The sequence below is a fragment of the Diadema antillarum genome, unplaced genomic scaffold (assembly GCF_040938485.1).
Source record: "Diadema antillarum isolate AM-2024a unplaced genomic scaffold, OU_Dant_1.0 seq00000752_RagTag, whole genome shotgun sequence".
NCBI classification, from domain to species: Eukaryota; Metazoa; Echinodermata; class Echinoidea; order Diadematoida; family Diadematidae; genus Diadema; species Diadema antillarum.
The window spans coordinates 149,166-221,254 of NW_027271646.1; the positions used below are offsets into that span (position 1 = coordinate 149,166).

General features: G+C 39.2%; 2 protein-coding genes and 1 pseudogene across 2 annotated transcripts in view; 2 read left to right on the forward strand and 1 right to left on the reverse strand.

The window, feature by feature from the left end:
* Window positions 1-5,160, forward strand: part of LOC139738529 (uncharacterized) — a 17,319-nt gene extending 12,159 nt beyond the window's left edge. Inside the window, exons 6-8 of the mRNA XM_071649152.1 lie at window positions 650-766; window positions 2,580-2,799; window positions 4,646-5,160. Coding sequence (XP_071505253.1) covers window positions 650-766; window positions 2,580-2,799; window positions 4,646-4,770 — 462 coding nt within the window. The 3' untranslated portion in view covers window positions 4,771-5,160. The remainder of the gene's footprint in view (window positions 1-649; window positions 767-2,579; window positions 2,800-4,645) is intronic.
* A 27,369-nt stretch (window positions 5,161-32,529) lies between these two features.
* Window positions 32,530-34,705, forward strand: LOC139738520 (uncharacterized; annotated as a pseudogene).
* Window positions 34,706-43,265: 8,560 nt separating this feature from the next.
* LOC139738521 (uncharacterized) lies at window positions 43,266-53,662 on the reverse strand. Its single transcript, XM_071649145.1, has 5 exons — window positions 53,548-53,662; window positions 50,600-50,754; window positions 47,645-47,759; window positions 46,778-46,888; window positions 43,266-43,483 (listed from the first exon to the last, which is right to left on the reverse strand). Exons 1-5 carry the CDS (start codon window positions 53,660-53,662, stop codon window positions 43,266-43,268), a joined length of 714 nt encoding a protein of 237 aa, XP_071505246.1.
* Between the last annotated feature and the right edge of the window lie 18,427 nt (window positions 53,663-72,089).

The following is a 72,089-nucleotide window of genomic DNA, read 5'->3' on the forward strand; positions in this document are numbered from 1 at the left end:
TGGATGGCTTTTATGGGGTGATGTATATTCACTATGTCTTTGAGAACAGATTGAATTGAGAATAATTGAGAATCATTATCTGTTGATAGAATATGTTGATTGACTTTTCATGGAAGTGGTTTTTTTTTCTTTGAGTGTGTGTCTTGACTTCTAGTAGATTTGTTCACTCCTGCCCTCCTTTGAAAAGCAATGATATATTGATACCACAGCAAGAAGATGAAGCGGCATTATAAGCTGTGAACTTATTTCACAGTTACGACATTGCCAAGAAGAATATCGGTTTAAGAGCTCTGCAGCGTGTAATGATTGATCCTTTAAGATAGGAGTTTTATTTTTTTTGTCCTTGGAATATACGTTGACGACGATGCTGAAAGTTTTTATCTGGTGGTTAATTCACAAACTTTTGTATGAGACTTCTTTGTATTTTTTCCCCCTTTACCTTAAAAAAGATGGTGAATGACTGCGGCTTGTAATAATTATTTAAGTGTGAAGCAATGTCAAATTGTGTTGCAATGAGCAAAAGCTTTCATGATTCTTTATGGAGAATTTTCATTGTTATATTTCAAGATAAAGACTGAAAAAATCTTTTATCATAGCCTTTCATGCACATAAGTGCGTATATTCTTTCTGTGTGTTTGTATGTGTACAGTTCAGGCAGAAAGTGAAGGCTGAGAATCAGTCCGTGAACGGGGTGAAGGCAGCAAGGAATGAGAAGACCTCAGCATCCTCACCAGGCCGTAGAGCCCCAGGCCAGAAGCCAAGCCAGGTAATAATGATGATAATGATGATAAAATCACAGCTAGTTCAATTTCCCAAACCCTAAGGTTGTTCTAGGCATATTTTCTGCTTGTCTGTTGATTCTGCTGTCTCACACTTCATTTATTTCTATTAAGGACAGGGTTAAAGACCACAGTAGTGTGGGGACTCATGGGTGGCCCGATTCATTTGCTGCCCACTGGGGTACATTTGAAAAACCTGAATAGCACTGGTCTGCGAACATGTGATCAAAGTGTGAGCTCATCGGTTACAGTCGACTCCAGTTGAGATTCTGGGGCTGTGTGTGCACTTTAATAATAATAATGATAATAATAATAATAATAATAATAATAATAATAATAATAATAATAATAATAATAATAATAATAATAATAATAATAATAATAATAATAATAATAATAATAATAATAATAATAATAATGATAATAATAATAATAATAATAATAATAATAATAATAATAATAAATCATTTGTTAAGCACAGAAACTATGTCTATATATTCTACTGCGCTTCAAGAGCTCTTAAATTCCTATGTTGCACAATGTTGCACAACACTTTAATAATAATAATAATAATAATAATAATAATAATAATAAATAATTTGTTAAGCACAGAAACTATGTCTATATATTCTACTGCGCTTCAAGAGCTCTTAAATTCCTATGTTGCACAATGTTGCACAACACTTTCCACAGAGATCAGTGATAAAGGTATACACAATTCATTACAAGGATTCTCGAAAATATCTATCTTCCCACTCTATGGTATCCCCATGCTACTGAATCTTTAAGAATTCATCCAGTGGTAAAATGCATGTTCAAGTCATGATATGTACTACTTGTTTGCCACAATGCAGTAGTCAGTGTGAACGCTGTTATTTTTGTGTACAGAATATTTTCGCGAATGGAGAGGTCACACACAATTTTGCTAGATGTTGTTTTCTTGATTTGACACTAAGGCTGTCTTAAGTGCACTCAATGCCCTTCCGTTTGTGATTAGTATTTTTAATGCATTGTTAATTTTGTGGCCCTAACAGTGATTTGTGAAATTTACAAAAATGAAATCCTTGCAAAAATAACAGCTTTTACAAAACTTGTCTGCACACCTGATTGCTGAGCACATGGATGTTGATGGTTTAAGGCCACCGCACACTATACGGCTTTTGGTCACACGACTGACTGACCTTGGATCCAAAATAAATCACAATAGCCTCAGAGTAAACACACTTGTTTATTTCAGATCCAAAATCGCTTAGACGTGCGACAAAAAGTCGTATAGTTTGCGGTGGCCTTTAGAATTGCTTTTGTTTAATGTGGCTGCTAAGGAAGCATGGAATGCTTATAAGCACACGATTAACGGACCTGTGGCTTTAGAGTCCCTTCTAAAGGACTAGGCAGTAAGGATAGAGTGCCTTGCCCAAGGGTTCACACTGGTTCATGGGGACATGAACCACGGCCATCATGATTTATTATCTGCGGTCTTATCTGCTGAGCTGCAACAGCTCTTTGGATGTGGATTTTGATGAATTACAAGAATAGGCCAATTTCGTAATCCATGTTTATTTTATGCTTGCCTTTTTAAAGGAAATTGTTTTGACGCCCAGAAAGCTTTTGGCTTTGTTGAACATAGCTATGATTGCTTGTAAACTAGATGGCAAGTGTGGATTTCTATTGAGTGAAAGCAGTTGAATTAAGTTGTTCATATCCACTTCCTCAAGGGATAGAATATTTCTATTAGAATTTGAATTTGAATGCATTAGCAAATCAACCCATCACTAGCCATCCGCACTGTCCCTTCTGTAGGTCGAGATCCACCCTGGTACAGGTGTTTTCATCGACCGCGAGGACTGGGAGAAACTGAACGAGCTGGACCAGCCGACGGCCTTCGCTCGCCGAATGCTGCCCTACGTCTTCTCCATGGAGACGCTCCTCAACAGCAACCTCCGGGGTGGGCGGAGCACCAGGGATACCAAGGCGGAGCCGAAACTCGCCCTGGACCAGGAGAGAGTGGATGCGATATACAGTGAGTCCTCACAAAGCAATGACACTTGTATATCTCCGGGCTCTCATGCGAATGCATGCACTATGAGACCCATCAACACGAAGCTTGATGAAGCAACTGAAATCTATATCTTTTTTTGGTACAGTATGTAGCATCTCCATTGAGAAAGAATTTGTCCCTTTCTAAGTCCAAAGACATTCTACAAAAAAAGGCAAGAAAGACTGCAACTAGATAACACAGTTTGGAAAAAAGGGCTTCAAATTTTAAATGCAGTCAGGTTTGAAGGAGATAACACACTCAGATATTCAAGGTCAATTCAAAGTAATATGTTTTATAAAAAGCTAAAGAGGTTTAAAGTTTCAGAACATTTGTAGACTTTGAAATGCACACATAAGGTGTAGCTGAGGTTTGATTCATAGAACGTTAAATTTATTGCTTTTCAGCCATATCACCTTTACTGCCATTTTCTTGTCTGAAATTTTTATTTTTTTTTGCTCTATCAGGGTGATGTGATGGGGGTCATATATGTGTGTGTGCGTGTCTGTGTGTTTAGGTTTGGCTATAACATCTGGATATTAAAGGGACTGTGCAGTACTGGGTGAGGTGGGTAGTCATGTTTTGAACATTAATAAGTGAGATAATGAGAAATCTCTTATGAAATATGAAAGAGCATGTAATTTTAAGAAGGATTCAACGTTTATTTGATGAAAATTGGTTTTCAAATGGCTGAGATATCCAAAAAAGTGATAATAATAAAAGGTGACATGCCACAACTTTATTAGGATCTCTTTGTTTCACCTTGTTTTTGGATATCTCAGCCATTTCAAAACCGATTTTTATCAAATAAACTTTTGATACCCCTTAGAATCGCATGCTCTTTGACATCTCATAGAGTGGTTTCTGAATATCTCGCAAAACGTAAAAAGCTAAATCCTCACCTGGACCAGAACTGAACACACCCTTTAACATCAAGAATGGGACAAATGATCAACTCTTCCCTGTCAAGTGATCAATAGACAGAGTGCTAAGGAAAGAACTCTGTCAACAGTTTGAATGTGTACCTATGAGGAGAGAACTTGGGAAATGAAACAGGCACATTCTTGCAACCACTTTCTCCTTTCTCTTTGATATGTCAAACTCAAACAGGTGTTTAACTTTGAATAATATTCCTTCCTCCTACCCTAGTTTTGATTTCATCTTAATCTCACTTTGTTAAGTCACTGTCATGAATTATAGAACCTAGTTTTTCCTGAAATAATTGCAGAGTACATTTTGATGTACAGTATGTCCCCCCCCAAAAAAAAAAAAAAAAAAAAAAAAAATTCAACCTGAATTTTGCATTGATAACTTCCAATATGATTAAACTGTTTAAATGCTGCTTCAGGATCTAATATATAACATCTTAGCTATATTTTGCAGAAAACCCCATTCAATTTGGTTAAGTGGTCACAGAGAAATGTGGATCATTGTAACGCATGTCATAGGTCTTATTCTTCCAAGTTTAGCTCTTGGATGCTCTTGGAACTGAATAATGTGTGAACACAATGGACAGAACTTGGAGGGAAGGGATTCCTGACAAGCTCTACAAAATTCCTCATTTCCCTTTCACCACTGAAGCAAATCAGATGGGGTTTTCTGTCAGATATGGTAAGAAGTCATAGTTGCATACCTTGGAATTGAATATGGATTGATTCACTATTTTTAAAGTTATCATTGCGGAGGGTCCTATTTTTATTTTTTTGGGGGGACATATTGTACAGTTTTGTCCTGCACCTATTGTGAATTTCATGGAGTTTTTCAATGCTTTGATCGGTACTTTTGAGTTCCTTAAATGTACGTATTGTGTCATTTTCCTGTTTTGCTGCAGAGTCCGTCATCACCAAGTTTCCAAACGTCTCCTACTGTGACATCGGTCAAGCCATCAACGGCCGGCTATCGAGCATCAGATATCGCGAGCAGAAAAGACAGGCTCGACTTATGAAGCAAGAGTGATGGCAGATCGTGCCATGATTATCAGACTCGGCTGCTTTGGAAAGAACACCAATGAGGCACTTTCCGACCCATCCAAAGTGCATTTTGCCTTTTTCCTCCTGAATCTCATATATTTCTCGGTGCTAGTCCTATTGATGTAACCGTGTTGTGACACTGGTCCTTTTGCACCTGTGGCAGGGTCATCTGTTCTTCACAAATGAGAAACTTGGCAGCTTCCCGTGTTCGTCTTTAAAAGTGCTGGGCGAAAACATCTTTGTGCTGACTCAGAAAGAATGGATGTTGAGTATATATACATAGAGCTTTGCACTGCCATGTTATGACAAAAACTAAACTTTGACCGTTGACCTGACTTTGATAGTCATTTCTTTCTGTAGCGCACAAACGCTGTGGTTTTAACTTCTGATGAGAGTGTTGAGTGTTTGAATTCTTTTTTTGTTGTTGTACATATTGTATGCATCTTCAATTGATGTTTATTTGTAAACCGACTCAGTATTAAATACGTTCACACAAAAAAAAAGTCCAGCCTTTGAGAAAGAAAATCAAAAATATTTGTTTGTGTTTCATCTGTTGCCACTGTTTTGGATAAAAAATCAAGTATGTTGAAGAAGTCTTGTAGTGATGGATAGTTATACAGTTGAACCTCTCTTATCCGGCCTCCCTTTATCCGGATCTCTCTATTATACGGACGCAATCTCGCCGTGATTTTTTTAAAAAATAATTACGTGAGGAAAGGGGGATTCCCAACTCCTTGAGAACTCCTACACAAACACACATTAATTACATATTACTTCCAACATGATTAACATACATTACATCAAGTTTCCTTCCAAATTGCTTACCTTCAGACATTTTAACATCCCCAAACATCCCCAAATTATCGCATTTTGAAGCGTAGTTTCGTCGACTCGTACTGTTTATTTTCAAGATCTACTTGATACTTTTCTTAATAATTATTTAGGTAAATCATCCCAAGAATTTATAAAAGAAAATGATTTCATTCTTGCAAACACGAACCTCAATTTTGGGGTCTGTTACTGAGTGTAACAATGAAAAGGTTGCAGTATACACATTACTACATGTGGTACTATGTCACAATGGGCTACATCAGTACATGTGTATGTATATGTACATGTATAAAGCATTGAGTCTCCCGTATCAGGCAAAATCCCTTATCCGGATGAGCCCCGGTCCCGACTTGTCCGGATACGAGAGGTTCAACTGTATTCTGTGTTCAGATGTTTAGAAATTGAAGATCAGCCGTGTCTTGTTGTAAATGTGTAATTCATATCCAATCACTTTGTCGATACAAGATGATAAGGTTGTATTCCTTCTCATGTCAAGTGTGTGTGACAAAACAGTTGATAGAAAGCCATTTGATTTTATAATGTTTTTTGTAAATGCACTAGTCGGCAAATAGATCTGACTTATTTTGCTAACGTTTTGCTCTAAAGTATATATATATAAAGATAGAAACAAACTTAGGTATATAATTGGGAATGAATCCCCCACAACAATTCTGCAAATCTTTGTTTCTACTTAATCTAGATGGGAGATCGATCATATTGCATGTTTAACATGACAGATTCTGACCTGTAAATTTCTTTTGAAGATGAAATTTGTTTTACCAGGAAGTGGCAGGCATGTGATTTGTTTCACTTGAAATGAAAATAACCATGTAGTCGAACTTATGTGTTGGCCTGTCAGTGTCTTTTTAAACATACATGGTGTGCAGCAAAGTTTCGAGAATTTTATTACAATGATCAGCTTAAAAGCATGAACAAGGGTGTGCACAGGAAATGCATTGTTAACAAATGAGCACAAAATTTAACCATTTTCCAATATGAAGATATCATGTCGCACGAAGCTTGCAGATAAATCTCAAGTTGATGAGAAAAGGATAAAAACACTGAATCTACACAAGCTGAACTACATGAATTATCAATGGAATGAGTTAGTGATAAATGTACACCAGTCTGTTTTGTTGTTATTGTTGTTGCTCTTACACTTGTATGTATTTTTATTTTGTTTTTGAATATGTGGTAAAACAATGATAGAAAGCTTTTCCTATAAAACTGACAAGCCAGCACCTAGAATGCACAGAACGCTTTACATGACATTTATAGCTGGGTACAGTAAGGTTACATGAGTGCAAAGTGTGCACAACTTGTTTACTGTTCAGTCTTTGCTGCCTTTGTTGAAATGTCATTTATTAGAATAAATGACCAATGGAAGGAATTGCTGGCAGATTTTGTTTTTTGTTTTCTTTTAGAGTTCCCCCTGTTCATGGAAGAAGCAGAAAAAAAAAAGTCAATTTTTCCTAAAGGGAGATCAAATTTTGATTCAGGAGACCAATGATCTATATATGAAATAGATCCTGGTTTGCATATGGATGCTTTGATCTATTTACAAGGGGAGATCCAGGAATTGTGTAAAGGGGAGGTGCCTTTACAAAATTGAAAGGGGGGGGGGGGCGCATGCATGGCCCCCATTTTTTTTTTTTTACAAAAAGTAAAGAGGGGGCACATGCCCGGTGTGCCCCCCTCTTGATCGGCCACTAATTTATCTCCCTTTTATATGCCTTTACACTGTTGAAAAATAGAAGATACAAGTGAGTCTAAGAATTTGAAGGAAAAATATGATTTTAAGGTCACTGATTTTACCCAAAGACATTACGAAGGAAGATTTTACCACTTTACAATGCCAGTGATGATACATAGTGGGCTTTGCAGATACTGTATTATCTCAAAGAGAGCAATACATTCTTTTGCGTATGATGGTAACAGCTTCACAAATGGAAGGAAAAGGCAAAAAGTCTTCCAAAACATAACTCATTACTATGAATTTTAAAGACTGCCACAAATTTTGCTTGTGTATGTACCTATTCCCCCAGATTGAAGTCAAGCAAAGTCAGATCAGTTTGAAAACAAGCAAGTAAACAAACAAACAAACAAACAAACAAACAAACAAACAAACAAACAAACAAACAATCAAACATCACATTTAGTTTACAGCTGTCACTTTTTTTAGAGAGGTAAACATATTTGTGGGTGCAGGTATGTCCAATGTATGATTTTTACTCAGGGATTTTTTTTTTTCTGTAAGATAGTCCTCGATCTGTTTTGTGTTCTCCTTGGTAGTGACATTTAGTTGAAAGTGTGTTGTTTTTATATGCTCTATACACCTAACCTATGATGTTCTCTCCACGAAGTGTAAAGTTACAGTTATAATCTGAATGTTGACATACGGTGAATAACAGTTCATTATACAATTCAAATACTTGAAGAAGCCCAGTTGCACGTAGTTAGGTACAAGAAACAGGAGTTGTGGGATACCTTTCTCAAAAGGATCGTGGCCCATAAACTCACTTCACCTCTCTTCAGTGGTACGTTCTTCTGTAGCAACAGATTAAAGTCTGTTTTATTTGTTGATGTGGGAAGACAAGTGTTCATGAATACTGTGAATTGTATCGATTTGAAATGGGTCCAATGGCCTGGATTTGGGGGGTAATTTACAACCTAAGGTATTTTGTCAGATATTTTGGGAATCAGGGTTTGTGAGACATTTGCATGAGTGGTTAAATTTTGCCATTGAGAACCACGTTGATCTCTTTAAGAAGTAGAATGCTATTAATATCCCACATTGGAGATGATTGGACTTGTGGATGTGATTAAGTCGGTATTTCGATATTGATATTTCAGTATTTTGTTAACTTTTTGTGAACATCTGCGGACTCGCAAAAACTTTTGCATACATATGTTCTGTTAAGTTTTAATTTCATGGTACAGTGCACTTCCAATATAACAAACACAGTTTGATATGATGAAATTTTCTTGCTATGAGGTCAAAATTCAGGACCTGATATTCTCTGTACATCTTTATATACCCCATTTGTTTGGCTATAACAAAATTTCAATGTAACAAAAGAAAACTGCTGATCTCCTTGACATTGTTTTAATGGAAATCACCTGTATTTGTTTGTTTTTTAATCAATTTCCATCTAATGCTGCATATGCAACAATCAGTACTGTGTCCCCATACACTTGTGTGTGATGATGGTATGACTATATACAGCATGTCATGGGATTATGGCTTGGGCATTATATGCCTGGTTGCAGAAGTAGACATTTCTGTCTGCGTACAGTTTGCATGGATGGGAAAACTAGCTTTGACCTATGACATTTCTATGCATCAAATCGTAACATGATACTGGGCCATTACTGGGCCATTGACTTCATCCCTTTAATGCTCGACTCCCAGGCAAGAACTTTGACAACCCACCACAGAGACATACTAATTCCGTAACTTCTCTTGAATTACATGGCTACGCTTGTGGATGGATACAGTTGGAATTAGGATTATGCAATCCTTGTTTGCTGATTGACATTTTTAATGTTATACCTTTCCACGACCATTGGCTGAAAGATCAGTCTGTCAGAACTGCCAAGTCTCCCTGGTTCTGCACGAGTCTTCCTGAAAATGTCAATATCTGTTCATATCTGAATAAGAGAATATTAAAATCTCCCTCATTTGGAATTACTTTCAGCCATTGAAATGCATGTAACACACAGATATCTCCCTGACTGCTGTGTGGAATCTCCCTGATTTGGATGGGGGACTGTTGGCAGACCTGGGGTGGTATTCTGAAATCCTTCCTAGGAAGAAATTTCTTCCTATTAAAGTCAGGATTTTTTTCTAAGTGGTATTCTGAAAATCTTCCTAAGTTTCTTCCTAAGTCTGTTCCTAAGTTTTTTCTTAAACTTAGGAAGAAGTTGGTATTCTAGAATGCACTTAGGAAAGAAATTTAGGAAGATATTTAGGAAAGCTCCACCCCTGTCCTAAGTATGTTGTTAAGAATAGCAATCTGCAGACATCGTGATAGGTGCGCTTGTCATTCACTGCGCGCACATGTACTTTGGTGCGCGAAATGAGCTTGAGAAAGGGGACATGTGGTGCACACGTGTATTTGATCCTACGTCATAGTAATATGCGATTGTCATTGGTTGGTTCCTTATGATATGGCATTTCGTATTGGCCTAATTAAGGATGTGGGCGAAGATAAGGATAAGTCTAGGAAGATATTTCAGAATACCAATTCTGTCTCTCCTAGGCACTTCCTAAGTTTCTGACTTAGGAAGAAACTTAGGAAGAAACTTAGGAAGATTTTCAGAAACTGTGCCCTGGTCTGTATTTATCTGTGGGGATATGCTCCACGGAGACTATGTCTGACTTCATGGAATCCCTCTCCTATACAAACTGAAGGCTCTCGATACCAGACACTGTAGGGGGGATGCTCTACCCATGGAAACCAAATTGAATGTGATTGGCTATTCACCGATGATCAGTTTGTCAGGACACTATATTATTAATGTGTTATTAGCGCAATGATGTGCTGTTGACTGTGTCTTTTTCCATGAAAATTCCACCCAAATATTTCAAACAGCTGGTGAGTGCACTGTGTTTATCAGGTGTTAATTTCAATATTCAAGTTTTAATTTGCCAATATGGGACTGTGAATTTGAGGTAATTGAGGAGGGTGAGGTACCTCACCTAGCAACCTCACCCAGCACGTCCATATATCGGGACAGGGGTGAAGTGTACCTCCACAGTGGTGTGTATAAGAGGCTTCCATGAATTTGTTTCAGAGGAGGACCGTCAAAGTAAAAATATACTATAAAACTCCTCCGAACAGGCAGATTTTTCTGTCTATTGACTAGTCAAGGGACAAAGGTAAGACTTGGTGCAGGATTAAATACAGTATTACGTGTACTCATGTAGGTCAAGTGTCATTACCCAGTAACGGTAGTCAATCTGTGGTTGATGACGATACATTATGTGATGCCATGGTCAGCATCCTTTGAAAACCTTATTAGAAAGAAGAAATCAATTCAAATGATATGTTTTATTGGGTATAATTATTTCTAATTTGCATTTGTTTGCAAGTGCTGTACAAGCTAGGGTGGCTTTGTTTACACAAATTTCATGAGTCCATTCATATTCGGGAAAGTAAAAAAGGTGCCAAACTATTGCCGTATATATGACACAGATGCAAAAGAATAATTCTCTCCATGATGGATAAAACTGATGTTTCTTAGAAAAGTGTTGATACTTATTTCCCATCCTGTTGCTGTGGGTACTTCATATCGTTGCAAATCTAACCACTCATAAAATTGTCTTACAAGGGTTTTTTCGGGGAAATATTTGGCATGTATTCAACAAATACTGTTGTTTCCCATCCTGGGCATTGCTGGAAACTGACAGCTAGTCTTAATTTCATGCCTTGCTTTCATATCACGTTAAAAATGCAGCCAGCTCTTCTGGCTGCCTACTGTAAAAGCGCAAACTTTGGCTTATTTGCTTTGATTCTCAAACTGGGCCACATTCAGTGAACTCTGTTTTTTACGATTTTGCAGATAAGAATGTTTTTGTACAAAATTAGATATCCAAATAGAATGTGTGCAGATTTTCCCCCTCTTTTTTTTTTTGGATAGTTAGTAAGACAAGTGCAACATTTTGTGGGAATTTCCACAATGTGAAATGCGCCCTGTTAACAGCATCCACACAAATGTTGCTTTGTGGATTCCCAAGTCTTTAAGAGGCAATATGTTCAGATATTTTAAAGGCACCTTTCTGAAGGGACTCCCATCACGGGACTTCTTTACAGTGTGTTATGATTGTTTGTTGGGTGTTGCCAGAATGTATATTTATGCACAATTTATTCATTACACATTTGTTTGCAATGTAATGTGTTCCTCTTAATTTCCTCTCCATAGATTTGTCACATGCTTGTAATTGCAGGGGGAAAACACTAATTAAAGGCTTTTAAAGAGTGGTTAAACTGTTAATTTGCTAAAGGAGATGTACATTTTAAGTGAGAAAACTGTCTTTACTGTGTGATTTTTGTTTTGTAATTCACTTGCTTCTTATTGCATTTCTCTTATTTTTGTGTGTTATAAATGCAAGAGTTGTCCACAGATAGTTGGACTTTTGTTGGAAATGAGCAAGAGAACTGAAGAAGTGTACATAAAATGTTATTATCACAATTCATATTGAGCATTGTGGCAGTATTTTTTTTTTGTGTGTGTGCAGTTAAAGATGGTGATTTCAGTTGTTTTTATACACTTATTACACGTTGATATCATACCACACTCTTAACCCGTTGAGGACGGTTTGATTTTGCTACAACACGCATTTCCCATAGACGCTTGCCCGAGTATACTCGGGCAGGTGTCTATGGGAAATGCGTGTTGTATATAGCAAAATCAAACCGTCCTCAACAAGTTAAAGGAAATTCCATCCTATTATTACATTGTATGTTGCTTTGTATGAAAACAGAATGTACTAGGTACAGAGATAGAATGGTAAATTGCAAAAAAAAAAAAAATATATATATATACCTGTATATATGTAGATCTCTCTCTCTCTCTCTCTATCTATATATATATATATATATACATTATATACATTATATATATATATATATATATATATATATATATATATATATATATATATATATATATATATATATATCATCACTGGGGTGACAAGACCTTGTATCTGAACTTTTGGTGAAAATGACTTTTTTGAATTAATGGTCAAATAACAGGTTAAGTGATGCCCTGTCCAAATCCCAACTGTCTTACTCCAAAAATGAAGCCACCACAGCATGTCAAAGGAAAGACTTTCCCATTCGCTATAGTGCTTTGGCCTCCATGTTTTTTGGCTCTCCTCACATTTGACATTTTGTAGATACGAGGTCTTGTCGCCCCAGCAACGATATTTATATATCTATATCTATATATATATATATATATATATATATATATATATATATATATATATACATATATATCAGACACAAAAAGTTTTGAAATGTTAAAGTATAGAGTAGTAAGGCAAATACGCAACTGCATTTTTGGTATGTACAAAATAAGAGTAATACAGTTTTGTATGTCCAAATAAGCTTGATAAGTTCTGTCTTTGCCCCCCCCCCCCCAAAAAAAAAAAAAAAAAAAAAAAAAAATGAAAGCTAGTGCAACTGTGGTGCAAAACAAATGGAGAGTTGCTCAATGTGTGTATCACCAAAATTTGCCAATTAGTCTTACACTCAAAACTTTTAAAAGACATAACTTATATGTATCCTATTCATTCCTATTATGTCAGGTATACACACTGCAATACAGACAGATACACAGACACACAACAAACAAGTTCACACATACGTGACATCATACCTCTTTGTCAATTCCATTTTTCTACTTCTATCAGCAAGCTAAGGAAATAAAACAAAACACCTAAAGTAATGTCAATTACTCAAGAAAAGAGTAACAAAACACCTGCTACATTTTAGCCTTGAATTAGGACTACATTGACATTTTCCTGCAGACCATTCCAATTTGTCATTCATACAGGCATCAAAACACACAACACAATCCAACGCTGTTCAATGTTTACACCTCTACCAAGTACAGAACCTATAAAAAATTACCACATAGTCAACAAACTTTATGTACGGTAATAATGTAAAGATGAAAGCAGATGCATAATTATTTTTTTTTTTTAAATTTCATTTTAATATTCATCAGATTATTTCACAATATTATTGGCCTCAGTTTTACATGTGTACCAGAGTGAGCCAGAATGTGCCTTGAAGGTGACTGAATACAATCTGGACAGATGCATGCAGTGGTATGCCGATTGGAGCTAGGCAACCCGCTAAGGTGACTGTAATGTACGTACTACAACGCCACCTACCAGCCAGAGTAAGATAATTGCCACTGATGTATCACGCAGAATGTACTGTGAAATAAAACCACTCTGCGAACGTATCTGAAAGAGTGAACACGTGCCAATTTTGTGCCTGTCACAACTTTACATGGTGTCAGGAGTGAGTCGAAAAGAAAATGTCGCGTCTAAAGCCACCCGGACCGCTGTCCCTGGAAGGGAATCTTGCCAGAAACTTTTCCGACTGGATAAGGGAATTCAACGTATATGAGATAGCAACGCAACTGACACATAAACATGAAAAGGTGCGCTGCGCAACATTCTTGCATATTCCCGGACCACATGTGCAAGCTATTCATCAGATGTTCACCTTCACGCAAGCTGAGGTAGATAAGATTGCGCCACTCCAAAAGCTATGTGGTTGTGAGCATGTTACAGCATCAGAAGAGGAGACTGAACATACATTGTAACAGAGCACTGCCATTGCACAGGATAGCACACTGAGGTGTGGTTCGATTTAAGACTGAACATGCCAACACACATCACTCTGTATCTATCTTTAAAGTACAAGCGTACAAGTACTGACACTTATAACTCTACCATTCGTAATATTCTCATTGCACTTTGCATTGAGTTTTCACCAAATCCTCTGAATGGAAACCTTGTGCTGAGAAAATTAACAATGACTCATATTAAATTTGTTCTTTGACGCATATAAATATCAAACTGTGTGTGTTTTGATAAAACCTTGTTATCCATTGAATGCGGTAATGATTTCACACAAGACACAAACCCACATATAGTGGAATGGAATCAGTTTCTGCCAGTGTACACTGTATGACATGAACATCATTGCTCTACATCATGGACACAATACTTGATGACACCCTTGGCAAGTATTTCAATACCAAGCTGCTTTTTTAGATGTACAGTATTAAAACTGGCAGGACATGCTAGGTAATGGCAAGTTCAGTGCAAGTAGACGTACCTTGTGAGAATTAAACTCCAAGTGGTGTACCTCAATCAGTTATAAAAACAAGTATTTTAAGTGATGAGGATTTTTACACTGTATTGTACAACTGCCATCTTGTAACAAAATGACTACAAAGACTTCTGAAGGTGTATTCATCATAATTGCATACACAATGAACAATTTTTGTTCTATTTGACTATACAGCTGCCAATTTGTTTACTTCCCTCAAAATGCTTCCATAGAAATCATGAATACATCACTAACTTTTCCAATACACATGAATTCATAACATGCATTTATTCATGACTTACATTTTACTGTACATTTTTGTAACACTCATCTCTAGCCCTGGGATTGCATAAAAATGCCCAGAAGCAAAAACCAAGCATATAAAAACTAAAAGCTAATGCATAATGAAGCAATAAACACAAAACAGTCAATACAAAGACGGATAAAAATACAGATATAATGAATAGGTTAATTCAGAAATGCATGAATACTGCACTACAAGGTAACAAAAGAAGCAATACCTCTACAAATAGTATTTATGACAGGGAAGAATACAGGTCAAGAAAAGGTCAAAAACAAAATTTTGTTAGGCACAAAGTAGTGGGAGCTGAATTAAACTTCACTTTTTGGATCCGAAATGTCAACAAATCAAACATTTGCAAGAAAGGAAAGACGATTCTGCCAGCTTACCATGATAACATCACACATATCTCACTTACAGCATTCCTAGAACTTGTGATACCATCTGCTAATTTCCACAATTGTATATTAAGTATAGAGAATGTTGAAAAAAAGGTGTTTGAATTCTCTAAAAAAAAATACATATATCACATAGACCTTGAAGTACAAATGTACATGTATTGCATGAACGGTGATCTTGTCTAGTTTTGCTAGTTTCTTACAAATTCACGCACGGTTGCATTCTCACACCTCATCCTCTCCATTAGAACAATGAAATACTTTAAGAGGGGCTGACTGTTTAAGAAAAGTCTAACTGATGACTGTGGGCCCATTATTGGCAAAGATGCAAATTCAGCTGTATTCATCTTCTGAGTTATTTGCATATTTATTCAAAGTTTTACATGGGAGATTTAAAGACAGAGTTGTGTGACAAATGAAACTTTTTTCATGTGGAACATGGCCCAAGCAAATATCAGGCGAAAAAAAAAAAACTGCAGTTTTTCATACTAATGTATAAGGGGCTCATACACTATCTCCATATATGTAGCATTTATAACGAAAAAAAAAAAAAAGGAGCTATGCCGGAGAGGAGGCACAAATTACTAAACTACATTGCATCTGTGAACAACAAGATTCTGGACAGTACTAATGAAGGAGATTACATTGATTGCACCGGGGAAAAGCTTTTTATGGATAAGTTTCAATTTCTGATGGTCAAATCAAAGGTAGTTATACTTCCCCCTGCATGGGCCCCACTGAACAAAATAGAGATCCGGAAGCAAACACCTGATACAAACCATATCAGGACAACTCCCCCGGAGGACTCCTCCCCCGAGACTACTCCCACCTGACAACTCCCCCAGAGGACCACTCCCCCAGAGGACCACTCCCCCGGAGGACCACTCCCCCGGAGGACCACTCCCCCGGAGGACTACTCCCCCTGAGGATGTCTCCTCCGGAGGACGTCTCCCCCGGAGGACAACTCCCCCGGAGGACTACTCCTCCGGGGGACTACTCTCCCGGGTGACTACTCCCCCGAGGACTACTCCCCCCGAGGACTACTCCCCCGGGGGACTACTCCCCCAGAGGACTACTCCCCCGGAGGACTACTCTCCCGGACGACCACTCCCCCGGAGGACCACTCCCCGGACGACAACTCCCAGGTTGACTAATCCCCTGGGTGACCACCCCCACCACTTGTTTTTTCCAAACCTTTTGGAAATTCCTCGAGAAGGTCAAGCAGGAACAAAGTCTCAATGAGATGACGATCGTTCAGGCGCAAGCTGGTGCACCTTCTCCAGCAAGACGATGACAATATGAGCAGGTCAACCGCAGGCTGGTGCGACTTGTGGAAGGTTATGCCAACCGAGACATTTTAGAGTTCTTGAGGGGAGTGTCCCACAATTTGCATTGGCAGCAGGAAGTCAAAGAGTATCGAGTGGCATTTTAATGAGTATTGAGAAACATGCTGTACGTTCATACTGAGAATCTCTTGTCCTCATACAGAATTAAAGAATTGAGATATCAAAGGATGACGACTGTAATTTTTAGGCTATTATTTAGAGAGTTCCTTAGTTGGTTCTTTATATACCTCCTTGTTATTTTTATAATTATTGACAAATTACAAACCATTACGCATAAATAGAATCGTGGCCTTTCGTGAGGAGGCAACACTCTTTTCTGCTGGGGAGGGGCCCATCGACCTCTCCGGGCCGACACAGCCAAACCCAGCCCCATCCACGTTTACACAAGTGAGGGGCGTCCAGATATTCAGCGGTCGCGACTCGAAGGTCAGTATAGAGGACTGGATAAGGGACGTGGTATATTTTCTCACAGCAACAAGAACCCCTGCCCAGCTTGAATTCCCCACCATCGTAAGGAACCTAATCAGGGAAGCCAGGAGGCTGGTGCTGAACCTGCCGCCTGAGGAACAGACGCAGAGGGGAGCATTCCTGGAGCTACGTCAAGAATACGGCAATTCGTTCGCTGCAGACCCATTCGCAGCGTTTTACGAGCGGTTTCAACGAACGGGGGAATCTGCTCAATCTTTCGCGATCGCGCTTGAGGCACTCTTCAAAAATATCGAGGGTGAACATCTGCATGCAGTATCCCCAGATCAGAGGGATGGGGTACTATCCACGCAGTTTATGAGGGGTCTGCGGGACGAGGAGCTCCGCCTGAGGTTGGCACCGATAAGGCCCCAAACGATGCCGTTCCGTGACGTCCGGGAGGAGGTTCGTCTCATTATGAGGGAGAGACAGGGGAAAGGAAACAAGCGAGCGGGCACCTACTCCCATGTGGCCCAGGCTGCACAGCAACCCTCGGAGACGCAAGCCCAGCTGATGCATATAAGCAAGACTTCGGAGGACGTTCTGAAGGTAGTATGGGGTATCTCCGATCGCCAAGAGGCGGTTGAGCAGAAACTAATGACACTGGAGGAGAGAGTTTTGGCGCTGGAGAACCCAAGAGTAGCCCCACAACCAACCACACACCGCACTCAACCACAAAATCTAAACTGCTGGAGGTGTGGGCAACTTGGCCACTTCCGGTCCAACTGCCCCCAAAACAACATACCCCACCAAGAGGACGTCATGAATGTAAGGACGGACGCCCTTCATCAGGCCCAGAATTTAAACTGGGCAGGCCAGTGCTGGATGTAGGCGAGTGCGCGGGCAAACAGGATCACCCAATTAAACCCCACCCCCCTCATCAAAGTTTCCCGATAATTGGCCCTACCAATACGGACAGGGTACTCATTAATGGAATCCCTCATCATACCACCTAATAGTTATGGACCAGGAACCGATGCCCTCATCAGCACAAACCTCATCCGGGCTGTCCACTGAGACGAGCGAACTGCCAGGGGAAGCGCCTATCTATCCCACCTCAAGGCCCAAAATGCAGCATGGCATACTGCATGCGTCGCGATGGAGGCATTACTACCTGGTGACCAGGCTGGAAGGCTTGGGATACTTACCTACCAGGGTAAATCCCTAACGACAATCAACCCTGGTGAGGAATGGGATGTGTTCTGCAGGCCCACGGAACTCGTAGCAAGGTGCACTGCCCTCTTTGAACCACTCTGAAGGGCCCACCGCGGAACAAGGATGGACTTGTCGGGAGGACACTTGTAGACATCATGACTGGTAAACATGTCCCGGTCCGTGTACTCGACCTCTCTGACCGACCAGTAACAATATTTCCCAGGACAAGACTGGCCCAGCTCACCATTGCATGTGCGTATGAGATACATACCCGTACCACAAGCGATAGCAACTCAGCCAGGAATGCCCACGTCTCAGCACACCCACATCCCAGGCCTGCCCACTCACCCAATATCCCCGAAGTGGACCTTTCCACGTCGTCTTTGACCAATTCATCAGAGAGAACAGCCTAACTAGCCTCCTTCATAAATACTCAGACGTGTTCTCTCAATATGACTTTGACTACGGGTGTGCCACTGACATCGAACATGAAATATCCCTGGCTGACGATGACCCCTTTTGCCTGCCCTACCGCAGAATTCCCCCAGCCCAATTCCAGGAGGTCAGACGACACATTCAGGATAAGCATTAGTAATCCCGATTAAATGATGCTATTGCTGTCATATAATATCAAAATAAAAAGGATGACATCAACTATACACAAGCATAGAATGCAGCATCCTGGCTAATATGTACCATTATCATTATTATTTTTTTTTTGCAGTTGTCAGGGGTGGGTCCAGGAATTCTGTAAAGTGTGTGTGTGTGTGTGTGGGGGGGGGGACCACACGCACGTCCTCCAGTTTTTTCTGTTGATATTTTTGTTAAAAAACAAAACAATAAGGGCTTCTTACACCCCATATGTGTATGTCCACGCATGGATCCACCACGAGTTGTAATCTGGATGACATGTTGTCCATTCAAAGAAATGATAAATTCAGTCTTTATATAAATATGATAAAAATGTAATATTTATGCACCATGTGTGTCTTGTTTTTCTTTTTGTTTTTTTTTCATTTCCAGTTGGCATCACCAAGGACATGGACTGCATTCAAGAGATACCAATACCAGAATTGAACAATGAAGCACCATCAGATCCATCCCAGCAAAATGTCAGCTCTGACCTACTTCTCACTAATTATTGCTTGCCTATGGAGTCTACAGTTGTTTGTGCATGCATGCAAAAGCAATTTAGTCTATGTATTCACATTTTTGATAATTCATCATTCAGCACTATCTCCCAACCACAGTTCGCCATGTTATGATTTGTCTACTCTATAGCTATTCAATATTCTATGATTACATAATAAGCTTTGATATTTCTTTAACAATAATTGTCATATTTTGTTATGTGAAAGATGTACATGTACAGTTGTAACAGCTTTATTCCTCCTTCCAAATGTGATTTGATTTCTGTAGGATCATTGTGTAGATATTACTGTTATATCAAAATGAAAGTACAATCACAAACATGCACATAATAACAACTCATATCATACTGATTATTTTTTTAGCCCTAAGTCCAAAGTTATCACAGATTCACTAATATCAGGAAGTTGGCCTTCTGCTTTAAGCCATTTCCATCTAATGAATGTTTCAGAATGTACATGTATTTCTATATAAACTGTATTGTGTACAATTTTCTCATGTTAAAATCTGTTTAACAATAAATTTTGATCAATATTTATTTTACTTAAGACATCTTGATGTGTACATTCAAAAATGTTCAAGGAAATGTAACCATTATATTTAAGGACATGTTCGTTATCAATGACTTTAAATCAATATCTATTTTACCACAGACATCTTGATCATTGTGTAAATTTAAAATTTTCTAATGAAATTTGACCATTGTATTCAAGGACATGCTCATTCCCTTTTCTTTTCTTTTTGGATGTGAGATATGGATTGATTTTGAAATAAATATTGCTGCAGCCTTGTCTCAAGACTCGCTTTCTTTCTTTTTTTTCTTCTATGTACTGTGATCTCATATCATGAGGAAATCATAATATTATGCACTGAAATGTCAGCATATATAATTGAAGTGAAATGATATCCATAGTACTACTTGAATATCATTCAAGTCTGTTGGAGTCTGTAGGACAATACACCTTTTATCATTTGTGTGAACAAGTACAATCCATGTTTGTGTGTGTGGATGTTTTTGTGTAGAAAATTAATTTGCATCTGTTTCAGAGTCCTGAACCTATTTAAAAAAAAAAAAACAATGTGAGACAGACGAGTGGCAAAGTAATTTTTTCCTTGTTATTTCTGATGAGCAAGCTGATAATTGAGTTTTACCCCAACAGTTTACTGAATGATCATGAATTATGTCTGCCATGCATGTGGTCTGGTTTACAAAAGCTGTAAAAAACACACACTTTATTCATGGGTTCAAATGTACTGTATCCACCATGGCAGCTTAAAAAGAATGAAAGTTAGGTCATTACAGTCATGACTGCGACATGAATTATCACAAAGAATAGCAAGGCTTGGATGTGTGATTTTGGTTTTTGTTAATAGTATTGGAGAGTGGGAGAGAGTTAAAGCGTGGCAAGGGAAAGAGAAGAGGTCCATGGAGGAGAGCAGTGAGAAGATGACATGAGAGGAAAAAGAAGAGGCAGGCTGCAATGAAAAAGCAATAATTTCATAGGCCCCACCTCTTTCACAATATAACCACATTTTGCGTGATACAAATTAGATACAAACTGATCAAAGATAATGTGTCCTAAACATGGAGTGGGTTTTTTGTTTGTTTTTACATCAAAGGAACACTCGTCTGATGCCTGAAGGGTAATTCATGTGAAAAAACAAAACAAAACAAAACAAAATCTGCAGAGGAACCTCCCCCCCCCGCCAGTGTTTCATCATGCATGTCAAAACTAGACCTTGTACGCATTTGTACTACATCTTATGAAATTATGACACTGCATAGTTGCATTCACACAAAAATATGCACGAAATCACTCGTTTTATAGATAAATACCAAGTAACCATGCATATCGCATAGACGTGCGTGTTATATGAATAGGATATGACAGTTCGGAGATCGCACTCTCGGTACGCGCGTTCAGCAAACTGACGTATCACCCCGATACGTCAGTTCGGATGAGCGCGCATACTGGAGTGCGATCTCCTACACTGTAAGCGTTGTATACCTGTTTTTCTACTCTTCCTGTGCGGAGGCCTTTCTTTTTGTGAATGTAGCATAAGTTTTATTCATAAATGATTTTGAATACATATATCATACCAATCGTCTGGAATTTGCCTTTGTTTTCATTTAAAAAGATCGGGAATAAAAGCAAGAAATTTTATCACACTAGACTTCAAAGGACCCCCAAACTTCAAATGCGTTTTTCTGGAAAACATGTTCTCGCACACTGCTGACATATACGATGGTTCGGATGGGCGCCGATGATTTGATGGACTTGCATTTGATTTTCAGAGTTGCATTTAATTTTAAATTTTGCGTACGAAATGAAAAATAATGCAAGATTTTTCAACAATAACGCACTTCTGTAGATTTTAGAGATGCTTTTAAACGCAGTTTCTAGTTTCATACGAAAACCGCAAGTCTTCTCTGCAATGCTCTTGCATTTGAATACAGCGTTGCGTGTGATTTGAATGGACTTGCATTTGATTTTTAGAGATGCGTTTAAACGTAATTGAGTTTCAGGCTCGTACAATTATTTTCTAGTTTCATAGGATTTCCAAACACAAGTCTTTTCAGCATGCACTTGCGTTTAAATGCAAAGTTGTGTGTGATTTGATACACCTGCATTTGATATTTTTAGTTGCATTTTGATTTTATCTAGAAACGGGCCAAGGTTTCTAATACCGCTTCAGAATAATTAACACTAGAATATTCGGATAAACGAAAACACCTATTTCATGTTCGGATAATGAATCTCTGCTAGGACCTATAAGTATACAAAATTTGTGCGTTTTGAGAATAACGAGAGGGAGCAAAAAATGACCTTTTTCGGCATGGCAGTGTGGCTAAGAAATAAGGTGTGGCATATTAAAACTAAGTTACAAAGTTTACGAGGTTTTTGACAAATTGCTGGAACACCACCTGGTCACTTTTTATCCTGCTATATATACGGTAAAAAGCCCTAAAAAAAAACCATTTTTTTTTTTTTAACAAAAAGTGGACCTATTAATTTTTTTTTTATTTATTTATTTATTTTTTTTTGGGGGGGGGGGGGGGGGGGGAGGGGGTCGTACGACCCTCCCGACCCCCCCCCCCCCCCCCCCCTTGCATACACCCATGCGTAGAGGTGCTATAGAACCTCTTCGGCTATACCGCACCGTCCCCTATCTTAAAACTAAAAAACGCATGCAGAGAGTCACACACACCGCCGGACCCATCGGCCGGGAATCGGATATCAAGATAGGATACGGCAAATACGGTGCTTCCATCCACGTGCGCTTTTACTCTTTGGTGAGTACGTTACGTAGGCCTAAGTGGCGAGTATTGAAGCTACTGGTATTAGATACGCGCTCCCGCGCGCTCACCACCATTGCAGGGAGACCACAGAAGTTTTGAAGTTTCCACTGGTTAATAGATACCAAATAAAGGTATCACACAAGCATACCAAGCATGGTAATGTAGATGCTGGAAATGCCAATTTCAAGGTGATGTAGTCTTAACTGTTTGAAGCTTTCACTGGTCTGGTTAATAGATACCAAATAAAGGTATCACACAAGCATACTTGCATGGTTCTGTAGGTGCTGGATATGCCAATTTAAAGGTGATGTAGTATTTAATGTTTGAAGTTTCCACTGGTTTCCTAGGTTCATTGGAAAGGTCCTGTGAAGGCTGGGAAGAAGGGGTATCCTTGATTGTATAAGGGAGGAGCGGAGTTCACCCCAGCACAACCAAGGGCTAAGATACGGAGACAACAATACCCGTACCCAGGCTGCCAAGGGGTTATCTTTGGCAAGGTCAAGTGGAATCTGTATTCTCATATGCCACCAAGTTTTTGCTTCAAGGATGGTGGTGATCCCATTTCATAGAAGCATTGCTTGCAGCAAGTGGGCTGTTTGCAGTTTCTTGCCCCAGCGCGAACTTCCAGTGATAATTTGGAACAACTCCTCTCCCTTACCCCCCACCCCCACAGCGCACACCTTAGGAGCGAAAAGTGAAGGAACCTCGAAGAATACCAGAGCCATCCAAACCAACTAAGAAGGTTCATTGGAAAGGTCTAGTTAAGGCTGGGAAGAAGGGGTATCCTTGATCGTACGATATAAGGGAGGAGCGGAGTTCACCCCAACACAACCACGGGCAAAGGTATGGATACAACAATGCCCGCACCAAGGCTGCCCAGGGGTTACCTTGGGCAAGCTCAAGTGGCATCTGTATTCTCATTTGCCACCATGTTTTCGCTTCAAGGATGATGGTGATCCCATCTCAGGGAAGTATTGCTTGCAGCACGTGGGCTGTTTGCGTTTCCTTCCTATTGGATGAGGAGGCACCAAATGAGTACAGCTGGGAAGTGCCTGATCATTTGGCAAGGAAAATGGAGTGTTTGATTCAGCCCATGGGCTGGAGATGTCAAGCTGAGCTGAGGGAAGGCTACGCTCTACTGTGGCAGCTTTGTTGCATTGGAGAGCACTGACCTGGCTCATCAATCAGCTCTGACATGAGCAGGGGGAGGAATTCCTCTCAATTTCTTCATGGGAAACCATCGCCTGCCCTCACGTAGAGACTACTGGTGGTGTGACCAAGATCTGCATGTGGCCATCATTGCAGATACAATGCCCCGAAAGTGTTTTTCTGACATTCTCAGCATGTGGCCATCATTGCAGATACAATGCCCGAAAAGCATTTTTCTGACATTCTCAGCAGTCTTCACACCAACAACTTGACCATGCCAGCTGAGAACACTGATCGGCTCTTCAAACTTTGACCACTTGTGGATGGAATGAATGAGCGCTTTGCCTACCTCTACCACATGGGGAAGAAGCAGAGCATGGATGAGAGCATGATTTTGTTTAAAGGAAGGTCCACCTTAAAGCAGTATAACCTAATGAAGCCAATCAAGAGAGGGTATAAACTGTGGACTCGTGCTGACAACAGTGGGTACATACACTATTGTAGGACAGTCTCAAGTGTACCAGGCAAGTGCGAATGTGAAGGAGAGTGCACCGATCATCAGGCACGGCTTCTACCATGCGACATAACCAAGGCCTCAGTGTGGAGGAGTTACAAGAAGACCATCAGTAGCCAAAATGCAGAGGGCCGATAACTTTTACTCAAAATTCATCATCTATGATTTAGAATTATGCATGAAATAACATAAAGATTATTTCTTTAAAAGGGAAATTAATGATACTCTTATTTTCACATGTAAAATAAGCTAGAATAAAAACAAATTTCCCCTCAACTTTGGAATGATAGCTTTATTTCAACATGATTTCTATCAATTCACAATTGTTATTAAGATCACTACAGTGCTTTAGTTCTTGTACCTGAAAAAAATTAGAAGATTGCATTTATGATATCAGATAATTCCAATAGTGCAAGAAAGTTACACGGGGATAGAACTTGAGGAAGGTCTTTTTCATGCCTGATGTCACAGATTAGTTCATAATTTGCAAGTGGTACAAATACAAGTTCCTATGTTAAGCATATGCTCTTTGTTTTTCGGAGGTTTGAAAGTCTTCAGGATCGCCAAGTACTGAAAGGCCCTTTCTCAACATCTGGGACCAGTACTGCCCTTACTTTATGACCAAGCACTCCCAGTCGGATTTCTGCTGGAAAAGCCAGCCAGAAGAACAATATTACCATCTACTAACAACACTTTGGATGTAGACTAAGAAACAAAGCTGTACCACCTTCACATGCAAGAGGAACATCTCAACCACATTGCTGCACAAGGAATCTCTACTAAAAAATGGTCTGAAGAAATGCATGGAATGCAGTCAGTGACATTCTTCAAGCATATTTTTTTTTAAACACAGACAATAAAGGAAAACAAGTCTGCTACGTGAATGCTGCTTAAGAGGCAAGGGGATGGAAAAACAGCTATGTCCCCCATAGAAAGAAGCTGTAGCATTGGTAAGCTCTGTATTGTATGATGTGGTGCATGCAAAATGCACCATTTTAGCTTGCTCAGACAAAAAATGTAAGTCGTCTCAAAATGTGACTCTTGTTGGTAATGGAATCCATGATTGTTTTTGCATGTGTGTAGGGGATTTATTTGTGTACATAAGGCGTGTGAGCATGAAAAAGACCCCTGAGGCGGCAGACTTGAAGTGTATGTAGTTTCACACTTATTATCTGGCAGTTTGAGAAGCTTGTTGACAGATTTCAGTGGTTTAACATCTACTTCTGATTCCCCCCTTTTTTAAAACCTTTTTGCAGCCAGCAGGTTTGCTCAGTCTACTCAGCGCGTACCATGCAGGAACGGATGAAAAGCTAAAGCAGCAGATACTAGAATCTTTTGGCGATTGCCATGGAGTTATTAGAATCCTCACTGCAACTGTTGCCTTTGGCATGGGAGTGGACATCAAAGACATCAGAAATGTGATACATTATGGGTCCCCATCTTTGCTGGATGACCTTTGTCAGTCTTCCGGAAGAGCTGGCCATGATGGGTAGCAGAGCCATGCCATACTTCTTTTGACCAGGAATGTGCGTTTTTGTGGGGATAAACAGATGAAAGAGTATTGTTCAAACTCTACAGATTGCAAAAGGCACATCCTCCTTTCCCAATACCCTGGCAGCGAAGTCGAGTCTCCATCACCCAAGCACAAATGTTGTGACATCTGTGTCAGAACATGTGCATGTAGCCATACTCGGTGGTGTCAAAAGGATGTGAATCCAGTAGAGGAATTCCTGTCCACACACACAACTTTCAGACAGCGTGTGGTGGATTCTACAAGCAAGGCACAACTGTCAGAGGTGCTACCAAAGTTTCATCTTTGCATGGAGGAAAGAAACGACAAGGAATCTGATGCTAGCCTTTATTCAGGCAAGGACATTTTACATCATCCCTTCCCATGAGTGTCATTAAATCCACTGTGGATAATGCAAAGTACATTTTGGACAGAGAGCATTTGAACAAGTATGGTGAATCAACCAGAGTGTCCTAGATGCTGTATGGTCAATAATCACTGACGTGTGTCCAGAAGTGACAAGTGATGTAGAATACAGCCAAAGTGAGTTGGACATCAGTGATTGTAGTGAAGACTCTTTGAGTGACCATGAACAATATCAAAGGACAGTTGAGAGATTGACATCGTCTTCTGACTCTGACTAGTTTCATTGTATAATGTAATTGATTACTTATGAGAACATTAAAGAAACAATGAACTTGTACAACAAGTGCCAGTGTATGTACTTTCACACTAACTTACATCTGACAGTTTGAGATGATTATTTGGTGACATTCCAATGGTTTAACATCTACTTCTGATTCCTACTTCTTTTTTTTTGCAGCCCCCCCCCAACAGAAACCCATCATAAACACTATGGACAGACAAAGGAAAGCACTTGCAAATTTGCATATACACAGAGTACAAAATTACAATGATCTTATCCATCAAATATGTTTAACTGACATATCAAATATCTCAAAGATGTTTATGCTGAATCAATTTGTTCCAAATACTACTGCCAAATCAAGGCAAATCAACCCACAGTTGGCCCAAAAGTGAAGTGGAAACTTCATATTAAGAACAAGAGATGACTGCCAGACATGCAAAATGTGTGAACAATGGAAGAAGGGGGCAGACCACAGAGAAAGGCATTGCCGGGAGGGCCTGAAATGGCAAAAACTTTGGGGGAGTTTCGAAAGTCCACATTCAAAATGCACCTCAATCTTTGATCAGGATGATTACACAATAAGAAATAGAGGCAGAGAAGTTTCTAATGTGCACCATATGCCATAATGTACTGAATCATCTCATTGAGGTAACTCCATGCCATCATCTGTTTTGTTTGAAATATCGCCAGTAAAAATTTTGTAGTGCATCCATACACTTTGCCATGGAAACGCGTAACACATAGATTCATTACCCTCAGACTGCTGTGCTATCATGTTACATAACAACACTGGTTGCCAGTTTATGTGCAACATGCAAACACTGCAACATGAACATTCCACACACACAAAGTCACACACTAGATTTAAAAAAAAAAATTCTCCTCAATGATGGGTGCTACCGTTAATTTCTGGTGATGGACATTCAGACAAGGAAGCACATGGCAGATTATTTTCTTGTGGAAGGCCAAACTTAGCTCATCAAGGACATTCTCATACGATAAATTTATTTCAAATGAACAAGTATTAAAGATGTGAGATGCCCTTCATGGTGATGAATACACGTATGTGCAAATCGTTAATTTGCGCTCCACAAAATTGGCAACATCACTTGCGGTCAAACAACAAATCATTTTTAATGTTCCTCCTATCAATACCCAATCTTAGGGTTCACAATCTTTTCAGTCAGCATCCCCTTTGCTTTTGAACAATTTACATGAATGTATTTAAAACAAACACAGAATATATTATTATGAACCTGTTTAAAAGAGATGGTCTCAATACTTCTGAGCGTTTGTGAATTACTGGATTGAGATCAGACTAAGAGCTGCAGTATAACTCTTTTTGGAGATGAATGAATGTACAACAACCAGCAACGGAAAAACAGATTATGACAACAGCACACACAGCTGCAGAAATTATGCTGTTTGCGTGAAGGGAAAATCCTGACGAACCCAGTGCGCACAAAATCTTTAAAGAACATTGTCAAGGTGAGAAGACAAAACTGACAAGGCACATTTTGTTTGGTGGTACAAATGTATTAAAAGGCCTCTTTTCTAGCCTCAAGGCTCTATGCATACTACACTTGTGAAAGCACAGGTAGGGACCAGCAAAAATGTGTGTACCAGTACAGAACAGTGTAAACTCTTTGAAAGCTTTCAGTTCACTGGTGAGGCATAGCACCTCAGATGGTGCTGACAGCAGTCACAAATCTTAAGAAATTTGTGCGCATGGTTGTGGGACAATTCTATCATGTCTGCAACTGATGTGAATGCCTTCCAACCATGCCGCAACACTGAAGAGGAGGAGAGAGTTGTCAACGCAGAACCTGTGGACGTGAGGGTTGACCAGTGTCCAGCACGTGATCGCCGATTGATGAACATTGATAAGTGTTGTCAATGCAGCAGCTGCCGAGTGATGGCAACCTGAGTAGAGTGCATTTGCTGCAGGGAACTTGAACAATGCACGGACTTACAACCAGAAGGGTGCATCACAATGAACGATGAGTTTTACCGCTGTGTGCTTACCTCGTGCAGTTCAACGCGTCTTTTATTTCGTCAGGAGAGATATTCGAGGACGTCAAAGATGTAGACATGTGCCGTGAAACTTGGACAACAAGTACCGTAAGTAGAAAGTCTACACGTAGAAACGAGTGATCTGTTTTCTACGTACAAACAGCTGCGTTGAACTCCACAACAGCACAACGCAGTCACACATGTGCACATTACACTGTACGCAGAGCTACTGTACTGATCTTCAGCCAATAATGACATGTCATTGCCATTCCATATTGGTCACCAGTTTATGTGTTACATGCAAACACTGCAACATGAACATTCCACACACACAGAGTCACACACTGGATTCAAGAAATTTTCTCCTCAATGATGGGTGCTATAGATTATTTCAGGTGATGAAAATTCAAACAAGGAAGCACATGGCAGATGATTTCCTTGTGGAAGGCCAGTCTTAGGCTGCGTTCATGCGACACTAGAATTGCATTTCTAAACGTGTTTAGTCACTATAAACGTGTTTAGTTGCGTTGCGTTCATGCGATTTTTCCATTTAAACGCATTTCAAAACGCCGATCTGAGACGCGGAAAAAAGGGCGTTTTGAATCATGATTCTGCCACAATCACGATCGCAGAACCGTATGAACACAACCGTGATTTCAATCATGATTCTATGAAGTCATTGTGCAATGTTCACATGCGTGTCTCACGGGGTTTCCCCATGGCTTCCGGTACCGGTGTTGTTCGCGCGCTTGGTGGATACTCGTACAGTACAGTATAGTATAGCGCAGTGAACGTCTTTTGAATTTTGTGTTTCAGTACGTATACTGTATGCAATTCCAAGGTCTTGATCTCGTTTACTTCAACACCAGTGTCTGACGCTTCTACATGTATCTAGCTAGTCCTACTTTGCGATCGAGATACTAGTAAATACTTTTCATACTGATGGCTGCCTGTTCCACCATGTCCACCAAAAGAACCAACTGGACTGACAACGAACTGAGGCTTCTATTAGTTCTGTGGGCAGAGCCAGTATGCCAGGGTGAGTTGGATGGTGTCCATCGCAATAAACATGTATTCAACAAACTCGCCGATCGGTTGGCGGAAGAGGGCTTTAGTCGGAGGTCAGGTGCGAGTTGTCAGGACAAGGTCAATAGGATAAAGGGACATTACAGGGCCCTTGTTGACAAGCAGAACCCCCTCAGGCCAAGGGAGGGAGGATGACGAACCTTTTTGGTTTGGCATTCTCGATGCTGTACTACACAAGAAACCCAGTACGAAGCCGGTAGCCAGTTTGGACTCCGGGGCCGTTGAACCTGGGAAGACAACCAAAGGCGAAGACCCTACACCTACTAGCATTGATGCGGATGGGGAATTGGAGGTTCCCATGCCTGGTTCCACGCGAGATCGAGATGAAGGTAGGTCTACATGAAGTCTACACTTGAAATAAAGTGTAGAATATAGAACTGTCTCGACAAAAGTACACATTCAGATCACAGCAGACAGCTGGATGCATCCATGAAGGTAAAAATACAAACAAAATAAAAATCACTTACTGACGTAGGTTCTAATGAATCTGCAACTGGACTACTAGTACTACTATAACTCAAAGCTCCCTTTATACTTTAAGTAAATTACTGAGTAGCACTAGTGCACTGTCAGTGTCACTACTTAATACTATCACGAGAATCCTTTCTCTATCTCTACTCACCACCTCACAAGTGTATGGCGAACTACTGGTCACTAGTTGCTACATTTATAGGTTATCTAGGACGCAATGGCCTAGGACACCTGATGAACCCGGAGAAACACTGTGCGGGAGTGTATTGTAGATACGCTGCCCCTCAGGCCCAAGGCAGTGTAACAGCATAGCCCTACGGCGATCGTCTGCAAATTTGTTCGCCCCACTTGCGAGCAAGAAAGTTTTGAAAAGTCCTTGCCATTGCGTCCATGGTATAGAAGGAGGGCCAGGATTCGGTAGGAATGGTGGCGGAGGCTGTAAATGCGCCATCTCGTAGGCAGGTACCATTGAGTGAGTGGATGCCAGTGAATGGATTTCTTCACTTGTGGTGGTCCACAAGAAAAATGGTGCCATTCGCATTTGTGTAGATCTTCGTGATGTGAACAAAGATGTTGTGGAGGACAAATACCCACTTCCTAACATACAGGAATTGCTCGCTGAACTGAGAGGTGTGACAGTATTCAGTACTTTAGACCTTGCATCAGCATACCACCAGTTGCTTTTGCATGAAGAATCACGTGATCTCACTATGTTCATCACGCATAACGGACTGTTCAGATTCAAACATGTGTGTTTTGGACTGTCATCAGCACCTTCAGCCTTTCAAAAACTCATGGCTTCAGTTCTCTGTGGCCTGGAAGGTGTACAGTGTTACCTTGTGACAACGTGGTTGTCTATGGTGATACTCAAGCTGCACATGATGCAAACCTCCGTGCAGTACTTCTGCGGTTGCAGGATGTTGGGATGACACTCAATGCTCAAAAGTGTCATTTCAGTCTACATGAGATCCACTACTTGGGGCATGTGATATCCAGCAAGGGACTACAACTGGATGAATGCCATTTGGGATGCCCCAGTTCCTACTGATGTTTCCTCACTGCGCTCGTTCATCAGTTTGGCATCATATTACTCTTGCTTCTTGCCAAACTTTTCAAGCGTGACTGAACCACTCCGAGCGTTAACACGAAAAGGAGTTGCAAAATGGATCTTGAGTAAACTACACCGAACCCACGACATGCCTCTAGTTTTTCTAAATTTGTGTCTCTTTCGGAAGTAGGCATAACATCTGCTCAGTAATCGAGGTAGGCCTACACATGGATACGTACGACAATAATACAAAAAGCGCACGCCGAAGTTGACCCTGTACTTCCTAGGTCAATCTGCGCAGTGCGCTGCGCGTTTGCAGAGGGTGAGCTGAGCTACACTGTAGGATCAACGTTGCCGAAAGCCCGCATGAATGCTCCTCCGCGATTTGAAACCCATGATTCTAGCTACGAAATCCGCATGAACGCGGCCTTAGCTCACCAAGGACATTCTTGTACAATAAACTTACAGTTGTATTTCAAAAGAACAAGTATTAAAGATGTGAGATGCCTTTCACAGTGATGAATGTGCGCAAAGCATTCTCATTTGCTATGGATCCACAAAATTTGCAGCATCATACAGACATACGGTCTCCGCACAGCGCAATGTTACATAACGCAGCGTGCACCTAGACTGAAAATCCCCATATACATCGTATATTACACACATAGTACGGTTTTTGTAGGTACCTATGTTATAACTTACAAATGTACAATTGTACACACTTTCTGTATATTATGACTGAATTATGTTATTACATGCACTACTGCTACTTCATGCTTTTATAACGAATATTCATTCAAAAAGTCAAGGTCAAAGTCACAAGATCATTTTTTTGTTCTGTGGAATTGAAAAACCGAAATAACATGTTTGTTTTTTTTTTGCTTATCAACTTGTCATAGTGTACAAACTTGACTTGTCATTTCTGAAGTCTTGACCAGTGTGTGTGTGTGTGTGTGCACATGTTTGCGTGTGTATGTGTGTGTGTGTGTATGTGTGTAGGTGTTTGTAGTGTGCAATTTTTGTGATATAACTGGCAACAATTTTGAAAATTCCAATGTACTGCCTCATTTCTGCTCACATAATTTTGATCTTTTTTTGTCTCTTGTTGAATGTGTGTGTGTGTGTTTGTGTGTGTGTGTGTGCAAATGTTTAGGGGGGGTTTGGGGAGAGAGGTGGCTACTACACTGTTTTACAATCAGGGCAGCCAAGGAAAGATTTATGTGCACATGTTTATCTTATCATATAATCCCTTCTTGGACAAGAAGTAACCTTTGTTTGGCATGACAAGTAGGTCCTTGTCTTTACACTCTCAGCTCAAAGAACTTTTATGGTGTGGAGCCTATGACAGTTCCTTCAGTATGCACTCTTACTCATGCATTGGAAGTATAGTGCATCATTTGGCTTTCTCCTGCATTTTGTGACTGTATCCCGTGATCTTTGTAATTTGCAACAAATTCGATCTGTGTTTGTACGTGGATTTGTCTACATCAACTTCAAAATGGCATCCACCTCCTCGGGATCAATGGAAGAAATGCCTCGCAAGAGAAAAGAGAAGGTAAGTTTGAGCATTTTCTTTCAGTATACACCCTACTATGCTATACTACTATACTATACTACTATTTATACTTTTGCAAAATCAATCAGAATAAGATTTATTCAAATAAATAGGTGTATTTTGACATCAGATATCATGAATCATATTCATCATTGAAAATTGGCCTTAACATTTATTTTACATTTCATTTTATTTTACAATGTTCTACAATAAATTTCTCTTTCATTTGCTTTCATATACAGCGAAAGCATGTGGACCTCGACCTTGAAACGCTGCTGCTGCTTCCTTTGGATATTGATGAAGATGACCTCCATGAACTGCAAAGTGGCTCTGAGGAATCAGATTCGGATGATTCTGCAACTCGGGAAGAAGTTACACCAGATGAAGTTCCCCGTAAAAAGTACACGTACCAGAGATTGGTGAGGGACATTGATACTGCTCTCGATCCTGCAAACTATGACGCTTGGAACATGCCAACAAGAATTGATGAACAAAGTTGAATAAAGTTGTGCTTGAAAAGAGAACAAGAAACAGTCCAGAAAAGAGCATCACTTGGACTAGCACTCAGCCGCCACAAACTGGACGTCAAAACAGGGCATATGTTCTCTCCGGAAATCCTGGCGTGAACAGACAGTACCGAGGTGCAGATTCCCCCATTGCTGCATGGAGAATGCTCTTCACAGATGAGATGATTAACACAATTGTTGCAAATACGAATGTCAGAATACAGAAGCCGAGATCTGAGCTGCCTGATGAAATTCTACAGAATGACAAAATTACACACCTGCATGATACAGACTTTGCGGAGATTAGTGCTGTTATTGGATTGATGTAGGCACGAGGTCTTCTCGGACAAAACATGCACGACATCGACAGACTCTTCACTGAGCGGTTTGGGCATCCAATCTACAGTGCCACCATGGGCCAAAACAGGTTCAAGTTTCTCCTGGGAAAGCTTTCTTTCGACGATGTAGACACACGTGAGGAAAGATGGAAGCATGACAGGTTCACAGCTTTCAGAGAGATACACCAACAATTCACAAGAAGGTGTATGGAAGCTTTAACACCCGATAATTTCATGACACTGGATGAAACACTTTATCCGATGAGAAATGCAGTTTCATTCAAGCAGTTCAACAAAAGCAAACCAGCCAAATATGGCATCCTGTACAAATCTGTAAATGCGACAAGATACCCATACACCTTCAAGACGCATGTTTACAGTGGTAAACCAAAGGAGGAGCCAACTGAATATTATGTAACTGGCACGGAGGAAACAGTTCAGTACTTGGTTGAGAACATGCTCCGCCATGGGGAATTGCATGGCAAAAACATAAGCGTAGACCGCCTCTACACTTCGGTTAGCCTAGCAAAATGGCTGCTAGAAAAAGGAGTGACCATTGTTGGCACAATGATGGCAAACAGGAAGGGAGTTCCCCCACCTTGCAAGTCTACTGAAGGATGTGACGAGCTGTAATACAAAGTCTGGTGGGATGCAGATGACAGAAATACGAGTATCCACTCCTATGTAGTCAGAACCAAAAGTACAGGACCCAGAAATGTCATCATGCTAACTACGATGAAGCCAGTGCTTGGGGTGACGAAGGATGATGGCAAGAAGAAACCAGGCATCTACAAGCTATACGATTTCATGAAGGGGGGAACTGATATAGTGAATCAAAGAGCGCAGTCATTGACCTGCAAGTCCAAACACAACAGGTGGACAATGGTTGCATTTGCCTTCCTCCTTGACACATGCAGGATAAATGCATTCACCATTCTGGCGATGAACGAGAGGAAGGAGCCACGTGAGGTTGAAGCACTGGAGTTTGGGTGGCAGCTTAGCGAAGGTCTCGTCCTGCCATTCATTCAGCAACGGTCGCTAAATGATTTGCCCACCACCACCCAGCGAAAGATGGAGTTTATGTTGGGTGGACCAGTTCATGCCCAGGCTCAAAGGGACAGAGTGCAGTTCGAAAGAAAATGCGAAACTCCTTGTAGATGTGCATCGATGCATCCCATGGCCAGGGACACAAAGCTGCCAAGACAAAAATGGCGAAGCGACAGAGTCAGTGCCAAATTTGTGGTGAAGCAGTCTGCCAGGATCATTCTGTGCTGACATGCAGAGGCTGTCATGACAAGTGAACTACAACTGAGAAAGACAGATATTTCTGGTAATCACAGTCATGGTGAAATGTACATTACAGCTTTTTGCATGATTAGCATAATATGAAAGAAGAAATTCTCTTTGGTTTCCCCAAATTAATTTATGTTCTTATCTGAAAGTTAACTTTTAGCAGGTTTGTTTCATGTGCGTTTCCTGAAGCAAAATGTACAGCCAGTAATGGACATTAAAAAAATATGCATATAAATATGAATAATTAATTAGGTAAAATATTCAATATCATAAACTCATTGTATTTCATTTGCCTATAGGGGCGGAATCACACAGGATGCTCTACGAATTCAGATAGAGTACAATGACGAGATCCTTCACCAAGAGACATTTGTGTGACAGTTATGCTCGCAAACTTTGAATATGGCAGGCAGTGTTCAGTAATCAAAGGAACATTTAGCTCCTCAACATAATGTTACACAAAATACTTCCCCATGATAATGACTGTGCAATACACATGTATGTAAAAATGGACATATGGCATTCCTTGAAGAGACAGTCACAGCAAGCACGTAGTCAGTCAAGTATCATAACTTGTCAGTCCACAGAGGACTTTGTACTTTTGCCGTACACTATCATGAATAAAACCTTCGTAAAAGACCAGACTTTAAGCGCAAATTTGTGACATAATGGATGAAATGAAGGTTACATTGTAAATCAGGACTTCCTTTTAGTATGGATAGGAGGCTCAATGGATTTCGTGATGTCTGAGATAGAAACAATCCCCTCAAAAACTTTAAAGAACATTGTCAAGGTGAGAAAACAGCTGGCATCTCACATGTTTGTTTTGATGGTATTAAAAGGCCTCTTTTCTAGCCTGAAGGCTCCATATATATACTATGCATACTACCCATGTCAGAGCAAGAGTAGGGACCAGCAAAACTACCCTAGTGAAGGCATGAGTAGGAACCAGCAAAACATGTGTACAGGATGGTGCAAAACTCTTTGAAAGTTTTCAGTCACTGGTGAGGCATAGCACCTCAGATGGTGCTGGCAGCAGTCACAAATTTTGAGAAATATGTGCGCATGGTTGTGGACCAATTCTATCATGTCTGCAACTGATGTGTATGCCTTCCAACCATGCCGCAACACTGAAGAGGAGGAGAGAGTTGTCAACGCAGCCCCTGTGGACTTGAGAGTTGACCAGTGTCTAGCACACGATCGCCGATTGATGAACATTGACGAGTAGCGTCAATGCGGCAGCTGTCAAGTGATGACAACCCAGGTAGAGTGTGTTTGCTGCAGGGAACTTGAACAATGCACAGACTTAAACCGGAAGGGTGCATCATGACGAACGATGAGTTTGCCGCTGTGTGCTTACCTCGTGCAGTTCAATGCGTCTTTTATGTCTTCAGGAGAGATATTCGAGGATGTCAAAGACATGTGTTAAGAGACTTGGACAAGTAGAAAGTCTAGAAATGAGTGATCTGTTTTCTACGTACAAACAGCTGAGGTACACTCCACCATAGCACAGTGCAGTCACACATGTGCACATTACACTGTATGTAGAGGGACTGTACTGATCTTCTGCCAATAATAACAAGTGATTGCCATTCCATATTGGTTCAAATGAACGACTGTCACATGTATCGATGCTAACTAAATCTAGAAGCCTAGACGTTGTACCAAGTTGTAACTATGTAGTCTAGTCTGCATCTGTACTGTAGCAGACTAGATCTAGGGCCCTAGATCTCTAGATCTAGACTCAACTTCAAGTGTAAGTACTGTGAATGAATCTAGACTGCATGATCAACCGTAGACCTTGACACAATCAACAACATGATGCTGAATGGGTTAACAATAACATTTCTGACGTGGAACAGGGGCTGATCCTTAGGATGCCTTTGCAATGTAAGATGTGTACCTTTTAGCTATGCATCAGCTTTTTGTAGCAGACTCCATAATGGCTGTCTTTTATTTATAGTCTAAACTTAACCCTAATCAGGCCGGGCTTTTTTGGCTATGCTAAAACTGGAGGGGGGCGGATTCCGCCTCCCCCCCCCCCCCCTTGTGAAATCATGGGTAGGGACCAGCAATAATGTGTGTACAGAATGGTGTAAAACTCTTTGAAAGCTTTCAGTCATGGTGAGGCGTAGCACGTCAGATGGTGCTGGCAGCAGTCACAAATTTTAAGAAATATGTGCACATTGATTTGGATATAGTTCTATCATATCCGCAACTGATGTGTATGTCTTCCCACTACGCTGCAACGCTGAAGAGGAGGAGAGAGTTGTCAACGCAGCACGTGTAGACGTGAGAGTTGACCAGCGTCCAGCACGTGATCGCCGATTGATGAACATTGATGAGTGGTGTCAATGCAGCAACTGTCAGGTGATGACAACCCAGGTAGAGTGTGTTTGCTGCAGGGAACTTGAACAATGCACGGACTTAAAACCGGAGGGGTGCATCACGACGAACGATGAGTTTGCTGCTGTGTGCTTACCTTGTGCAGTTCAATGCGTCTTTTATGTCTTCAGGAGAGATATTCGAGGATGTCAAAGACATGTGCCACGAGACTTGGACAACAAGTGAGTAGATAGTCTAGAAAAGAGTGATCTGTTTTGTACGTACAAACAGTTGAATTAAACTCTACCACAGCACAGTGAAGTCACACATGTGCACATTCCATTGTACGTAGAGCTACAGCGTAATGTACTGATCTTCAGCCAATAATAACGTGTCATTGCCATTCCACATTGGTTCAAATGAACGACTGTCGCATGTATCGATGCTACAAATGTAGCTTGAACTAGAAGCCTTAGACGTTGTACTAAATTGTAGCTAATTAGTTCAGTCTGCATCTGTAGCAGACTAGATATAGGGCCCTAGATCTCTAGATCTAGAGTCTATATACTCTCATGACTTGAAGTCATGGTCACTAGTGTCACTGGCACTGTCTAGAGTCTAGACTCTCTACATACAATGTGCCTGAACGTCTGTGTCTTACAGTAAAAAGCGTTTCATCTGCTGTTCATGCTCGCTCACAGAAATAAATGTAGAAGACCCTAGCAGTCTAGAAAGCTCTTGGTATGTGCTACAGGAATTCTATATCTAGCTGTTACTGGGTTCTTGTCTAGATCTGTGTCTACTGAGAAAGTTTTGAACAGTGGGAGGTCAAGATTCAACTTCCAAGCGTAGGTAATGTAGATGGATCTACAATCATGGCGCGGTCGACTGTAGACCTTGACACGATCAATGACACGATGCCAGATATAACATTTCTGGTGTGGAACAAGGGCTGATAATTAGGATACATTTACAATGTATGATGTGGATCTTTTAGCTACATTGTATGCATCAGCTTTTTGTAACAGACTCCACAATGGCCACCTTTTATTTAGTCTAAACTTAAGCAAGCTACCCATAATTCAACCATAATGTCGTCAAAAAAAGAAGAAAAAGTGACAGGGTGGTACAGTCATGATATAACCTTAAGTAATGCTGCAAACAAGACTTCACGGTAGCAAAATTGGGGGGGGGGGATATGGAAGTCTTTGCAATGGTTAAACCATTCCTTTTTTGTTTGTGACTGCTTATAGATAATTTTCTATTTTTCAACTTATTGTACATGTTTATACAACGTCCATGTAGATCCTTGTCACTTGATTGGAGGATTGTTGGTGATGTGATATTAGATAAGTACTCCATTCAATGCACCGTGCAATTTTGGTTCCATTTTTGCGTGCAACTTGGTTCGATTTTTTCGTTCTATTCCACGGTTATTAGAGACTGCATATACAGTATGTTACATATTTGAGAATGCATGCAGCTCGCGCAGTGTACGTGTGCGGTACATATATGCACGTAGTGCTAGTGTACATATGGGCGCTAGCTATAACTGCAGCTCAGTCGTTAACGACACAATCTCGTTTGTTTGTAAACAAGACACCAGAAATGGTGGCTTTTCAAACTAGTTTCGTTTTGCTAAATGACGACGAAATTGGTTGATGCCATAGACTCGACGAACACAAAAAAACAAATACAGTATGTGCGCATCGTCTGGAAGCATTTGCGAAATGTGCTGGAATGTCTTTGGCTACAGTACAAGGTTGCGGTAACGCAGAACTCGATAAGTTTCTGTCTCGTTTTTATGGTCCTGAGAATGCATGCAGCTAGCTGTAGCGCAGTGTACAAGTGCAGTACCGTACATAAAGATCTACCTGGACGTTGCATAAAACAAATGAAGAATGTTTCCATTTGTTCAATGGTACAAATATTTTCATTCGTTGACAGATTTTGAATGTTCCATAGAACTCATAAACATTCATTATTTGTATAACATTACAGGTCATGTCGCTATACCAGCTACAGACTGTTCACATCTGGTCCATGGAATCCTGGGGAAAGGTGTGAGGATAGTCATACCAGCCTGTGCAAATCCCTGCATTAGACGGGAATTCCCAGAACCATGAGGTGTTTATATTGGTTTCAGAGTTGTTCCTGATGGGCTAACAAGAGATGCTAACCATATCATTAGTGGACAAAGAATTGAATGAAAGCCAATGTGTACGTAGAGTGCATCCAGCGAATGCTGAGAGTATAAAATGAATGACAGGTGAATGCCCAACGTATGCAAAGTGATGCTGCGGTAATCATGTGGACTATCTTGGCCTCTTCAAATACTTCACCAAATATCTGCGCAGTGACAGTCTCAAGTAACATTCTAGCTATCACATAGTAGTAGTTGTAGTGATCTCCACAGCCATACATTACCAAAAGTTGGGCTTTGTAGCCCCATATCTCATCTTGCCTGATACTGAAGGTGATTTTGAAGACTACTAGATCAATCTCAAATGCACCCCTGAAGAATCTGATCAGGATCTGTATATCAATGATCATGAGACAAACAGGGAGTTCAGGAAGATTTGGGATTGGTTGAACAGGCTCTTCGCTGGTGTTCCATCAACTAGATAAGTACAGCAGTACATCAAAGTTGACAGAAATCAAGAGTGTCATGAGGAACTGACAAATGATGAAATTGTGGCAACAAGCAAAACAGAGGATGAGAACATTGATTTCTGTTTAGGTGCCAGATTTGCGGAGCAGTTCCCGATGCAGATCAAAGTGAGTGGAGAGAAGATGGTAGTTTACTGACCATTGACCTGACTTGCACATACTCTGGGCATTGAATCATGAAGTGGTACTTAAGGCAGAATGGGGACAGGCAATCTCCAGCTAGCAGCACCAACCTTCTGCAATGGCAGTCTTTTCCTTCAAAGCCAGCATATGAACATTGCATTCCTCTCTGAAACTGTCTTTTACTCTATAATCGCAGACTATGTTCTTCTATCCATCAACAGCCTCTTCAACCTGCAGCAACAGGCTCTCTTCTTGTCATTGACAAACTTTTGTCCGACTCACAGGTGTGGGAGGTGTACCTCACCTGGCCACAGTGCCCAATATTGCACTGACACAGTCTAATTGACCATGATACAGGAAAGATTGTCAGCTACAAGGTCGTACCAGTAATTGACACAAGCTCATCTGTTCGAAAGGAGCTTAAAGGATTCAAGAGCTGTATGGAAGTACTCAAGCAGAATAACATCACTCCACCCAATATCACTATGATCACCATGTACAGATCTGGAAGGAACTAAAGGACAACTACCCTCAAGTCAAACATCAATTTGACATCTGGCATCTGCGCAAGTCTATATTAACAAGAAACTGTGCAAGAAGGCCACAGGTCAAAACTGCAAGGAACCGAGTGCCTGGATATCCTCCATCATGAACCACCTCTGATACTGTCCCAAGAACTGTGACAAAAATGCAGACAAGTTTGTCCAGATGTGGACAAACTTGTCTATAGGGCATTCTCTATCACATCACCAATGAGCACATCTTTCAGAAGACACATAGTGCCAGGCTGCGGTCATGATCCAATGGACCTGGAAGTAGCTGGAAAAGAAAAAGGTGGCTGAAAAAAGGGCAGCTCTGCATTCAAGGGTTTGGAGAGTATCATTCAAGACAAGATGCTCTTGAAGAACATTAGCCATCTGAGTGAGTTCTGCCATACCGAAGAGCTAGAATCCTATCACTCACTCATGCTCGAGTATTGTACAAAGTGGGTGGGATTCAATGAGCCCATGATGAATGCAAGAATGCAACTGACCATCATGGACCACAACTCAAATGTTGGACGGAAACAAAAAACATTCCAATGACCTTAAGGACCCAGCCAACTTGGAGACATGCAGTACAGATTTGTGTGTCCATAAGCAATGGAAAAATGGGAGCCACAGAAGGTATACGAGGACAAAAGTTATGAGTTTGTGTGGGACATCATGGTGGAAACTTTGGAGGCAAAACAAACTGGAAAAGACACCAAAGTGCCTGGCCCAACAGCACACAGGATTGCAAAGAAGTCTCCTCCTCCAAAGTCTGTGTTGATTGCTCATCATCTGTCTCAATATATCGGTAGACTCGATACTGAACTGAGCTTGACCAGCATAACATTTGACAGTTTCATGATGTTTTCATAGTATGAGATGTTTTTATCTGCTTTTATCTGGTCCAAAACATATTTAGCTTTGCCTCGTACGTTTCAGATTGTTCCAGAGGTACTATTGGGTGGATAATTCTTATCAACTGCCTCTGTAATGTGCATTATTTGCATATTGTAGAATATCGATGCAAATAGTGAATAGACATAAGTGCAATGGTACAAGATTTCACAACAGGTGAAAGATAGAGGCCCTCTTTTCGACGAGGTGAAGCCGAGTTGAATGAATAATTAGCACCAAACAGAAAAAATATATTTTCTATCACATTTCATAATCATATACTCTTGCAGCTATCATCCAGCTCTATGTTAAGGCAAAATTTTGCAGCAATCGCACCATTGGCGGACAAAATCTGAAGGGGGGGGGGGTCAAACAGACACCCCCCCTTCAGACTGAAGGAACACACACCCTTACAAAGGTGATTTGTGTCAAATGCATTGTGAGTTACAAAAATTTGTAGTTACAACAAGAAACAAACAAACAAGCAAACAAACAAACAGCAAATTAACCTTAGACATGGGTAGGGGAGGCAATTTTTTGTGTTTTGTTTTAGTGTTGTAGCTTGCCTGGCAACAATTGTTCAAAAGGGGCCAAATTTATGGGTGTGTAAGACTGATGAGAGAATGCAACCATTCATAGAAAGAAAATATTGCATGCAAAGAATGTTTGTTTGACACAAGGATAATGGCAGATACAGATTCATCACTATTTGATCAAAATCAGACTAATATAGAAAAAAAAGCTTTATTTATTTTATAGTTGGTTAATATCCTACTGCACACTGACTCCCTAAGAGATCTTAAAATAGCTAATCTGGTTTTACGACATACACATTCACAGTCATTTCATAATTTTGAAGTGTGTATGAACTGAAAATTCCTATTTTTTTCCAGCAAAATTGCACAACGTTTTCCTAATAATAGCATGATTTCCCATCATTTAAATCATTCCCTTTCAATGACTACTTTGTTAGGAAATCAAATACATTACATTAGGGATTGCTTATTAAAGGAATAGGATTTACACCAAATATCAAAACAAACAAACTAAAAAAAACACTCTCGCATTGATTCACTTACAAAATGTTAAACATGAAATTAGACCCGTACATTTTGTTGTCTTTTCCAAGGAAGCCAATGAATTACGACTTGCAGCATCAATACATTCCCTGAAGATTGCACTTGATATACATATTAAAGAATTCATCATCTTACAACAAGATGTATAAATATATGATAGACACTAATTTGTATAAAAAAATAATGCACATCTTGGTATAGCAAATTTGATATTCTCTGATAATAGCACTTGGAATGACATATAAGTACTTTGAAGTTGACATTCATAAACTTGATAATTCCTATTTGCAAAGATATTTGAACATCACGCACCAACACCCTCATACAACGCATTCATTTTCACTCTTCTTTGGTGATTTTGTGGCAAATCAGCAACTCCATTCCTTGAGGATCCATTCTGGCTCAGTGGATAAGATTAAAAGGCCACTCAGTGATATGTCCTTGGTCCCGGTCCACGAGCAGCAACAGCTGCATATTCCTGTTGGCAAATCATTTTGTCTTCACTGCCTTGCTCTTCAGAGAGGACTTTGTAATACAGTAATATGCAATACTGTTTACTAGTCACAAGGTAATTTGCAAAAGGGTATGAAAGCATTTAACCCACTGAAGACTAGTCCCAAGAATAATCGGGCAAATATCTATGGGGAACGTGTGGTATAGCAAAATCAGCTCATCCTAAATGGGTGAAGTGCATCCTTAGTGGTTATGTAAAATACATTTGTACATTTGAATGCATCCTATTATCATCATACCATTATCCAGAGAAGGACTTGATTTCTAGGCCATCATCAAATCATTCCACAAAACGCTCCTGGATCATCAGAATTACATGAGTGCCTAACAAACCCTTCTGCAGAAGGCTGTCAGACCATCCAAATATATAGCAGAGTGATCGACAAACCGTTCCGCTCTCACATCGTTTCAGGCTCGGGGCACTTCGTACCTCCTCTTGTCTTTACTCAGCAGCTGGCCAAACACAATGTTGTATGGGTGGACAAATTTTGTTGGCTGCTGGAAGCGATCCACCAGCTCTCTCTCCTCCATCGCCCACTTGAAGAGACCGCCCTCAAGGTTGTAGATGTGCATGTTTGACGGGAAGCCGTGCGAAGAAGCCATTGGAGCTGAGTGAGGATTATTTCCTACAGGAATAAATGAGATACAATGGAACACAAGAAAAATGCATAAGAGTTAATACGTTTTTGTGTGTGACAGATGTGTACCAGTGCCTCTTACTGCTGTACTACTGTAACATTACTATGATTGTGGTCTTGAAGTTGTTTGCCTCTCCGTAATTTGTATCAGCAACGAGTATCTTAAGTCCAATTCCATACTCTATTTAAGTTGACTTGAATAAACAGAGTTAAAATCAGATGAAAACAATTTGCAGATGTTTAGCTGAAATTACACTTGTCAAGTCTCATTTCAATATGACAAAGTTGCAGAATGTACACAAATATTTGCTGCATTTACTTTTTTTTAAACATGAAATCAATAAGAACTAGAAATGTCGCTATTAAGACGACTGGTATGCCTCCGCCATAATGCATGATTCTCCTAATAGGTCTATACAGTTGTAGTACATGTGGACAATGTGTGATTACATTTTCACAAAACTGGCAAAATATCAAAATGACAAGTTTGTCACAAATGTGTTGAATGTTCATCTTCCTTGACCTAGGTTTAATTGGATGAATAGGAGAGCATGTATTTGGGGATTTACAAATTGTAAGGACTTAAACTTGACTTTGCCCATTCGTAAGTTTATGCATTGAGTAATTTTCAAGGTATGGAGAAAAAGTGCAATTTCTGTATTGAAAAGTACATTATTACCATTTTCATCTGGTCTTTGACCCTAAAATTCATAGGATAATCACTGTCAGGCAGAACATGCATAAATATGTAGAAAGTTTCAAGGTAACTTGAGCCACTTCTGAGATATGGAGGGAAAAGTTAGTTAAGCACTTTCCCTTGATCTTTGACCTTTTGACCTTTGCGGCAAAAAAAAAAAAAAAAACCGAAAAAAAAAGTTTCCAGAGATTCTCTATTAGGTTACACATGCATACACCAAGTGTAAAAAAAAAAAAAAAAACAACCCTGCTGGTATTGCATAAATATGAGGGAAATAGTAAAATGTTGAAGTGTTGCCCTTGACCTTTGACCCCTTACCTTTGACCCCATGAACCCTAAATTCTCTAGATAATCACTAACAGTCAGTACATGTATTTATACTATGTTCCATGAAGATAGCTTGAACAATTTCCAAGTCACAGAGAAATAAGTGAAGTTTTAATATTGTTACTTGACCTTTTGACCTTTGACCTTTGACCTCATGACCCCAAACTTTCACCAGAGAATCTTAATTGGGTAATACATGTATACACTAAGTTTTAAGAAAATATCTTCAAGCATTGCATAGATATGGAGGAAATAGCGAAATTTTATGTATTTGACCTTGACATTTTGACCTTTGACCTTGAGCATGTGCACCCACAAGTTGATAGGCACAACTTCACCCCCTAATACACACACATGCCAAGTTTCATTAGGATACCTCAAAAGGTTTTTTAGTTATGCTGCCCACAAAATTCATTACGGACGGAAGGATGAACCGAAGGACGGATGGACGGACGGACGGAAAGACGGACGGACGGACGGACAACCCGAAAACATAATGCCTCCGGCACCACTTCGTGGCGGAGGCATAACTAAAATTTCACAAGTGAACCTCCATTGCTCAAGAATGACCACAGGCAGTACAATAGTTGCTGTCAACTTGGCTGGAGCAGTACCATTATACAAACAGTGTATGGTCACGAGTACAATGGCACAAGATTTTGCACGAGGTGAAAGATAGAGGCGCTCTATTCAACAAGGCGAAGTCGAGTTGAAAAGTGTGCCTCATCTTTCACCGAGTACGAAATCTTGTTCCATTGCACAAATAAAGGCCATACACTATTTGCTCGAACGTCAACAGATGTGGTTCACACAGACTCTTGAATTTAGCACAGAAATGGCAACTATTTTCTGTGAAAGACGAATGAGCAGCCACACAGTCAAAGTCACTGTGTACGTACAGATGTAAAGCCGATCAGTTATAGTTGTTACAAAAATGAGCGACAAAATAACGCACTTGTAAGCGTGCTTGTAATTGTTGAGTGCGCGCTGCAAATGTTTGTTTACTGTGACATCAGAGCCATGTGCCGGAACAAAAACTTGGGGGTCAATTGTGAGTTCAACTCGGGAGTCGGTGGAAATGGGTGACGTCAGAAATGCGCTATCCATTTTTTCTCAAACAAAAATTGCAAAGGGATATCTAGGAAGTGGGGCGGGGGGGGGGGGGGGGGGGGGAAGATGGGGTTGAAAGACATTGTCAGCTAAGTATGATTTTTCTGTGCTGTTTCAAAGAGGGAACATTAGTGACCTGACACATTCAAGACTGAAAGCTACTACATAGCTTGCATCTATTTTCTTTGCAGTATTTTATACATTGAGTTTCATGTTTGCAAAAGAGTACAGTATACATAATATACTATTAAAGGACAAGTTCACCTTCATAAACATAAGGATTGAGAGAATGTAGCAATATTAGTAGAACACATCATTGAAAGTTTGAGGAAAATCAGACAATCCGTTCAAAAGTTATGAATTTTTTGAAGTTTTTGTGCAGTACCCGCTGGATGAGAAGACTACTGCAGTGTATGAATAACTTAGATGTCACATGCGTACAACAATATAAGGAAAATATAAAGAGAATTTCACAAAATTCCATCTTTTGAAAAAAGTACACATTCCCCTGACTCGTTACCGACAAATGTTATGGGTAATATTATTCCCCCTGCCTTTAGAAAGAGGCAAGTCAAGTGCTCTTTTATTATGCGAAAAAAGTGAAAATATGTTGAATTTTCTTTTACATTTTCTTTATACTGTTGTACGCATATGACTCACAAGCTGTAGTAGTCTCCTCATCCAGCTGTTCTAACACAAAAATTAAAAAAATTCATAACTTTTGCATCGATTGTCCAATTTTCCTAAAACTTTCACTGATGTGTTCTACTAATATTGTTGCATTTTCTCAATCCTTATGTTTATGAAGGTGAACTTGTCCTTTAAATGTGGTATGAATCTTTAAGCCTCAATGGCCCAATTTCACAAAGGTCATTCACATAAAATCCAGGGTTTAAATTTTATTCCAGCTGCGAAAACAGAGTCGAAAAAGGCATACTTTCATGTGTACGTATGTGTCAGCAGGTGTTCGTTATTGGGCGTCTGTTGGCATACACAATCTGTCCCGCATCTTCACACAGACAGAATTTTCACAATCCACAGACTACTTTCAAACTACCTTTGTGAATTGGGAACAATGCATTTTCAAAATGACAAAATATATCTGATGAAAAACTTCACGGCAAAAGTTAAATACTGCATGACCACACCTGTTTTTTTGTCATCCACTTCCAAACAACGCTGGAGCTTTTCTGCTAAAGCCGATGACCTGTAGCCCAGTGAGCAGTACATCACAACATGGATTGGTTCAGACCTTTCTCCTGATGGAAGAAGGATTATGGAAATATTATTGCTGTGCTTAATGGTCAGACACTTTCTATATAGTGGGACAGGCTTCTTAACCTACAATCTACCAATGATGCACTGAGTGATTTGACGATTGCTATTTCAGTTGTTATAGTATATGCAGGCTGAAATCAAAACACTTTCTCATATAATGAAAATTATATTGTCAAGTCATCATTGCTATTTCAGTTCAAAATTGATGAACTTATATCCTTCTATAATCATTCTGTGGGGTTTTACCTATCAGCAACTGCATCTATAGGCCTATAGTATGGTCAGGTACACTAGACATTTTTGAAGGCATCAGCATATCAATCAGTATCAACTGCACCCATACAAACACAGATGCATCAAAACGTACTATTCAAGTGCAATAACTTACAATGCATGTAAGCTGTTGGAGTACTGACACAAAAAGCTCAACGGCGTAATACTGTGTGGGTAAAAAAAAAAAAATTGTTTATTGGAAATCTCTAGCAGTTGTTCATTCGTCCTCCATCATTAAGAAGTTTCCTGTTTTATCATTCTGAGGAACAGTCTGAGTGATCTACAATGTACCTCTACAAAATACTAGCTCAGGTAGAAACCTAATTTTCAAATTTGAGAAAATCAAAACAAACATTCCAGATGGGGGATCAACAAAACTTGGGATAAAGAGTAACTGACACATATGGAACTTACAAACATTCATTTCTGCATCATTCATGTGAAGGTCAACCTGACCTGCTCACCTGTGAGGTGTTCATGAACAGTTCTCCTGACGATGTCCATATTCTCAGTCCCCGGGTCTACCCTAACAACCGAAGGGATGTGGCTAATGCTGTACTCTTCTTCTGGCCGGACATCCTGGGAAGAGAAAAGACTGAATTAAAAGAAATGCCAGCTACTGATGACAAAGAATACAAGGATGAGAGATGGATCTGAACTACATATGTAGGGCAGGATGCTCCATGCCTACTTGCCCAGAGCAGTGGGAATCACTGTTGGGCAAATAAAACAAATGGACCCTGGACTGTTCGTAAATAAAGAGCCTTCGGTCATATGCTCATACAGGCAGTCACATTGGAGAGATACTCTTTATATGAAATGTCCTCCCTTAATAAAGTAATGCTGGCATCTAACCTGACACCCAATTTGTTTATTTTCATTTTTAATTCTTTTATTTTTCTTTGCTGGCATGTCATATGGATATACAGTGCACTCCCGTTACAACGAATACGGTTATAACGAAATTTCGTTATAACGAAGTAAATCTTCTGGTCCCAAAATTATCACCATTAAAGTCTATGGCACAAAATTCGCTTATAACGAACACGGTTATAGCGAAATTTCCATTATAACGAAGTCTTCTCCAAGCGCCACAGACAAAGAAAAACAAAAGAAATGTGCTCCGTTATAACGAAATGCGAATTGCTTTCGAAAATACGTAGCGGAACAAGCATTCATAGCGTCTCTGCATGGGTGAACGATTCACACCACTGTGTGTTCGCTCCTTGTGCCACACACACTTTCTGAATGGAACTTGCGTTTATTATTGTAATACAGTTATCCCATCACATTTCACATAGCTTTCCAGTGTATGATGAGTATTCAGCAAACATAATATGAGATATATGCGTGGTTCCTTGTTTTCGTTATATATTGTATTTGTTCGGTTATAACGAAATTTCGTTATAATGAAAGAAAACCACCGGTCCTGAGCATTTCGTTATAACGGGAGTGCACTGTATGGGCATATTGATGCCACCGTCAAGAAGGCTAACTCTGTTTGTGCCTTCCTCCGTGTAACTTCAGACACTGCAATCAGAAGATAAAGCAGGCCACCTATTTCACCTACATTCGTCCAGTTGTGGAGTATGCTGCAACAGCATGGGACCCACACACCAGAAAAAATGTGGACAAGATCGAGATGGTTCAGCAACGAAGTGCACGTTACGTGACTGGCAACTTCAAATGTCACAGCAGTGTCACCGCCATGCTAGACAGGTTACAATGGCCATCACTTGCTAGCAGGGGTCTACAAAGCCGTCTTGTAATGCTGTATCGCATCCGTTATGATCTGGTGGACATTGACTGGCAGCAATACCTACAAAAGTCAACATCTTCCACAAGAGGGCATGATTCCCGCTTCAGGACACCATTATGCACCAATCTGGTGTATAGCTCATCCGTCTTCCCCAGAACTGCCAGAGACTGGAACCACCTACCAGCAGACCCAGCTGACTCACCCTCCCTCGAGGCATTCAAGTCCTTCTTGAGGGAGACGTAACTGCAGCTCATGTATGAAATTATGGATTGTTACTTGCACTCCATGTATATATTTTGTAAATACACTACTTGCGGAATTTGACGGGTGGAGCACACATGCGGCTGCACACTCTCACACACTACAGGTCGTAATCTTCAAGCATGAAGCTGCACTTAACGGAAGAAAAAATAGATAGATGGATGGATAAAGGGTGACTTTACAGTAAATAGTTCATTCTGGGTGTGTCATTCTGGAAAGCCTCTTCAAGACTGCAGCTGAGCATACAAACATTTTTTTTCTTTTGAGTGGAGCGTACAAGGGGTAGAAAAACTTAACATAAATAAAGTTATGAAATGGGTTCAAGAATGTCGCCAATAGGGAGCGCTGAAATGAGTCATGTGTGCTTTGGTTATTCTAGTCCCATTGCACTGCGTGTTAAATCCTATTGCTGATCGTCTGTGCGCGCGGCGGCTCCTTTGAATTGCATGCATACGCGCTGTCAATCCTGTAAACAACTTCTAGTTTGGGCTGCCGGCCGCCGGCCTTTCTTCCCTTGTGCATAACATGTGTACGTGTGGCGTACGTATAGTCTTGTATACGTACAGTACAGTAGACCAAGCGTTGTGGGACCGGACGCGTACATGGAGTCACTTTGAAGGGCAAATCCAACGATTTAGCAGGTTAATTCTCACGCCGTTTTCAAAGTATGTTGTATAGTAGGCCTATATGAGGAGTCTATATCAAGTCTTCAAGGTAAAGGGTGCATATTCTATGTAAAATAAGTAAGTTTTCATGCGGGAACTTAAGTGTCCGGAAACCCAACCCCCCATCATACTTACTAAATGTATATGTGCGGGATTTCCGAGTGCGACGTGCGTAAATGTTTGGGACGAACATCTTCGGACGTCTTGACCCACAAAGGTACGAGAAAAACGCTAAAAAATGCTGTTAGTTTTCGAATTTTCAACCCATTTTATAAAACAAATGATGCACAGGATTATTTCGTGGCGTTAGTGGAGGCGTATAGCTCACTCTCAGGTATTTAACTCGAGTGCACTATACGCCTTCACTAACGCACTCTATCCTGTGCATCATTTGTATATTATCAGTTTATACACATTTGCTGCACATTTTCATAAACAAGTCCTGAATTTGTGATGTCATGACCTTTTCCATTCAGTAGAAGCAATTATGGGCACAGGACCACATTTGGAAGTCTAAAGGCATTTACTGATAGAATAACTTTGATTTTTTACATTGTGGGAAAAGCTACTATCATAACCGCATTGCATTTGTTTTGTGTTGTTTTGTTTTTGTTGTTTATTCTTGCAAAATGTTAAATCACTAGAAGTTACACTTGATTCAGTCTTGGCCAAATTTCAACATATATCAGAAAGATTCAAATAATTTGTATATACTAGTTTGCCTAAGTACTTACTATCACAACAAGTCTCCTCTCCTTAGCATTTTCCTGCCTCTCAATGAGATCTGCAAGGTCCTCCGTGGAGATGCCGCTGACCCTTGGGAATCTCTTTTTAACCCCACTCATGACCACCTGGAAGCCTAGAGAGGGAGTGGACGACGATTGACCACCTGTTGGAATTTTGGTAGGTAAATATGGAAACATTGCGATTAAATTAACAGGAATATGACATGAATAATTCAAGGCATTTGTAATGTGTCTGTTATGTTGTTATTGTTTTCCTGCTGAAAATGGTGACTGCATGTACCATGTCTACAGTACGATCAGGGAGATGTCTATGCTAAAGAAGGAGAAGGTTATGACATAGCTGATGTTCATAGTTTGATAAGGTGTGGTCTGTGGGGGAGGGACTGCATGAGCTGTTGGTCACAAAGTTTTAACTTTTCTAGCCCTTGGCAGCCCTGTTCATTGTGTCACAATCTACTTTTTCATTTCTGCTTGTTTTTGTATTTGATTTCATTTCTTGTCATGCTGAATCGAAATTGTTTATATCTTAGTGTTTATAGTGACCATGTGTGTACTGTTGTTTACGTTTACAAGTCACAGAAAAGATGTCTGGAAGTGGAATGCTCAACAGAATGCATCAAATTAACCAGAAAAGCACTCAGAGGAAGACCTCCACGAAGCAGCTACATGTATTTCCATCCATACAGGCATGCTGAAAAATCACCTTTTTTTTTTTTTTCAAATGATAAAAAACCTTAAGCCTTTCTGTCATGTCTACCGGTACTTGTTTTGTACCTATCATCATCAGCTTTAATACTGCACACTGTGCCGCCTTGACTCGCGTGTACGCTCAGTGTGCGTAGATCTATGCATATGTAAATCTGAAATATGTACTTCCTTGTGGTTGGTCCTCCTTGTCAATGATAATCCTTTAAACAATAAAAACAACAAAAAACACAACAACAACAAAAACCCAGATCCAGATCAGATGGGTACCTGGATCAAAATTGGACCAAAATTGAATCATCTAACCTATTCCTTGTTTACTATCACATCAGTTTTCTGTGGAAGTTCATCCAACTGCATTCACAACTTATTTTGCAAAGAGGCAAAAGGACAAACAAACCAGTGCCAACGAAACTATAATTTAGGCCTAGGGCCTATAGCAAAATACCAAGGGTTGATCTCCCGGAGCCAAATTTGACCACACACAAACGCATAGGTTTTTTTTTTTTTACATGTAGCAGGCTGTCAAATTTTGAACGGTGCTATGGTCGAATCATGGGCAGCTTGCTTTAATAACCTCCTGATGAAGGTACAATTAAAGATTCTTCATAGACTATAGGAGTATAAACTATCATAGGTTCCATCAGTATCAATTCTATAAAGTAGAGGTCTACTTCCGGTTAGACCAGAATTCTATAGTAACATTTGCATTGATCCTTGTCCTACTTAGACTGCAGGCTTTCCACAGTGATTTGCCAGACAGAAGTAAATAGGTCCAGATGTCCAGACTAGCAAGGCTAGCACTGCACTACACAAACCACGGTCCATGGAACTCCTAAGTTCCTAATCCTGGTCCCGCGCAGTCTCGCATGCCCATCGCCGCACGTGCGTACACGAAGGGTTCTGCCATACAGGTGCTGCAGGAACGGCGCCACAGGAAGAGTACCATACTTTTGTGACCTTTGGCCTTGGCCCTGACCTTGGAGTTTTGGGGCTGGCAGCCGCCACAGGACAGTAGGAATCAGGACAGTCTCCGAGCAGGATGCCAACACTTGTTGTTCAACAAGATCTTCACCTCAGACTTGGTGTAGAGTAAAAGCCCCAATTTTCGGACACTTAAGCTTTTTTGCAATATTTATTCAACTCAAATAATTTTCCACAAAATGAAATCTATAATAGTGTTTGTTACTAGATATACAATTGTATCAAACTAATTTTTCCCAATATTGATTTTGTTAAACCGATCATAAAATTTCACAAAATCCCCAAATATTATCACCTTGTCAATTCCCCAAAATTCGGACAGCTTCTCCAAAATCCGGACACGCGTGCAATGTCGGTACGCATACAAGGCCGCTGAAAAATACGCGCGCGCCATACCTTGTTGACGCAAGGTTGCATTGGGGATGTTGCGGCGCCCGTTCGTGTCCGAATTTTGGGGCCTCTGCACTTGCATTCAGCCCCTGTACATTTATTCACTGCATCGGCACGTACGGAGATTTTGTTTTTTATTTGTGTTTTTGAGGATACCATCACACTCTTCTGAGCTTGCGATAAGCGAAAAATCTCGCAACGGAACGGCGTAATTTTTCGATTTTTAGCGCTTTTTCGGCGACCCCGATTCTTTACACGGGCCCTAATTTGCGCGCACTTTGGAAAAGTTGCGGCGATTCCGCGATTTTGACGGCAAAATTCGGGATTTTAGATGGATTTTTGGAGGTGACTCGGGCATTTTCATGTGGTGAACGAGTGTGCTAGTATGTGAAACGATGTGATATGCTTGTGCTGTTACAGTCGACTTTGCTGCCTTGTGATAAGTGGTAAGTGTCCGGATATTGGAGGCCGGCCGAAAATTGGGGTTCTTACTCTAGTCAGGCAGTTAAGATTAAGATGGTACATTGAGATTATACTATGGATGTACACTTACGTGTACTGTAGTAGCTAGAAATAGGACTCTAAGAGAATATCACGACATTGAACGTAGTACCCGGTAGCCTATTAATGATAGCGACGGTTTTACAAAGTAAATTAACAATGTAGCCCTCCGACCGACCACGTATCACGTAAACAATCGTCACACTGACACCAACATGCGCAGTAGGGACTACGGGCGGCTAATGGCATGCACTGCCCTAGGTCCTAACTGCCTGGGTTTATTATTTGGGCTATTTTCTGTACACAAAATCTCGAAATAACGCACCTGATAATTCTGCCATAACACAGAATGTCACAAACACCACTGTTCTTCGAGTCCTTCACCAATGTGGGGTTAAGGCCAAGGTTCTTGGTTGACGCTTGATTGGTAGGTGGGTTGCTCTTGCCAGACTTGGATGTTAGCATACACATGTTGTTGTGATAGAAAACGCCCTCACGTGGGACGCCTGCGCAGGACATTATTTTGCTGGCGGGTGGCGCCACGGCCGAGTGCCCACGAAGTATAGGGCCCTGACGGGGGCCTAGAAATCGGTTTAATTCAATTCAATTCAAATCAATCAATTTATTTCACAAACATTCACATAATCATCATTTTTCACATACCACGTTATTTGAAATTGTCCATATTGGATATCAATCACAGAATTTACAGGCCTACATAGATTATGTTGTGTGGGACCTAAATGCAAAAGAAGAAGAAGAAGAAGAAGAAGAAGAAGAAGAAGAAGAAGAAAGAAAGAAAGAAAGAAAGAAAGAAAGAAAGAAAGAAAGAAAAAAAAAAGGTACCGGTAGAGCTTGTTACAGCCTACATCCCAAGGACTGGTTCCCCCACCCCACCAAATACTGAATGTTATGAATTGTGTTGCGTCTCTTTACGAAACGCAATAAAATATGGGGAAAATATTATTATCATTATCATAGCAAAAGATTATTATTATTATTATTATTACTATTATCATTATCATTATTATTGTTATTATTATTATTATCATTATCATTATTATTATTATTGTAATTATTATTATTATCATCATTATTACTATTATTATCATTATGATCATTATTATTATCACAATCATCATCATCATCATTATTATCATTATTATTATTCTAGAAAATCTGAATTCGTTAGATCCTTCGTTTTAAATAATGTAATTCGCCCTGTACTTAGTAACACGGAAAATATCTTTCAAAAAGAGGTAGGCCTAATTAAATGTTAGAAAACTACAAAAGGTTGTTGCCGAAGGCGGCTCTTCGCGCATTTGTCAACATTTTAATGTAATCTCCGACTTCATACGGGTAACATGATGACCTTGCTATACGCACCACAGTTATGCAGGTAAGTGAACATGGTGAAAGTAATAAAATATTATTTCACTACCAAAAAGGAAGAAAACGGAGAGAGTTGTGAATTATATAGGATACATAGGATATGCGGAGTACAGTGTTTGTTTGGCATCAATGAAATGTTTTACACGTGTCGTTCGACTATACAGAAAAATAACTGCATTTGTAAGTGCAAGATACATGATCATCAATCAATATTTTTTTTTTAATGCAAGAAGGTGTTTTAATCATCTGCTTGTATACAGACAAACTGGGGCAGATTTAGCATCCATTGGCAAATTATCTTAAAGCTTAGGACCAGAATAGGTAACAGTGTTTTGTGAAAAAAAGTGGTGCGTGTACAAAAATACTGATGAGTTGCGTGATATCTCGTACTTCAAGCTTGGTTTACGCATAATGCTTGCTCATGTTTTGTTTACAGACATTCCTTTGCCAGCTACTCAAGCATCTTATATAACTCAGCCAGGTGAATGTCGTCTTCTCTCTAAACAGCAAGCAGCAAACAAGTTCAAAAGCAGAGTTTTGTGTCAACAAGTTTATGTAATACCCACTGTTCTGAAACTTTTTCACAATGGCTGAGTCAAATAGTGTGAATGATATGAATAATGGAATTGTTGTTATGTCTGCTTATGCACAAGACAAAGAGGATGTACCCGTACATGCCACAAATAGCGAAGAGGGTAATAACCCTGATATAATTAGTTTTTTGAACTCACAAGCTCACGAACTGATACTTGATTCTGATGTAAACGACACCAGTCCTCAAATACCACCCACAGAATACCACATTGAAGACGACATAATTTCATTATCTCATTCTAATCCAAACCAATTTTTTATTTCGCACTTTAACATAAGGAGTATAAACAAAAACTTTGATCAATTCAATATGTTCGTGAATCAAGTTAAATTTGATAGTCAGGTTATCGGAATCAGTGAAACCTGGTTAAATGAAACATCACCTTCTTCGCTATTTACCATTGATGGCTTCACTCTTTTGACAAAAAACAGGGCAGGTAAAAAAGGCGGCGGAGTTGGGCTTTACGTCACTCAGAATTTGAATTATGAACTCTTAGGCGAATTCAGTTTAATGTCTGAAGTTATTGAGAGTATTTTCATTGAAATTAGGGTTCCAAATAGAAAAAGTATTGTTGTCGGTGAAATATACAGACCTCCAAATACAAGCCCCACTGAATTTATTGAATCTTTATCCGTACTTTTAGCTGATAAATATTTGGAGAATAAAAGTTGTTTTATCATGGGTGACTTCAACTTAAACCTTTTAGACTGTCATACCAACTCCGCATGCCAAGATTTCCTCAATGTGATGTTATCCGAGTCCTTTTCACCTCTTATAAAGAAGCCCACTCGAATTTCAGATGTCACAGCAACTCTAATTGACAACATCTTTGTTAATAGTTCTCTTTCCAATATCACGTTTGGTGTAATAGTGTCTGATGTATCCGATCATTTTCCGATTTTCGCTGTTCTGCCCAATGTTAACATAAGTAATGCCTCTTTTTATTCGCCCAATTCTGGTTTTCGAGAAATGTCAGAAACTAATCTTAATAGACTTAGGGAGAGACTAGGATCCGTTAATTGGTCAATTGTTAATAACCAAAGCGATGCAAATTTAGCTTTTGAACACTTTTCACAAATATTGTCATCCGCATTCAATTCCATTATACCCGTTAAGCCATTTACTCGTTCAAACCGTAAAAAGGTTCCAAAGAAACCATGGATTACGAAATCTCTCCTGAGGTCTATTAACCGTAAAAATGCTCTTTTCTACAAATACCGAAGTGATCCTAACAGTCGAACTCGGTCTCGGTATGTGCATTATCGCAACGTTCTAACATCATCCATACGTTTAGCCAAACGAATGTATTTTTCAAAGCAATTTATCAAGCATAAAAATGACATCAAGAGTACGTGGAAGGTGATAAATGAAGCGCTGAACACTAAAAATAACATCGAACCACCTAGGCATATTATTAATAATGATAAGTACATTGAAGATGAAGCTGATGTGGCAGAAGTATTCAATGAATACTTTGTAAGCATAGGACCTAATCTTGCCAGCAGTATTCCGCATTCAAATACTGATTTTTATTACTTTCTAAAAGACCAGAATCAGCAGTCTCTTTTTTTTTGAACCTGTCATTGAAGAAGAAATCAAAGATATCGTGCAAAACTTGAACACTAAGAAAAGCTCTGGATGTGATGGAATCACCAATTTTCTCCTTAAAAACATCATTAATGAAATAGTTATACCATTAACACACATTTTTAATCTATCGTTATCTACTGGCATAGTTCCACAAAAAATGAAAATAGCTAAAGTAGTACCAATTTTTAAAAAAGGACAAAAAGAATCTGTGACAAATTATCGCCCTATATCTTTGTTAACTTCATTTTCAAAACTTCTTGAAAGGTTGGTATATACGCGCACACACAAATTTCTCGAAAAGTGTGAAGTTTTCTGTAACTCCCAGTTTGGTTTTAGGAAAAACCACAGTACGACCCATGCCTTACTCACTTTTATCCATAAAGTTGCTCATGCTATAGATGATGTCTCCCACGCTATTGGAGTTTTTCTTGATTTTTCGAAGGCCTTCGACACAATTGACCACGATATTTTGATTTACAAGCTACGACATTATGGTATACGTGGGAAGGCTTTGGACTGGTTTCGAGATTATTTATCAAACAGAAAACAATTCGTGAGTATAAATGGCCGTGATTCTCAGTTAAAGTTAATTTCATGTGGTGTTCCACAGGGCTCCTTACTAGGCCCACTATTGTTCATTTTGTATATTAACGATCTTCCTAGTTCCTCGCCAATTCTTTCCTTTATATGTTTTGCTGAAGACTCCAATCTGTTTTTTACACACAGAGATCCTTATACTCTTGTTAACACAGTGAATAAAGAACTTAAATCTGTGCAATCTTGGATATACGCCAACAAATTGTCACTTAATATTGATAAAACTCATTGTATGCTTTTTAGCAATAGTCTTAAAACCCTTCCTTTTCATATTAAGTTTAATGAAACTGAATTAAATCAAGTCAGTAGTATAAAATTTTTAGGGCTTTTTATTGATAGTGATTTATCTTGGAAATCCCACGTTAGTTATTTAAGTAATATTCTTTCTAAAAATACGGGTGTTCTTAATAAACTTAAGAGTGTTTTTCCAAGTCAAATTCTGCTTAATCTTTATTCTACTTTGATTACTCCGTACCTTAATTATGGTATTCTTGTGTGGGGGAATGCAACTAGAAATCTTCTTGATATACTGTTCCGTATTCAAAAACGTGCCATCAGAAATATCAACCATGTCGGATATTTGTCCCACACGAATGATTTATTTTTGAAAAATAAAATACTGAAAATATCAGATCTGTTCAGTTACAACGTCGGCATATTATGTACAAATTTTCTGCCAACGAGTTACCGGGTGTTTTTACTAGCATGTTCAGAAAAAACTATTTGATTCATAATTATCCTACCCGCCAAAGTGACGCATTTCACCTTCCACGTACTCGAACAATTTTCGCTAAAAAAACGATAATGTATACGGGCCCTAGATACTGGAATGACCTCTCCCCCGAAATAACAAGCTGCTCGTCCTTATATTCCTTTAAACGTAAATTAAAAGAGTTTTTATTGAGTGCATATTTTGCAGACACTGAACAGTCGTAATGTCTTATGTAATACTGTGGTATGTTATTGTCCAATCAAACATTTTGTCAACACGTTGCAGATTCCATTTAGGGTCTTGCCATCGGGCTCTCTGAATTCATCATTAGCAATTCCACATTCTACTTCGTTTCCCTCTCTTCCTCTTTCCCTCTACCCCTCTCTAACCTTCTATGCAGAGCTTGACGGCAGGCACCAAATGGCTTAATAGTTGTACATGTTACTTTTTGTGTCTTACTGATCATATCCTGGTGAAAGTTTTAATGCAACAATAGTTCATAGTATATATACCAAAGTAGGCTGTATAATAATGATGGCTCGGTCACAGTAAGTTCATATTAATGTATAGTTTGTTTGTTTTTCTTCTTCTTCTTTTTCTTCTTCTTTTTTATTACATAAAATTTGGCAACCTTACATCATCATTCTGGTCTTATCTTCTATCCGTTCTCCGTTTCTTTTTCACAAACACTGATTACTCGGGGCTTACAGCCAAACAAGCTAGCTTTCATGTAGGTCCCGTCATACTTCTCTTTGATCAACCCCATTTCGATTTCGATTTTGACCAGTTATCATTACATGTAATTACTGTGTTATCACCATGTATATTGTTTGTTTTCTGCACATTGTTCACAAGGTAAAAGAACTTGTCTGGTTTCTGTTGTAATGTTCATAAATGAGAAGTATGAAAATAAATGAATTGAATTGAATTGAATTGAATCTATTCTTTATTCTATTCATATTGGTTTATTCATTTTATACTGCAGGGTTGGCCTTCTCAGTTTTGTAAAACTGCTTTCCAATATCAATGTTCCCTGCAGAAATAACAAACATCATCCTGCATGAAAATACAAAATAAAAAACAGCTTAGAATAGGTAACAGTATAAACTTCAAACATCAAAAATTGCAGGTGTAGATTCATTCATGTAAGGTTTGAGACATGAAGGATCCAAGAGAGAAGATTCATATCCCTTTTATTTCAATGACTTTACCTATGTATTTTGAAGAGTTTGTTCGTAAGAACCGATAAGTCCATATTTGCCAAATGGAGATATTTGCGATTAAAGGTCAAGAAAAATAAAAAGAATAATAAGAAAAGTTTTGCTTGTTTTGACCATAACTTCAAAAATGTACCTTTATATGTAATGACCAATGTATCATTTAAAAGGTATTATTTTGTACTTTATGAAAGAGACCGTACTTCAAAATCTTCAAAAATGGACTTATCGGTTTTTGCGAACAAGCTCTTCATTGAAGTTCGAAGAGTTTTCTTTTGTACTTTAAAACCATCAATAATTTTGGAGTTGGCCTAAGAAGAAGAAGAGTCAGTGTAGCATAAAGCGGTTGCCGAATTTGGTATAATCTGTAAAGACATTAAAGGGGCATTCCGGGCGATTTCCGTAATTTCATATCATGTAGTACATAAATCGACAGCTCCATGTATAGATTTGTGGATTTTTTTTGTGGTCCTTGAGCAGAGAAACCAATAAATTGAAAATCTTAAACCAATTACACTGAACAGTGTTCTGTTTGATGACATCAGAGCCTCATATATTTCAGAAATGTAGCAGTGTAATTCTATTACAATACCGCTTGCTCAACAAGTTCACCTGTGAAAATTATGCATGCCTTCCTCTTTTGTTCTGCTTCCTTGAGCCCCAACTCTTGCATTCTTATGGTGAGGCTGCCATGTCATCATCCTTGTTCATTGAAATTTGTCATAGATTTTGAAAACATTCTCATTCCTCAACCCAATCACTAAAAATTTTGAAACTCTGTATCAGTTTAACTAATTTATAGTTGTTCAAATGTAAAAGTCTGAAAATCATCCGGAGGTCACCTTTAAAGGAAATCAAAACCCAAAGAGAAATGTGGATTGATTGAAAGCACAAACATTATAGTAGAAAATGAATTTCATAAAATTCATTTTCATGAAAATTACACATTCCATCAACTTGATACTGACATGCAAGGGGTAGCAATTATTCCCCCTGCGTTCTGAAAGTATTCATTCAAATGCTCTTTCGTTTTGCTCGAAAAGTGAATTTTTATGGAATTCTCTTTACTTTATATTCTTTTTAATTGTCAATTGTCTTTTATCTTTTATGGATCAATGCATCCACCAGCAGAAATGATGATATGTATGCCAAATGTTGAGAAGCCAGAAACGTGCTACAAACTATATTTGAGCACACATTCTCTAATACATAAACATGTCTTGACTGCACTATGACACATTAGTACAGATATATTGAAACCAGAAATAATGTGGGATAGATTATCAAACTCATAGTGCTGACAAGATTCAAAAGAAACCCAATGCCATGCACTTGCTGTTCAAGAATTCAAGCCCTGATGATTATTGCATAAGTGAATGGTTCGTATAGTGATCGAGCGATTCAACCTCACAGACTTAATGTTTTCCTCGTAATAGGGCCCTATTCTTGTTGAAATAGGCCTACGCTGTGTACTGTTGTAATGTGTTTGAACACGTAGTGAAATAGTCCATAAATGCGTGCATCATAAAGTTTATTCAAGTAGATTTTCGAAAGAGAGATGCTGTGTTCTAGCATCCAGGGGTAACCGTGACATAGATTGATAGAAATCGTTTATCCTTTTTAAGGACATAACAGAAGAAAGAGAAGGAAAATAAGAGGGATGAGGAGGAGGAGGAGGAGAAGAAGAAGGAGAAACGTGCACATTTACCTCTGCATCATTTAATAGCTATACTAAGGAGGCAGAGGGAGACTGGCGGATGTGAGAATGAGCGTGCCAGCATTAGTGAGTGGTATGTACACTCGAACGTGAAACAAACAGGAAAGATGTGAATGGTACAGGTGGCCACAAACACTCTATCATAGCGTCTGTTTTATAAGAGCGTCTAATGTAATTCTCTTGTCTGCTATGACTGTTTATCGAAGTACTGGGACAATTTTGCTGCAGAAATCAACATATATCTCGTCATTATGAACCTCTGGATCTCACTGCATAAAAAGATATGTTGCCAAAATGAGACGAAAATATTAAAGGGATGGTAAAGTATTAGTTGAGATGAGGATTGAGCTTTCAACCATTTGTTAAAATACTTCGAAACTTACTTATAAAATGTTTTAGAGCATACCATTCTAGAGGAATTCAAAACTTATTTGATGAAAAACGGTTTTGAAATGAGTGAGATATAAAAAAAGTACAACAAAGCAATCTCAATAAAAGGTGGGTCCCTTCTATTAATATTAGAATCCCTTTGTTTTGGATATATGATGATGATGAAGTCTTGTATAGCGCCGGTATCCGCCAAGTCAGGCGCTCATGGCGCTTGCTCCAAAATAAATACATAATTCAGCTTAAATTTCATGGGTGCACCGCTTGTGATATGACAGTTAAAGTAAAAAGAAATAGTTCTAGGAAGTATATATCAAGCATATATCAAGCATTTTAAAACCAATTTTCATCACATACGTAAACTTTGAATCCCTCTTTAATAGAATTACATGCTCTGCATGTTTAATGTCATTTTCATATGAGAGGTTTCTCATTATCTCACAAAATAGAAACCTGGAGCACCACCCCTTTTAATATGTGTATTAATGATGCCGACTTGCACAAAAGAAAAAAGAATCAGTGAAGAGTTTGGTAATTTAAAGGTTTTGATATTTCTAAAACCGAAATACACAATACATAAACATGTTTCTAAACATCAGGAAGGTATAGCAGTGAATGATAGACATTATCATGAAGAGGTATACAGCATGGAACGACAGATTGTACCACTGGGGTTGTCTGAACTTCATGGGTTGATTGTAGGTCCAAAGGTTCGTTTATACAGTGGCTCTCGCCTTGAATGAACTGTCTGCAAACATTCAGGTGAGCCAAGTTTACTGATCTTATTGTGGCTTCCTTTTTATGTGATCTGAAAACTACTTCATCGGATTCTATGTATTTGAACCGCTGCACTGCAATCAATTCCAGGAGTTATAGCCGCATCTTATATTTTCCAGCAAACGTCCCATCAACGACGTTGTGTTTTCGTACTCGGCCGTCTTTTTAAAATTGTGTGTGTGTGTGTGGGTGTGTGTGTGTGTGTACTCCACTGAAAAATGAAACAAAAAAAAAATCCAGCTTGATATGAACCTTGATTAAACCCTTACATTGATGTTTTTATATTCTGCTTCATCTCATAACACCAGCCACCCATTTATAGGAACTTGTGTTTTGCTTGCTTTTTATTAAGTTTCCCTTATTTATGCTACAAGATAGTGATTGTAATCAAATGATTGGCTCAATTTAATTCAATTCAATTCATACATTTATTCAGTAATAAAAGGTCACATTACATAAGGTCACATCACGTGACCTTTTTAAAATCGTTTTGTCATAAGGTTAAAATTTAATATACTTTAACTGCATTTGGTGCACTCAGCTACACTGCACGTGTGTTAATGCATGGCTATTATTTGCTTCAGTCAGTTTGGAGTTGCTATGGCCCGAACATCTTGCAAAAATGGTATTTGAATCATGTCAAGATCTCATAAAACAAATAATACGCGTCACCCTGTACTTTCGTCAGGCGTTAGGAAAAACATCCACCCTCCGTACCCAGAAAACACATTCGCATGATCGGATCGAACATATTTGCTAATGCCCTGTGTCATTGTGTAGAGATAATAATGTTTACATACTGGTATCATACAGGAAATGTGCCAAGGGCCCACAAAGATAAATTTGCCATCAAACTCTCTAATGTATTTACTCAAATCATATCTGGTTTTTATAGAGGAAGTTTTTCTATTCTGTCTCTTTTTTGTGTGTGCAAGACTTCATTGTTTCCCCTATACCCCACAACTTGCCAAAATGTGTGTGAGTGTGTGCATAAATGCGTAAGCTAACAAGGGTATAGGGTAGTGTAGAGTGTAGCCTTTTTTGATCTCCAGTATGGTAGCCCTTTGGTACCTGGGATTCAATAAAGATAAAGACGATAATAGTTATAAAGATAGTGTTAAAGATATAATTCTGATGTAGCATGCGCATGCACAACCACCCCATTTCTGGTAGTTTCATGCTACCATCTTTATTGTGATAAGTATCTTTTATGATTATTCGTTGCTGGTTATAGTATGTTGTGAGGTGGAATGTAACTTTTACCTTTTGAGCCAATAAACTTTTGACTTTATGTGTCATTGTTCGTCATTGTTTATTTATAATTTTCTGAAGCTTTCAAATCGCTTTATAATATCCAACTGATCCTTAAATTGGTAATACTGATGTGAGATCATGTTGAATGTTTCTGTCTTAATTCAAGAATTTCCTGAATGCATGGGTTTGTTTTTGTCGATTTTGCGCAAAATTTACTGAATACAACTTGTTCCATCTACATCTTTCTCCAGAAAGGATACAAAGTAATTGGACCGGAAAATTACCGACTAGAAGCAAGCAAAAAAATTAACAACAGACACAAGCACTTGATATTGACATTTGTCATGCCGTGTAAGTAAGTGAGACATATTATTCACACCAATGCCAGAATAGTAATTTTATATGATTACCATTAGCTAGATTTTCTGTTCCATTACTTGCATTCAATTGGTTCTCTATGTTCATGATGTTTATTTCTTTTGTTTTTACTTGTCAGCCCATCTTTTGTCTTCTTTTTCATCACTGATATATATATATTTTTTCATTACTTAAAAGGTATTTTCTTTTAACCCTGTGAAAATCTAAATCCGGCATATGCAATGTAAAGCGAGTTCTTCTGAAATCATTGCTGCACAATCACAGGTGGTTTGTGCGCCTATACCACTCCATTCAAGATGTTTATTCACTGCATCCGTTTGGTTGGTGTTTTAAGTCGATTGTGACTTACATATATTTTTATATTTTTCAGGTACTGGCACTGCGCGTGTTCTACACTAAATGTTTTGTTTTGTGAAATAGTTTGCTGTTTTTTAAATCAGTAGTTTGGTTTAAAAAATGCATATCGTCAATATGAGGCTAAAACTATAGGTCTATATTGTTTTCTGTGTATCTAATGAGGCCCCAAATATTAAGCTTGGGTTACTTGAGATCCTCCTGACATACCTGATGGTATAGTTTTATTTCCCCCGTATTTATGTCTGTATTCTACCACGATGGGTTCTTTATCTGTTATGTGCAAACTTAGCCGGGAATGAAATAATGAGATATAAATAAAAATGATGAAATACATTTCTGAAAGTGAATTGTTAATTTTCCAAATTCCAAAAAAACAACACAATATACTTAAGTGACATGACATGAAAGAAATGAAAAGGTGGATAACGTGGTACGTCACAATCGCACTGAAATCACCTGTTTCTGCGAAAGTATCAAAACATCATGAGAATAGTCGTCACATGCCCTTTTATCAGCAATGTATTCTTGATCATGAAGCAAAAACATGACATTATACCCGTTATTGTCAGGCCTATTGTTCGCGCTTTACCGAGCGAGCCTTGCCATTGACTTTTCATTGTGTGTAGTATCGCTTTTGAAAATACAGGACTGTTAGCTTCAAGTAAAGAAGCACTCATGCAGCAAGTCTGGCGTCAAACATTACAAACACAGATTTATGTTCAAAAATTCGTATTAAACTCAGTGCGTCATAAAACGCAAACCACGTTTCTTTCTGTTTAGCCTCCGATTGACAAGCGGATTCAGAGTGACGTAACAACAAACATTCTTTCTGATTGAACTGTATGATAGGACAGTTGTGTTTACCAAGCGACCCGACTGAGCAAACGTTCAGAACACAATATAAAGAGCTGTCGGTACGAAAAGGCTTCCTTCAGTTCGGTGCTAACAATTCTATAAAATATGGTTCTCCTCTTGTGCCATAAATATTGGTCCTCTTGTCAATAAAGTTACTGGGATTCTTAGTTGGCGGTCGGGTAAGTTTGGCTGACACGCGTGCCGCGCTCCACATTGCATGATCAAAGCTATAGGTAGCTACGCACTGAAGGCAGTGATAGTCCGGGAAGTGGAGGTCCATGACGACCGCTAGGCCAACTGTCGAGAATTCCCATTGAACATGGTCATGTTGTTATCATCAACAGCGATATCGTAAGTGGAATCACTGTTCTCGAAATTAATATTTCTGCTGGTGTTTATATCACTATTTCTTAATATCTACATGACCTATCAGTATATCACATTGCTACTATCATACCATAATTTATGTCATGATCATCATTCTTTTACACTTTACCAAAGAGGGCTAGGTATCACCAGTTTCGTTTCCCCCTCTGAACATAACTTTGCACTCTGGTAACCGGTATGCCGGTACGTAGGCCCCATACAAGGCCATATACTATCTTTATTTGTTAACTATCATTTATTTTTCACAGTCGTTTGCTATGTGCCTATGATATAATTCCTGATTTATTCTATGTTATGCTTTGTTGGAAAAATAATGAAAAATAAATTGAATTGAATTGAATTGAGTTGAAATGAATTGAATTGAATTTAATTTAATTAGTAACAGTTTCACTATATACACTGGTATAGTGTGTACCCGGTATGTGTATGAAGGATTAAGGGTAATTCAATTCAATTCAATTCAATTCAAGTCAATTCAAATTTCATTATCATCATCCATGGAAGGAAATGTTGAGGTAGAAGTAGAATAATAGAGCTCAAAGCTCAATGTGGATATACGATGTTCTGCATTGTTTTCGGGGTGGAGGGAGGAGGCGGTAATTAGAGTTGGAATGGTTGTTTCCGCGGTACCTTGTAAAGATAGTATGACAGATAGCTGAAAATAGAAGAAGGAAAGGAAGACATGGAGACGCAAAACTGAATCAAATTTGATTAATTCATTATCGGACAAAACAGTCAAATGGAGAACGTTTGAAAAATACATATTCATTATGAAGTGTGCTTTCAAGTGTCATTCCATGTGCAGACATCATAATCCATAAACTGCATAATTGGTTACTCCCTAGTGAAGGGGAGAGTGAAGATACTGAACGCTCCAGGAGGAAGGGGGGGGGGGTCGCCTTAGCCTGGAGGGTGGTCTCTTGCCACCGTAGGGAAAATTTTGCGATTTTTGGCTGTAAAATTCAAGTAGAATTTTAAGATCAATATAGATTGGCGCTTTGGTTCATGTGTAGGCTTATTATTGGAGGTCCTACATTAAAAACTATGTAAAAACTATGTTCCCAACTCTTGGATCTTAAATCGGAAGCGGTTTGTTTGTATCCCCGTCCAATGACGTTTATTATTCCGATGGTTCGTTATTCCGAAGTTTCGATTTTCCGAAGATTAGATGCTCCGAAGGTTCGAAAATTTTGAAAATGGAATTAGGTTTGTTATTCCGAAGATTCGTTAATCCGAAAATAAAATGAGGTTAGTTATTCTGTAGGTCTATTAATCTCAAAATGAAAAAAAGAAAGAAAGAAGCAATCTTTATTCCGGAGGTTCATTTATATATGTCGCGTTTTGTTTTTTATTTTTGGATCGATGAATTGTATTTCATTTTTGGTTTATCTAATCTTCGCAGTAACGAACACCTATTTTTTTTCCACGTCCAGATTAACGAACATCAATAGGTATACGGTATTTGTGTATTTCGAAATGACGAACCTTTGGAATACCGTAATTGCCGGGATAGCAGGTCATACCATCTCAATCAATACAACTGCTGGATTCCAACGGCGGGCTATTCTAAAATTATCTTTCTATGGCAAATTTTATAGGTAGTGTGATTTCTTTCTGAATAAGATTCTTTTCGACAGGAACTTGTGAGTGTTTATACCCAGCATAATAAAAGCTATAAGTAGCCTCATCCAGTTAAGGGGATAGTAGGAAAAAATGAAATGTGTATAGCTGCATAAATATGCCAAAAGAAATGTGCTTAGTGCAGAATGTCGTCTCTGAATATTGTTTGAAGGGACCCAGCTGATTGTTGCTAAAACTTACCTGTGAATATAATTCGAAACTTTGGATAACAGCATTTTGTTTCTAGGGAGGTGAAGGGGTACTTTTAGAATGTTCAGAATCTGACTCTCCTGTGGCTTCCGACACTCAATCACTAAGACTAAATATCTATAGTAGAACTCATTTGGTGCTGTGATTCGGCGAAGCCAGGTCGTCGAACTTTATCCTGAAATTCTGTGATCCTCTTTGATAAGATCAGTGCATAGACCATGTGCAAAATTTCTCGATATCCGCATACTTTTCTGCGATTCATCATGAAGAAACATGAGGTCATACTCAAATGATTTGGAACTCAGATTTTTGTCACTTGTCAGCTTATCAGAATGATATTGGTTTGTCGAGTCCTGTGGGTGTGTGTCCGTGATATCAAAAAAGAACGACATTGAACGATGGGGAACGGATTGATATTGGGTTGAATGCAACAATTTGTTTGAAAGTTTGTGTCGCAAATTGCCTGTGTGTTATAGCTATACCATTGTAACTCCAGGTAGTGCAGGAAAGACATGAATATGTGTATGATTTATCCTGCCGCTGCTCAAAGTGTAAAGACGTTCTTAAACAGAATGAGAAAGAACGATTTTGAAAAAAAAAATGGGATCAGTGGGGTGAGGATGAATTAAGAGTCTCGATGCGTTGACATGTTTTATCCCGATATGTATGGCATGTCTATAGCACTATTGAAAAGAGAGAAATGGTTATTGAGGTCTTATCCTTTGATGTGGTAGTGTGTGTATATTATGCACAAGTATGTGTGTGGGTGTTCGTATAGGCATGTTGATATACGTGTTTTATCATGATTATGATTATTACAGTAAGGCTTAATTCATGTGTCTGTACGGGTGTGTGTGATTCTTTACTTAAATATTTTTCCTTGTTGATAGTATTCTTGTATTAATCCTTGTACAGATTAATGCTTGCATAAAAGTAAGAATACTTATTGAGTAAAATGGAGCGTTAAACATCAGTACAATAAAATTGATAATTCACATTACAGAGGATATTAGTGAGAATCATCCACCAGAAACCATGCGAGGCGAGGACAAACGTCATGTAGGGTGAATAAATTTACTAACGCCCAACTCAGAAATGGACGTTATTTATTCTATAAGATAGTGACATGATTTTCTGCGGCAGCCATTCTTGAAAGATTTTTAGACCAGCAGAAGCTCTACATCGACTGAGCGTAAGACACAAACATGATATTGCAATGTATTTTTGACACACAGTCAGTGGTGCTATTGCAAGCGCTCACATGTGGTTGGGTATTGCGTCCGGTAAAAAGTAAATTTCAACTATCAGGAAAAATTTGAAAGTTCGTAGCTTGTCAGTTGATTAGGATCTTACATATCACCATTTCATAAATATTGTTCAATTAGGTTTACATTTATTAGTGGCTTGTGTCACCTTGTTATGCCTGCAGCCCCTTTTCGTCTAAAATTAATTCTTTTGGCCCCGGTCACACAAAAACAAAGGGCGTTTGCCGACCTTTCTATAACCTTATAAACCACTGGTAGGCATTTGGCTGTCAGAAGTTGTCAGAGTTTATTTTTCATTTATTTCTTTTTAAGTCGGCATTTTAATTCAGCTCAATTCACTGCAAAATAGCCACTTTGTATTTCAACAGAACACAGATTCACAGGGTATGCAATGAAATAACGATGTAATGATACAAATTGACCAATATCAGAATATCGTGTCAGTGACTGTTGTTGATCCTTGACGACCGCTCGGCGCCCGGTGTTGGTCGGTTAGAGCTTTTTGATGCTTCCACGTAAAAGTTTTTGTTTGTTTCTTTGTCCATTTCATTTTTTTTTTCGGGGGGGGGGGATTCTTTGATATTTTTTTCTTTTTTGAAAACAGTTAAGGCAACCGAAGTGAACAAACAATAAGTGTCAGTCCATAAGGAAATAATATTCACCTGAAATTTGTGATTCGGTCGGTTTCAGTCATAATGACGTTTTTAAATCTGAGCTCACTCACCTATCTAGTGGGCAGGGCAATAAAGAGAAAAATGCTTAGTGTATAAATAAAATGAAAGAGTCATAAAAGAACAATCATGATAGTGCAACCACTCTGGCTTTGAATAAACATGGAAGGCAGGTAATCCTCTAATGCCGATACGGATGTACCATCCTGTAATTGATTCATCCTTCTGGAAATGGTTATAGGTGGTCGTTTTGCTTTTGTGTACTGTAAAAAAAAAAATGGAACCCAAGGACTGGCATTTATGGCGCATAATAATGACGTTGTATGATGGTAAATGTGATGTGTAAAGATATGAGACGACTGGAATTTATCGAAAAGGATAGTCGAATAGACAATTGTATTGATGTCAGATTTCAAAAACACCTTTCAGAGCAAATACTCTTTGAATGGTAAGGAAAAAAAGAAATTGTCGTTTCATTTGGAGTTTGCGTTCCCAACCTCTTCAGTCTGCCAGAAGTCCCCCCCCCCCCCTCCCGCACGTATGTATGTAGAATGGAAGGTGGAGCAGCATCGACCATGGAAGGGAGTTGGTGGTGTCGAAAGTTAACGACGCTCCTATTCATGAGCCAGGGATTATTGGATATAAGACTAGAATAATCCTACAAAATGTTGAAAGTCATCCAGTGAGTGCGAATAGATCTCATGTATAAGAAAGCGATAGTCCTCCGATGAGAAGTGAGATGGTTCTCTAATGTGTGAAGAGATGATGCCTTTGAGAAAGGAAATAGTTCTTAATTTAGAGAGAGGGATATAGTCCTCCAATAGAAGGAGTTGCCAGAATGGCTCTCTTATTGGAAATTGATAATCATGAGAAAAGGGATTAGTCCTCATGCGAGGAGGGATAGCCGGATGGAGGGGGTAGGGGAGGATCCTCGGAATGCATAGGCCTGTGTTATAGCATGGAGCTACAAACGATAAGGGGATAGGGATAAGGGGATCATCTTTCTGTGAGAAGGGGGTGGTCCTCCATGGAAATAGGGATAAAAGACGAAATGTTGATGTACCCCTAGCTGAGAACAGAGTAACCCTCCTGTTAGAGGCTGGGCATTGTCCTCTTAAAGTAAACAGAAAATATCCCCTCTGGACATAAACAGCAAATGAAATATTCAAAATATTTTTACTTTCCTGTAAAAAAAAAGGGATGACCCTCACTGTTGGAAGAGTATGTCTTCAGGGCTAGGCCTTCGGAGAGACTTTCTGATTATTAAACCGTTTGAAACTACGGTTGCTGGTCAGGTCTCGAGGTCAGATTTTGAATAGAATATCATAACATTTCTCCATTCGTCCATGCCTTTACCATAACAAGCTTTTGCGTCGTTTACGATGACAAATCGGCAGAACACGAAACTGATGTCTATTATGTCTTTAGTGCCAGTCTGTATTATCAGGAAGATTAGGGTCAAGGGTGCAGATTATAGGCTTACTTGTATGTATATATATATATATATATATATATATATATATACATGTATATATATTATATGGTGATCTGTACTCACAGGGCTATGATGAATTAAGACAGGCTGTAGATTTACAATACATTACGATTCAGATTCACAGGGTAGGCCCTTTGTCTGTTTTTTTTTTCGGGGGGGGGGGGGGGATGCAGGGGCGGATCCAGGGAGGACCGCAACCGCTTTACGAAATTCCTGGATCCGCCCCTGGGATGGGGCATTACTATTCAAATATGATTTTTGATGTTTTCAGTACTTTATCATATTTTTTTTAATGGTTATGTTCTCTCATTTTATTAAATGAAATGACCATGATTACCATTGTTCATAGTCCTTTTGTGCTTTTATATAATCACGAATGTAGTTATTTTAATATCAAACAAGTTTTTGTATGGATGGTATCTAGGTCTATATAAAGTGCATTATAATTCATTACTTGATTAGTTTGACATCTATACAGACATTACTGTTAAAATAAATTTTGAAATGTATGTAGTAAAGTGTCTTCAAACAAATGATATAACAGTTTAGACAATTAACAGGGAAGAAGTGTCAGTGGCCTTCAATGTCAATGTTTATCTTCGTGTTTCTATCTTTTTTGTCTGTTCTTGTCCTTTTCCATATCTCTGTTTCTACAATATCGCCATCCCTCATGATGTTTTATATTTTACTGGCTACATTTGTTTCTGTTTTGTTTTCTAACAGAGAGGTAGAGCGAAGTATGTTCAAAATAATCCCATTTTAATTTTTAAGTGCTATATGTTACAAAAAACATTTCCCACTTTTGATCCTTAATAGTTAAAAAACTATATATCAGATAACACTGACATTGACATGAGCAATAGCTGAATAGAATAGTGTACAATTTATTAGAGGTTATTTAAAAGAAGTTAGCATACATCAGTTTCATTAAATTCAAGATTTATTTTTAAGTTAGGTTTTTCATTTTGTCCTGTTTCCAACACTCAATGCAAAATAATGTTGATTTTGCACAAGGGTCAATTGTGTGTATGGGACTGTGTGGTTACTGTGGTTAACAGCCTGACAATGGTCCTGAACAATGGCCAGGATTGGAATGCTCTATTACATACTCATGAGAAATTCCACTATTACATCTAGTCTTTATTCAGCCTGAAATATCATAGTGTATGCAAGCACATAGAAACATGTCCTTATTCTTCTTCTTTTTTTTTCCATGTGCATGCATTTTAACCTTCACCATGAAATTAGACTAGCAGCGCCTAAGGCAATCCATCATGAATAATCAATAAAGCATTCATGAGCCTTTGAGCAAGATTCCAGAAGCCTAGTCAGCAGAGCTCTGAAAAGGTAGTATTCGTGGTTGTCTATTGTTCAGGGTCATTGTAGGCCCACACTCACATGCACATAGTTGGTTCATGCGAA

Coding starts and splice junctions, on each gene's coding strand:
- LOC139738521 (XM_071649145.1), bottom strand. CDS start 53,662: ATGTGTATGCTAACATCCAAGTCTGGCAAGAGCAACCCACCTACCAAT. Junction 47,760..50,599: donor AGAGGAGACTTGTTGTGATA/GTAAGTACTTAG, acceptor TTCTCTTCCCAG/GATGTCCGGCCAGAAGAAGA. Junction 43,484..46,777: donor AGTGGATGACAAAAAAACAG/GTGTGGTCATGC, acceptor TTATTCCTGTAG/GAAATAATCCTCACTCAGCT.